Here is a 71339-nt window from a genome sequence, read left to right on the forward strand (position 1 = left end):
TGATGATTTGAATTGTAGGCAACATTTGCTAAGATATCCCTACGCTCGAGGGACTTGACCATAATAATCGAAAGGAAACAAAGAGAGGTTATCCTAAAGGTGAGTGTGTGAACAAGAGTGTATCAATTTAAATGTTTTATCTTGAAGTTAGTGAGCTAGCGTCCAGTTAATTTATCTTGTCATACACACCTATTAACATACATCTAACAGTTATAGCAGTTACAAGATGCGGAAAGTTAAGGCAGAGTGTAACTTCCTACGCTATTACATGACTTTGGGAGAGTTACATAATAATAAGAAAAAAAGTGCGAGGAATTTAAACCTAGACTATTACATCATGTGAGCAGTTACATAATTTAGAAAAAAATGCGAGAAAAGAATTAAACTACTCTATTACAAGGCTTCGAGAGCGGGGGTACAATTAATGTTACAAAACCCAGATAAAAATTAAAGCGAAAATAAAATAATAAATATATAAAATAAGATGGAATTTGCGAATGTCTACAAAGTAGTCCAAAAGCCTAAGATCAATACCTCACAATCAATAAAAGATATTAGTAACAATGCATCAAAATAATATATGAGACAATGATAAAAATACGAACAGGATCAAAATTACAAAAATCAAAATAATAATCATGTTAACTTTTAAGAGCTTAATAATAATGTTTTTCTTTTGTATTTTTATTAATGAAAGAGAAAAATTCAATCAACGTAATTTAAATCACTAATTTAAAAGAATTAATATTTAATATTTTTATATTTTTTTTATCTTTACAGTACCTAATTCTAATAATTACATGTGTTATATAAGATAGGTAGAAAGAAAAAGATAATAATAATAATAATAAAGCTAAAAGCTAACGTAGCCATATGGAACTCTTTTTTTTTTTTTTTTACCATCAAAATAATTAAATTAGAAAAAAAAAAAGTCTATTTTGTATTTTTATTCTTTATCCTTGGAAACTATTTAATGTTCACTTTTGACTTTTCAAAATGAAAACAAATATCCAATCAGGTTTAGACAAGTGGCAATTAAAATAAAATAAAAAATTAAAATAAAAACATATTACGATCGAAGAGAGTTAGAACATAACCATGTCTTTCTTCTGAGAATCCTTGCATGGATACGAACTTAAATCTATACTTTTAGGAACAATCAATAAAAGTGAGAAAATTAAAAATTATTTAAAATTTAATTTTCTTTTTAATTGTCATTATGGAGTGGTTGGTTTAATGGAGGAGTCAGAGAATTTTATTTCAATTTTTTAATTAATTAAAAAATATGATTATATTTGTTGTTGATCCTCAAGATTCCTACAAATGTGGAGAATTTTATATCATTGATTTTGTTATTGTGTCTTAGTTTTCCATTAGTAACTAACATACACACAAATAATCACACACCAGCTGACAACAGACGTGCTACCGTCATTATATGTGTTTCACAACCGCCATTATTTATGTTTTCCTTAGTAGTGAAAATTAAGAGAGAATAAAACAATATAATTTTAATATTGTCTAATGCTTCATTTCATTTTATTTCAGTACAAACTCATAATTTCAAAATTCATGAACTTACCGTATAACAAATATAAAAAATAAATAAACATATAATTATTGGGTGTCACCATAAAACATCAATTGCAACTTATGAAATATTCTATCCAGGCTTATATAATTTTTAAGAATTCATTATTTCTTAATGTGTACTTGTGGTATCATACTCATACAATAAGTGGCTTCCCTTCTCCTCTATCAAATATACAATTGTTGTCCACACACCTATAAACCATAGGATGCAAGATCGCAACTTGTGGACAATCAGCGTCAGTTTCACATTTATATGCTGTATTTGAAAACATAGTTAATATATTGTGTAAAAACTAAACGGTAAGGAAAAAAATTTAAAATGAAAAAAATGATTTACCATCTACATTCATTTCAACAATAAATAATGAAAGAAATAAAACTATAGCATAAACAAACATGGAAGTTTTATCCATATTTTTTCTTTTTATTTGCATGTAAAAGATGTGACTTGATCACTTTATAACGTATAAAGCTCATATAATATTTTAAGCAAATATTTTAGCGCATATTTTGTTTGTCTCTTGAACATATTTACTAAAAGGGTAACACAAGTTTTTTTAATCATTATAGTTCAATATTTTTAAATTAAATCATTGACCTTTCATAATAGAAAATGGATATTTTTTAATTAACCTTGAGAAATTTATTCGTAAAAGTAATGCATAATCGGCATGACAACGTAGTTATGCACATGTGAAATGTACTATATGATTTTTTTTTTTTGTATAAAATAATTTGATTATGAGCTACGTGCATGAAACTTATTAGATGTGTGATTTCTTAACATTAATTAGTAACTAACCCGTGCGTGTGCACGGGTTCTGGTATGGGACGCACATTCATTCATTTCAGAAAAATAATTTGTATTATAAGATATATAAAAAATGAAAATATCAAAATATTTTAAAAAATATCAAAATATTTTAAAAAAATGAATGGTAAGATAAATTGTATTCGTTTTTAAAACAACTATTGTTAAAAAAAACTATTAAAAAGATAATGATCTAAAAAAATTAAGTTTAATGTTATATTTATTAAAGTTTGAACCGGGTGAAAATATAAAAAATGAAAAGTAAGTAGTACAAATCACACATATGTTTGCACGGGTATTGGTGTGAGTTGAATCGGGTTTATCAAATACATATAGTATTAAGTAAAAAAATAAAAAGTTTCTTATATCAAATTGAAATATAGAAGTTTTAACGTTTAAACAAAAATATTAAATTGATAAAAAAAATTTAAGAATATATTTTATTTATAGAATATGGTATAATATTAATAAGAAAATAATGTTTCAAATATTGTTTAGATTCTACTTATTAAACATGAATAAGAGTAATAGGCAATTGAATGTATGATATAACAATTAAATAAAAAGTTCAAATATTTCACAAACACTTCTTTAAACAAATTAAAAATAAATTCCATGAAAGTGGGATGTTACTTACATGTGCGTTATTTGTGCGTTCACACGTTACTGGTATGTTACCCGTGCGCTCGCATGGATTTTGGTATGATTACCCGTGCTTTCACACGTTACGGGTGTGTTACCCGTGCGCTCTAACAAATTTTGGTTTGGTTACCCGTGTATTCACACGGTACTGGTGTCTACACGTGCGTTCACACTTATTTTGCCCTGATTAACCGTGCGTTGGCACGGGTACTGTGTGGTACATTGTAATGTTATCATTTTTTATGGTTATTGAAAAAAAATTAATTGAATGTATAATTAATGAAAAAATATTTTGATCAGTAATTTCATGTTCCCGTTAATATTCAATATTTGTATCGGTAACTGTCTGTTTACATTAGTGTTAAACATTTTGATCAGTAACTTCATAAGCACGTTAAAAGTTATATATATATATATATATATATATATATATATATATATATATATATATATATATATATATATATATATATATATATATAAAAAAAATAGTTTCTTTAATGAGAAAAAAAAAAGAATTAACTTGATATGCTAAAGTCCCCTATTTGATAGCTGGTTTTACAGGAGAATAGTTTCTTTAAAAGTTTCTTCAATAAAATTATAATTTCTTTAAAATCGTTTAAACTCAATGAGTGTTAAATAAATAAGATGCTAGTAATATATCAATGAATTATTGCAGTATAAAATATGTAATTAGAGATGAGTTAATAATGTATATATAGTTGTATGAATAAAGCTTTTAATTTATATTTTAATTTTCAAATAAACTTAACTGATACATATATTTATTTTTAAATTCATACATTATAAAAAAGTAGTTGTGACTTATTAAACATTTATTCTTTATGGAACCTTGAACACTACCATCTAAGTTTATCTTAATGGGGTCTTTATTTGAATCATTGATAATATAACAGAAAGAAGAAATTCATTTTATTTTTAGAAGAAATTAGTCTTGCAAGCTATCATGTTGATCTTTAAGAGTGAAGTTCATTCATATTTCAATTTGGACTCTCCAAAAGCACTTTCTTTCTTATTTTATTTGCATTCTTCTATCTAAATATAGACTAAAATGCAATTCAACTCAGTCAGCTTATGACATGTGACATTTATGAAATGTAGACCATGTATACATAACCACTGTATCTAGGATTGAAGTTTTGACATCTTCAAGCCAACCAACATCGTCCCATTTTACATTTGGAACCTGCATAATCCATACTTTAACAAACTCATGCATTGAAGAACTTGTTCTCCCATAAGACATAGTACATACTAAGGTGAACAAATTTCAACAATAAAAAATGATATATTACCACTCAATACAATTGAGAATAACATCACAAATCCTTATTGCTTAATTTATCAATGGAGTACCCAATGCTGACACATTTCTTTTCTACAATCGTTCCAAAGCATTCACCAAGTCTTATTTCCCAAGTTTCCTTTGCGGAAACTTCAAACTCGTTGTTGTCCTTAATCAACTTTGAACGAAGAGAATTATATGCACCTTCAGGTTCATTTTAGTCTACTTCAGCATTGCTGCTGGGATATAAGTTGGCACCAGCATCACCTATTACACGCACATAGTCCTGGGCATGAAACCATATGTCTGTCCATTACTGCATAGGGAAGAAAGCAATCACCATCAAAGAAGTATAGTTTGTATCTAGTTAAATGATCAAGTTCTTATTAAGAACTCAAATAAAAACCAACAGCTCAAGACATATCAGAGGTTGTCGTTCTCAAGGCACGCTTTATTGTATCAAGCAAATAAAGAGAATAATGTACCTGTTCTCCATATTAAGAACGAAGGGCATTCTTAAGAGCTAGTTCATCGGAATCTTCTTCTAGTTTCTCTAACCCAAATGCATCATCACCAACATTCAGTACCTGATACGATAATCACCAGTTAGTTCTCAATCAACAACTCAACTCCAAGTTAACAGGTGTTAAGATGAAAACCTTTCCAAGAAGTGCCAATTAATCTTCGAGATGATGATAGTTCAAGCGAGATCCTTCATCAAATGGTGGAAACCTTGTGATTACCTGTCATGTGTCATAAAAAAAACTATAAGCATATATAGATTGAACCTTGAAAAGAGAGTTTTAGTGGCCAAAAAACACTTTGAATTCTCAACAATGGAATTGGAATTTTGGACCACAGTTCCAACAGGTTTTAAAAGCCATTGAACACCCAATAAAAATTTATCTTCGACCAGTATTTGGCACATCGTGTATTCAATGTTCTTTGCCTATAGGCAACACCAATGTGATTTTTCCAAGATACATTATGGTAGAGCTAAGATAATTACATAGAGGAAATACAGAGAGAATAACAGTTTTTGCTATTGAATGGTATTTGGGCACAAAGCAGGACTCTTCCCTTTCTACAACTATCAAAACAGTTCACTAACAAATTCTACCATTAAAACCAAATCATCACAGAAACTCAGCTATAACAATTCAAAATCCAGACCTGTCCCATAAAGTACTAAATTAGCAAATACAATTACATATCCCAAACTCGACAACATGTCAATGACACCAGCTTTTTTCCTTAATTTCAGAAGGGTTGGGAAATAAAGCATACTGCAAAAATGAAACAGGAGGGGTAGCTTTAAGAATTTCATCAGATGCATTTATGCCAGAACTTGTACCCGGATTCTGCTTTGAATCATATAACAGGTGAGTTTAAATGAAATAAGTCAGTTAAGAAATAGAAATATATTTGTTAGTATTGCAAAGAAAGATTAAAGACCTATAGTGATAGAGATTTTCGATGGACCTCAGATTTGGGCTGCAAGGGCAGTGTGTCGTGTTGGACTTCATTAATTGGCTGTAACGACATAAGAACAACATAGAATTCAGTGATTAACGACCAAATCAACTCGTATATCCAAAACAATAGCAGCATAGGAGAGTGTGAGATGAAGAATTTAAAATGAGACCTGCTCATTTTGTTCTTGAAAAGAATTCAAACAAACCACACAACCTTTGACACTTCGATAATCATCTCCGCCTGCCCCTTTTGTGAACTGGAACGTTGGGATTTCTTGGATGACGGATTCGTCGACACCGCGGTTCCATGTCCTTGGAGAGAACGCTGTTATTTTCCATGTCCGCAGATTTGTCGATGTCGCGCTAATCCAATAGTCAAAGAACCAAGTGAGAAACCATGCTACCGAGAGTTGTTTTCAGACTATAACTAAGACATCACATAATTGTTTCCTTATAAAGAGGAGTCGACGTTTTAAGCATATTTACAACTTCAAAAATGTTATCTCTTGAGCTTACTTCACCTGCATTTTGGGTAATGATGTGCAGCACAAAGTTTAACTGTTACCTTATTAAATGGTGCCTGCTCTAAAATATCTTTCACAGCAAAAACCATTCCCAAGTTATATAAATCCTTATTAAATGTCAAGTTTTATATGCTTACAATCATATAACTGTAAATTTTAACGACATAAACAATTCATTCGAGATAACTTCCAGACGTAACCGAAAAATATACAATATAAAGCTGCTATGATTGGCAAAGGTATAGAAGCAAAAATGACCCCAAATTTTCCCGATTCAAAGTGAAATTATGTAGCATGAGATATTATTAAGTAATTAAGTAAAGATAATAAAAGCATCAAGTTGCACAGATTGTAAAATCATGAAATAGTGCGGAGATTCTAGTCTATCATACCAAATACAGAGAAGAAAATCATAAAACCGGCTGATATATATGGATGACTCTTCGGCTTCCCACTCTGGTCAAGGCCAATAATCCAGAGGCACAGTGTTCGCTAAATGCTTTTGTCGATAAGAAATCTGTTGTGCTTCTTCATCAATCCACGCCGGTGTTTACCATGTTACGGTTGCTCCACACACGCTGGAATAACAAACCATTCAAAGCCAACATCAATATTTTCAAAACATCAAATTAACAAAAACGGTGAAATCATAAAACAATATCCATAAACAAATTTCATTCAATTTAGAATTTCTTGAAAATCAGAAGAAATTATCGGCATTAGAGTTCTCACCCCTTAATATGCTTTTGTAAGGATCCTGTTGAAAATAAAAAGCATGAGAAAAGAGAGACAAACACCGATCCCGGTATCCCACACTTGAAAACTGGACCAGAATAGAGGCATTGCAATGTTGAATTCATATAACGGATATTTCCCAAATTGAAAAGACCAGCCGTATTTCCCTGCCTAGAGAAAAGGGGAAACCAAATATTCAAACATAAAAAATATTCTGATTCAATCCAACCTCATGGTTATTAACTTATTATGAATTTTAAGAAAATCTGGTTTAAACTAAAGCAAGAACTATCATGAAAGTTGCCCAAGAAAATAAAAAAGCATCAAGAGTACCTTGTTGCTATAAAACTTAGCCATTTGCCAACTTTCTTCAACATTAAAAATCACATGATCACCATGCATATATAGTTGTTGTTTGTTCCCAAATTTCAAAACCTAAACAGATCAAATAAAAGAGAATAGGTTAATAACAAAACCTAAATGAGAAAGTCACACATAAACCATTTTGTGTCAAAGTAGTTTCTCTACGTTCAATACAGAATTTTATCGAACACCTGGTGGGTCAAACGTGAAAGAGGAAGGAACCCTAAAATCTGCACAAATAAAATACCAATTAATATAAACACAAAATGAAAACAAAAGTACATATCTGACATCACAAACCTTGTAACGAAGATGATTAAGTTTGCGAGGAAGAAAAAGACCGCCACAAGTTTGCGAGAAAGATAAACACTGATGTCAACCAAACCCATAAATCTCACCACCACCGACGAATCTTCCCCCTTCCGTGTGAGCCAACATCACCAAACCTGAAACAACCAATACTAAATCAAAATCGAAGCAGTTCGAAACTCAATAACAAAAATGAACAAACACGAGTAAAAGAGAAAGAACGAAGAATCAGGAGAAGTTTCGAGAAAAAGTTCGTAAAAGAGAAAAGAGAAAATTAATTTGGAAATGTTTGATTGGAAGAAGAGAAAGGATAGTACACAAAGTAGATATAGAAAGAAGAAAACTTAGAAACCCTAAAAGCTAAAGAAGCAAGATTCAAAATTTAAATTTCAAAATTAAAAAAGAGGAACAAAAGTTAGAAGACGTGGAGGATATGGCATAAGAAAATTGAAGGGAAGCTTGATAAAGCTATCCACGTGGTGCATTTGTGAGATAGCAGGGCAAAATTGGAATTTCCAGACCATTCATCTTTCTTATATTGTAGATTCTTTAATAGACATTTATATATAAAATATATTAGGATGTCAGGCACCATGTTACAAATCAGTGGCGGAGCCAGAAATTTTAGGGAATCTGGGCAAAAAGTTTACACCTTATTTTTACTAATTTTACATCATGTCTCTACTAATTTTGCTCTTGATTTTATCTATAAAAAATTTCTTGATTTTGTCCAAAAATTTCACACCATATTTTCACTGATTTTGTCTAAAAATTACTAATTTTGTCTCTGGTATTGTCTAAAAATCAACTATTAAGTGGGGAATATACAACGAAAGGAGAGGTTGAGCGCGGACGCGTGTCCGGGTTCGCTGGGCTGTAGCTCCGTCCATGATTTCGAGTACCTTGCCTTTTCTAACTGTACTCTAAAAAAAGATGATAAGGAAATAAAGAGTATTCCAATTGTCTTTAGTTTTTGTTAAATCTATTTATAGTGAACAATAGTAAATGTTCAATTGTAAACGTGTGTGCCCTTGAGGAAACTAAAAAACTCTAAAAATTCAAATAGTTTTTTTCTACTTTAGTTCTTATATTGGTTTATTATATTAGGCCTGTTTGTTTTAGCTTTAAAAAAATAGATTTTTTCTTTGTATTTTTGAAAATTAATTTTATAACACTATAAAAAATCATTTTTAAAAAAAGCCAAAACAAACGGGCTGAATATCTATAATTGAGTTGAAATTTCAAATTATTATGCATTTATTTTATTTTATTTTATAACTATAAATTTATTTATACATTAATTTTAATATTATTTTTATTAAAGATAATTTATTCAATAAAAAAGAAAATAAAAAATGAGGGACATAAAATATAATCCCTTAAAAGCTAACAAAAATAATAGTTGGACATTTTCAACTTATTTCTTAAAAAAAATCCCAAAAGTTTTAATGTTATTTATTATGTGAAAAACTTAGATAATTTCTCATATTGACAAATTAATTTTGCTTGAACTCTCTAATTTGACCACATAGTAAAACTCATCATTTTTATACATTTCAATTTGTATTACTCTTACCTTTTAATTAAATTTAAACGCCCATGATTTCTTGTTTGATTTTATAATATATGGAAAATTATAATGTCACTATAAAATTATAATAGAAAAGAAGTAAAAAAATTATAAAATTAGGGAAGGTCTAATCAATTATAGATTTTTGAAAGCATAAATTGCAAGAAGACTAAAAAATGAAAATTGTATCATTCAAGAAAAAAAGACTAGAAGATAATTAGGTTATCGGAGTTTTATCAACAATATAAAACTCTTATTATTATAATATTTAATAATAATGATTAAATATGTATATCTTGAAGCACCAACCGTCAAAGACAAAGAGGAGAAAGATAAAACACCAACCGGTCTATAACACTGTAGTATAACTAATTTTTAAAATTTTTTTTTGTTATAATTCATATATAATTAATTGGGTTGGGCATGTCTGGATCATTGGGTACTCATCTATTTTAGTTTTCACACCCTTATTTTTATTAATTTTGCCCCTAATTTCGTCTAGAATTCGACTATTAAATTGAGGAAAAACAAAGAAAATAGGGGTTGAGCCCGGGCGCGTGCCCGGGCTCGCCGGGCTATAGAACCGCCACTGTTACAAATTCCTTAACCACAAAATAATTATATTATTTAAAAATTACTTTGTTAATGATTATAAAAAAACTATTTGCAGTAGTAAAAAAAATAAAATAAAATAAAAGTGTGTGTTTCCCCGGCAAGGAAAAGGAGATACAAAGGTCTTTATAGGTGTTCCGACAGAACACATTTGATTACTCACCGAAATAAGATTCTGGCGAAGTCACACAGGAGTTTGTGAGTGATTAGCTTTAGGGATTTGAGTAGTGCAAGTGGTGCAAGCTCAAGATAGATGTGTCTTGCTTATCTCTCAGTTGGGAGTTTTATTTATAGCTGCTGGAGCAGTGATCACTCTCATAAATTAATGGAGGAATCTTGGATTTCCTCCATAATGAGCAAGCTATAGTAACCTCTGCCGCTTGATCATTAAGGAGTTGTAACTCCTGTAACGACGGAGTCCCTTTATGCGTAGGTGACGGGTACATGCGACTAGGGCAGAACGACTCTGAGCTCTATTCACGACAACGCCCACCAACCTGTAGAATCTATCTTAACCAGCTGGGGACCTTAACCGAGTTGAGAATCCGCTCCGGGCTATAAGTCCTTGTCGAGCTGAATCAATAGCTCTTTGAGGCTGGTCATATTTCTATATCCATTTTGTCTTGTACCCACCTTCCTCCTTTGGTACCGGCTTGCCTGATCGACATAAACATTCTAAATATGTACAAGTCCTCCGAACTAGTATTACTACAGGGATGATGAGTTCGGTCTGCCAAGAGCTTATTTTGGGCCGGTTTGGCGAGTCGGCTCTCCTGCTTACCCAACAGTCAAAGAAGTACCTGCCCTTGCGTGTGTCAGCAAGTTTTCCCCTACTAATTGCTGCTGTTAATTCCTCGAATGTGCCACTAATGATGAGCATTTGTGGATAAAATAAATCTAATTTATTAGCCCTTAAACCTATTTTTTAAATTCATTACAAAATGTTTGGCCTTCTTTCCTCCCTCCCTTTGCGGTTTTAAATTTTTTCTTCGTAAGACTTGCTCAGGAGCAATTTTCCTTCGTGTAGCAACCTGCCCTAAAAATAAAGGTTTTAGAGTCGCCACCTATTCTGAAGGGCGAATAGGAAACCCTACGCAGATATGAGATTCAGGGTAAGTTATTATAATCAGGTTGAGGGAAGGTGTTAGGCACCCTCAACCCTTTCCTAAAGGCTAACATTGTAAAGATAAGGTTTATGGCAATAACTATGAGGTTTATAGCTAATGAATTGAAAAGAGTAAAAAAATAAGATTTAAGAATGAATTGAAATTTTAAGGGGGGAGACTCGCCTTGTTACCAAGTGCCTACGTACCTCCTTATGGAGGATCAGAGTCAACGTAGTTCGGGTACAGGGTTGTACGCCTTAGGGTTGAATTTATGGTTTGGAATTGATTAAAGGCTTTTTGAATGGCCTGTCATAGTTTTGAAATTGATTTGAATGTGGAAAATTGTTTTGAGGTTTGGCATACAACCCTGATTTGATTTGGCACCGTTAGATGCGATGACAAATGGATTTGGTCAGTATAGCTAAAGGATTAAAGGCATTGCTGGTTACTCAGATCGATAGGTTGATCATCGCGGGCAGCAAATTAAAATGTATTTTAATTTGTGTATTTTTATCTCTCGTCTAAAGTGACTGATAGCTTCAGTCGGGTCGAGGAGAGAATTAACAAGAGTTAATTAAATTATTAATCAAATAAATTAAATTAATCAAAATTATTTCTCGCCTACTGCGACTAATAGGTATAGTCGGTTCGGGGAGAAAATTAATATTGAGATTAATGTTTTGCGAAACGGTAACGGGATCGGGAAAACCCTAATATTTTGGTTACACACTCCTAGGGTTTTTATGATTTTATAATAATTAAAACTAATTAAAAAAATGATTAAAAAAATTAGATCGATATAATCGAAATAATCGGGAAGATCCTAAATCCTAATTTTAATCTACCATAATCTTATATCCTAGTCCTAATTTCATAAATTAATTAAATCTAATTATAAATAATTAAATCTAATCAAAATAATTAAATAATAATAATAAAAAAACAATATATGAAAACCTGGTTTCGATTCCATGTGGCTGGCTGGGAGATGCATGGTATGCCCCCTCAATCTGGATGCGTTAGATTTGGATCATAGAAGATCCTAGGGTTGGCAACGAGTGTGTATGGTGTGCCACGTATGGGACGGAACGCTGGATCCAGAAACATGTTATTCATAAAAAATATTGTTAGAGCGAGGATTCGAACCTGCGTTTCCTGAGTCGCTCCTTGCTCCCTTTAACCTAGTGTGCTGTTCGTTTTTCTTGTCAATAGACTGAGCCCAATAAGATTAATAACATAATACAAGTGTTAATGGGGGGAAGTCAAATGAATTAGGAACTGGGCCCACAGTATTTTGGGCAGGCGAATGAGAAGAGGAGAGAGATCCTGCCAAGTTTGACTGGCGAATGGAAATTCAAGAAATCGCCACGCATGCAACCAAACCGTGACCAAGCCTTCAGCGACGCCGAAACAGTAAAGACCGGTTGTCTTCTCCGGCCGTGCGTTTTCCTCCACCTGCAAAACAGCACCAAAAAACGCAAACGAAACACCCAGACCCACCGAGTGCACTACTGCGAGTTCAATGAAATAGTTATTTTGGATCAAGGAGCCCTGTAACCATGAGAACGATGAAGCACCAATACCTTGCCCTAACAATGGTGATTGGTGATTTTTGCGTCAAAAACTCTAGTCTATGTTTCAAACCTGCTTCAAACATCACCACAAGCTCCAAGGCAAGGTTAGTTTGGATCAAAATGCAACAATATTCAATATACGAAAATCATAACATGAACATGCATGAAGAACGTGATGTTAGAGTTACGAGTACGCTCAACCTCAGTTTACGATCTCTCCACACTTGTTCCGACTTCAGGAGTTGAATGAGATGGCTAAATGGCCTTGAATCCTTCTGGAAATCCTTCTTTGTCTGTGCCCTAGATTTTGTTATTTTTTGTGACATGAAACCCTTGCCTCTCCCCCCCTTTTTTTCTCCCCCTCGGTTCTGAATATTTCTAGAATATATATGGACTATTTTAGGGTTTGTTATGGGCTTGGTTATTAATTTTTACCCCTTAGAAGTTTTTGCATGAATATAAATGTGATTTTTCCTTCTAATTTTAGCTAAGCACCTCCCTTCACCTATGAACGAATTTTGATCCTTCTTATGGCATTGTTTGGGACCTTAGGTGATTAAAACAAGGTCCATACAATTTAATCCATTTGTTTTGATATTTTCCTTAATTTATTTAGTATTTAAATGAATAAAATCCATATAAATAAGAAATAAAATCATGGAAGGGTGGGGATGAATATATAGGCCCTTATATGTGTCATGGATGAGTTTGAAATGAAAATCTTAGGCCCATTAGTTCAAAAACAAAGTTTTGGGCAATTAGGGTTTTATGCATATCTTGAAAATCGCCTAACTTCAACCATGTGCATCTCTCTCAATTTTAATCATATGAATGCATTATAGGACTTTTTTGAAAGCTCAAAGAATCCTCTAAATGACCTTTTTGGTTTCATCTCAATTGAAACTTCCATGCTCAAGTTATAAGCTTTTGAAAAAGATGACTTCTGACTAACTTTCAAAGTGGATTTCTTGATCTTGGGCCCAACATCAAAGTTGTAGAGGATGAAATTTCCTTGAGGATAGGCTTTGATTGGGAAATTTTTGATGCTCCATGTGAAAGTTATGACCAGTCAAAGTTGAGTTGACTTTCTCCTTAAAAAACCCTAATTTGAACCTTTTGAATTTGTTCATTTCTGAGTTTTTATTAATGGATCATGATCAACCTTTGATCAAATTATGGATACAACTTCACATACTTGATGTTGACCAAAAATCTTGAAGTTTGACTATATTTTGACTATAGTTGACTTTTAGGTTAACATAGTCGATTATTGGTCGTCTGAGCCATTGAGTGAGCAATCCTTGGAATAGAAGCTTGACTTTTGACATGGAGATACCTTGAGACATATGAGACACTTAGAGATCCATTTGAGGCCTCAGAGACTCAAACTCCTTTGATAGAATGCTAACCCTAATTTTGAATAGGAGAGGGTGACTTTGAGAAAACCTTTGAACCTTGATTTATTGAAGATGAAGTGAGGATGGCAAATTTTAGGGTATGACACTTCGTCCTCAACTTTCTTCATCAGGTAACCTTCCCCCCTTTTATTTTTTTATCTTATCATGGTTATCAATAGAGAATGCGATGAGTTGGGGAATATCACTGTTCCCTAAATTTCTGAAGAGAGAAAAGCTCTCTGGAAGCAATGAATGGAGTTGTGTAAGGGTCATATGACTCGGGTTGATTTTAACCAAATTATTCATGAAGTTTTCGTGTAAATATGTACCGTTTGATAGTTTTGTTGTATTTTTGTAGGTTTTGTTGCGTTTTCGGAGCCTCGAGGAATAAAGTGTCGAATCACGGCTGCGAGCGTATTTTGAAGAAATAAAGCTGTTGTTCTGATGTAGCGCGCTATACCGCGCGTCGTGCGACCTGAGAGCAAAAGAAGAAATTCTGGCAGAAGGTTGGGCGCGTCGCGCGGACTTTGGGCGCCTCGCGCACTCTAGGGCGGTTTGGTACATTAATTGAGAGCGCGCGTCGCGCGCTATAGGGCACTTAGCGCGCTCTGCGATATTCAGTTTTGTATAAATAGATAAAATCAAATTTTCTTAGGTTTTATCATCTCTTCTTTGACAAAGTTGAGCTCTGATCCATTCTTTGTAGTTTGGAGGTTCAAGCAACACTATTGGGTGTCTCATCATGTCGATTGAGCTCGGGTGGTCTCCGATTGTGCCGACAACACGAGAAGTTTCCATTTGTTTTTCTTCTTCCTTGTGACCCATTCCAATGGTGGGGTTTATATGTATATTTTTCCTATCTTGTATGTATATTTGTTGATCTTGGGATTGTTTATATATTTGCTTTACAAATCATCATTGTTGTTGTTCTTGATCTTTTTGCTTAAATGCTCTGGATTTGTGTTGTTGCTAAAATGGACTTCATAGATCTTGATTTGGAATGATATCTGTTAGTTTTTAGATTTCAGACATGGATTTAGGGCTAATAATCGTAATGGGTATCGAGTTTAATGCCTTTGTGTTGTTCGTGTCGGTTGGGAATTCGCTGACGTGAATAGTATGGTTGAGCTTTCGTCGGTGTTTCAGAAATGGACACTGATGTGGCATCTCGAATGATGCCTGGGGATTTTGATGCGTAGTGTGAGTATTGAGCGATAGATCTTAAGATTTAAGTATTGGAAGGGTTGAGTAGAAATACGATTCCAGAATGAATTCTCTTAAGCTACAATAGATTGTTTATTTGCTTTTATTTACTTTTCCCGTATTTACTTTCCGTAACCCAATCATGAAACTTAGAACGTGAGATAGTCGAACAATAGTTTTTCTCTACCAATCTATGTGGACTACGATATGATATACCTTATATCACCTGATAATAAATATTCCTATTACTTTTTGCTTGCCGCTTTACCCCTTCAGTAGTCGGCACCGCCGTTTTGGGCGGAACACCATTGTCTTTTTGTTATCTAGCCGTTATGGTTGACGCGATAGATCATTTTGCGTGAATGTTCTGATGAATATTGACTAGAAACTGGATTGGTGCAGTGGTTCACATGAGTTTTTGGGTGAGCTTCATGCGAAGCTTAAACCCCAGCGGTCGGGGAGGTACTTCCTCAGAATTCGGAGCCCCAGACGTTGCAAAATAGGTTTTAACCTTCCGATGAAGTCCTCGACATCTTTACCTGCTGTTTTGAGTTAAGGGCTTTGGCCGAGGACGTTGTCCTCGTCACCTTTGCGCACACCCTTTCACTTGATTAGTGGTGGAAGGGTAGATTTGATTGTTGAAGTCGAGTTCAATTTTTTCTACTAATTTTCAGGTATAAATGGTTGATCGAACAAATGGAGGATACCACAAGCGAGGCTAGTCGCGAGGACGTTGGTAGTTCGACAACATTGATATTCTCCGAGCAAACGTCTTCCGACCGAATTGCTTCCGAACAAGATGGGGAAGCAGAATTCCTCCAAGAGGAAGAGGCAACCACATTCGGGGATGACTGGGTGGCCTATGAGCCCAAGCATACTCCATCTCGTTTCACCGTTTGTCTTGAGGATGCGTTCACGACGGTGGTCGTTGAGGTGGACCCACCTGCTGCTGTGAGGAAGTGGAGAGTTATATTCCCTACTGTTGACGGCAGGATTTGCTCGCCATATCCGGAAGACCGTTTTGCGATGTATGAGGTTTATTTTGGGAGATGGGGCTTTGGCTGCCCTTCACCGAGCTACAAGTCGACGTGTTGCACTACCTGCACCTTGCATCCTCCCAGTTGCACCCTAACTCGATAGCCTTCTTGAGGGCGTTTGAGTTGGTGTGATATTATCTCAAGATCAGAGCTACTTTTTCCATTTTCTTCTCTTTCTTCCATCTTCAGAGGGGCGCCACTAGTGATTGGTATGCGTGGGTTGCCTTGAATCAGCCGATAAAGCTTTTCAAGGCTTTCTCGGAATTTGTTTGGAGGTTTAAGGATAGGTATTTTTTGATCAAGCCCATCTCGTAAAGGGCCATCCTCAACACGTTCTACCCTGAAAACATATATGGACTGGATGGGCAGCTTAAATTAAACGATCGAGGGAAGCCGAGGAGGCAGCTCGTTCAAAGGTTGAACTTTAGTTGGGTTAGCCGTCATTTCGTGGATGGTACGTATGCCTATACCATAAAGTTGAGTATGTTGGGGGCCGATGATTTGGCCAACTGTGATAAGCTCATTGCCTATGTCGAGGGGTTAGGCGTCGTGCAGCGCATGGCCAGGGGCGATCGTCTTCTGACCGACATGAGGGGGGACCCCCTGGTCGAGCCTATTTTGATAAGTGTCAAGGAGCTCCTTGAGTGCAATACGACCGAGAAGATCAGGGACTATTTAGGTAGTCAAGTTGTTTTACTTATATTTTTAGATGTGTTTATTTATTCCTCGTTTTTTTATCCTTCTTTTGCTTTGTTTCAGCCAAGCTGTCAAACCCACAATAGCGGATGCAAAAGAATTTGGCGGCCAAGGCCAAGAAGAAGACCATCAAGCTTCGTGTGGCGGACGCAATGCTTGTTACTTAGACTAATTCTGGGGACTTCTCTTCTGCTCCTCAGGTTGGGCAACCCTCTCCCAAGGCTACGTCGTCGAGACTGAAGCGGCCGCGTGCCGAAGATCTGGTCGATCTGACCCTAGAGCAGGGAAAGTCCAAGTTTCTCTTGGATCGTCTTGAGAGGAGGCTTTTACTGGCCCAAGATGCCGCTGCCGCAATGAGGATCATCGGGATGGATGCCGTTTATGCTAACGGGGAGACTTCCCAAGAGATCGAGCTGCGAAAGGTTCGGGCGACTCTCGCGGATGCCGAGGAGAAGTTGAACAAGGCTAATTCTGAGCTCAAGGACCTCACCAAGGCGAAGGAGGATTTGGCCAAGTCCAAGGAAGAGTTGGGGACATGTTCCTCGAAAAGGAAAGCTCTGGAGGATCGTGTCGCTTCTCTGGAAGTTACTGCTGCTCCTATTGAGGAAAAACCCCAGGATCTCCTGGGGGTGGATACTTGAGCTGAGTTGGTTTCCCGGTATCGAGTGACCGTTGATGATGGTTTGGCTAAAGCTCAGGCTAGTTTTGAAAAGGCTATTGCTCAGCTCAAAGTTCTGAATCTTGGGGTTGAGCTTCGGACAGAAGGGAGCAGTTTTGCATGCTCGATGGTCGACGGGCCGGTGGTGGTTCTCGATTTTCTCAAGGATCTGGACATGATGGGGGAGTCTCTTCCAACCATTACCGAGAATCCAATGTTCGAGGAGATGGCCCAGTAGAAGTCTGGTGATGAGGAGTAGCCTGAGCAGAACGCCCAATTCGTCCTTGAGGGGCATCAGACGGTCGCCCAATAATTTCTCTTGTCGTTTGTCCGACCTGCGTGCCGTGTATTGGTTGTAAGTTTTTTTTTGTTCGGGCGTGGCTCGTTTATTGCAATTTCCAAACAATCGTGGTCCTCGTGGCCACTCTTCAATTTATGTTGGGGCTTCAGCCCCTTTTTATTTAAGTATGTACAATGGTCCTCGTGGCCGATTTTATTATTCTGACCTTGGTGGTTGCCTTTTGATTATACTTGTGTGTCAGTATTTATTACTCTGTTCGTCCATCGGAGGACAGCGTATATTTTGATATTTTCAAACAAACAGGTCAAATCTTTCAACAAGGTCATTTTCACTGAATTAAAGAAAAGATTTGAATGGAGAAAATGTATAGGAGTTCATCAATGTATTATGTTGAGAATAATAACATGTGTGAGTTAGAGTCTCACATTGATTATAAATATAGAAATTTGAGCATTTATAAATGGGAAAACACATACACCTATCACCTTTAGGTTTTGGATAATTTGATTCTGAAAAAATAAATTAACATCAAATTTCAAGAGTTTGAATTAATAAGAATTAATACGATCATATAGTGAATAAGGAGTAATGATTTTTTAAGTTATTGAGAGTACGTATGTAGAATACTTTTTTTTATAAAAGGATTACAAAACACTTGATGGAAGAGAAATTTAACTTTGCAAATCACCAAGGGTATTGAAAAGAGCAAACAAAAATTCTATGTAATGAGTCCGATCTTGTGTGTCTACATGTTTTGTTGATTTGATTTGGTTGCCATTATTGATAAAATTAATCACTTTTCCAACCATATATGATCAATTATAACCTTTATTGATATTTTGAAGAGATGAGATCATGTCCATTTTATCAAAGAGAAATAACAGCAAATATTTTACATGAGATAATCACAGTTTTTTTTTGCCTCATGTGCTTTGCACCAAGTTATCTATCCCAATGAATTTAGTTTCTGTATAATTTGCTATGAATTGCTTGTACCAGGTTGCAGATAATCTTGGAGTTCTCTTCAAAGTAGCATAATCCACATGATGGAATCCATATCTTAGTGTGTATCCATATGTCCACTCAAAGTTATCAAGCAAGGACCATGCAAAATATCCCCTCACATCTGCTCCTTTCCTAAAACAAATAAATACCGTTGGACGTCAAACCGAACAATAAGAAAGGTGTTCCAACATGTATCAAAATGATAACAGTGAAAATCGGAATCCTTCTTATATCGGTCTCTATTTTGTTCTTACCTTATTGCTATTGACAAGGCTTCTATGTGATTTGCAATATACTTTATTCTCTTGAAATCATTCACTTGATCTTCCAAGGTGAAATTTGGATCGTCTTGTTCGGCATACCCTATAAAATGTTTAGATTAATCAAAAGCATGCATAAAATTATTCAGACTACAAAAAACATTAATAGCTTTTGTTTGCTTACCGTTTTCAGTAATGAACATTGGAGTATTATTGTATCTATCTTTCACATATGTGACAGTTTTCTCCAGGCCTTGTGGATAAACATTAAACCAACTAAATGGAGTCTGCAACCCGACATTAAAACAGTGAAGCTTGAGGGAAAATGTGATATCACTGTAATAAGTTTGAAGGAACTTACAGATTCTCCGATTGAGAAACCATTTTTATCTCCACTTTTCATGTATGAACCTTCTGTTCTTGAAATCCCAAATCTCGAATCACATTTGGTGTATATGCAATCTTGAACATAGGAAGCTGTGTAGTAGTTTATGCCTATAAAATCCAATCCTTTTTTGAGTTTATTTTTCTCGTTGGTTGAAAATGTTGGTAAGAGGCTTCCCAGAATGTTTTCCATCTCTTCGGGGTACTTTCCAAATATGATTGGATCCAAGAACCTGTGTTTTTAGGAATTGTCCAATCCTTAAACTTTGAGTGAATCAATAGAAAAAGCTTTATATTAGTATTTAAAGGAGAACTATACCAATTGAAAGTGAATGATCTTGCTCTTTCAGTAGCCAATTTGTCAGCTGTCGAATTGCTCATCGGTTCATACCATTCATGTTGAAGCACTATACCGATTCTTCCTCTTTGCTCAACCTGATGTCTCAGTTACAAAATACTAAGTTCTACAACAATTTGAATACTTATGCTAATTTCCTTACACTTGTCGTGTTTTATCATTGACACACGCATATGCCACATACATATAAACATCGGATACAAACATTTGAAATAATACTAACACGCATACATCGATAATAACTTGAAAAAATATAAATGATTGAATGTACTATATGAGTAAGTGTTCTGCGACTGTCCGATATCAGAATCTGAAGTGTCGGTGCTAGATATATGAAAATACAAAACAAGACATTACCTGGTACTTGGTTCTATAGAGATCAACTGCAGCTGCATGCGACAGAATAATATTATGGGCTGCTATAAAGGGCTCTTTTTCTGAATCACCTTCTTTACAGTTAGCCATTGCGAATGAGCCAGAGCAACGACACGGGGGATATATGCCTGAACGGTAACCGAGTGGTACTAGGTTATTTGGCTCGTTGAATGTGACCCAATACTTAACTCTATCACCAAATGTTTTAAAGCATAAGTCTGCGTAAAATGCAAAATCTTGTTGTGATTCGGAACTTAGCCATCCACCGTATCTGTCCTCGAGTTCTTGTGGATTGTCATAGTGACTTAGAGTAACAAAGGGTTGAATACCTTTGAGCAGCAAGGCATCAAATAGTTTGTTATAGAAGTTAATGCCAGCCCAATTGATCTCTCCGAATCTTCCCTCTGTTTCACAAGAATCAATGTTACAACTATGAATCTTTGTTAGTTAGAACATTTTATACTAAGATTTTGATAATGCAACGAAGCATACTTGGTAGAATTCTTGTCCATGATATGGAGAGTCGTTGACTATTTACTTTCAAAGCTTCCAATAGATCTATATCCTCCTGTGTTTTCGTTCACATTCAAATTATCTGTTAAAAGTTTCACATTGGACAATATATGGCCTAAACATGTGTGAGTCAACTCCTTATCAACTGAGTCAATCTACCTTTTTGATATATGAGTCAACTTCTTATCAGTCTAGTCAATCTATCTTTTTGATGTGTGAATCGACTTCTTATCAACTTATTCAATCTACCTTTGACATTTTGTTAATACTTTGATTGTAAGTAATGATTTTTTTTTACTGATAGTATTTTGTTTTGACTATTTTCATTTAATTTATTTTAATATCAACCCATTTGCATGTTGTAGAGGCAGGTCGTATGGATATATATTATATTATCATTTAACACAAGTGGATAATTTATAAACATGGATCTGAAATATTTGTATATTATTATAACTATTTTGTTTCTTCAAAAAGATAGGATTATAAGATATAACTACTTTAAAAAAAGTTTCTATTTTCACGAAAACACCATGCTAACATGCTACTATTATTTTGTTGTTTCCGTAATAGCCTTTCCTGAATTAGAATTTAGAACTATCTATCTATTACTACTGTTTAAAATGATAGTAAAAGGTATGAACCTGGTAACGATGATAATGATCAACAGCAATATCCCCATTGCTTCCATCCACTATCATACTTCTACCTGCTAATTACACATTATTATAACTCTCTCAAACTAATTAATCAGTAGATTAAAAAAATAATTACCTCCGTGAGTGAAGTTATCCCAATTACTTTGTCCTTTACCATCAATGTTATAACCACCTTCATACTGTGTAACAAGATTCATTTAATACATAGATTAATTGAGTTTAATTTGTATTAATAAACTGTATAGAACCTGGTAAGAAGAAGAAGCAGTTCCAAACAGAAAGTTCTTAGGAAATGGAGACAGATCATCCACTGCACTTGAAAGAGGAAGAAGCAACAATATCTCCAGAAACATAGTTTTCAATAACAACAATGCTAAGAACCTCATCTTCTATGGTTTAATGTCCTCAATAATTTGAGCTATTGTCTTCTTATTATATACTAGTAGTACTATTAATTTATTTGTCACGTGGAGCATGGTTGGATTTTAATATATTTATTTGTTGTTGATAAAATATTTTATTTCAAATAATTAATAAATATATTATGAGATTCAAATGATTGCAATACTGGTTGTACTTACAAATACTAATAAATTAAAAACTAAATTACTAACAATGTAACCAAATTAGTTACATGTGTTGTGACAAGTTCCTTAACTAAATCACTTAAGCTTAAATTACACTTCAACAATTGAAACAACTTAATCCATGCTTTTCATTCTACCCTCTGTGCTTACAGTTCTGAGCAAGTTATTTTCCTTTAACTGTTTGTTCCAGTATCTCATCTCTGTGTCACGTTCAGCATCAATGCTCTCAGTTTTATGCTTAGCAATGAAATGTTTGTACCAACTAGCTGATAACTTTGGAGTTCTCTTCTGTGTGGTAAAATCAACATGATAAAGTCCAAATTTAACTGAAAAACCATATTTCCACTCAAAATTGTCAAGCAATGACCATGCAAAGTAACCTCTCACATCTGCTCCTTCCCTATAATCACACAACCAACATACAAATATCATGAAGTTACTCTTCCATGATGTGTTTATTCAATTTTTGTAGATTTTTACCTCAATGATGTTGCTAGATTATCTAAGTGACCAGACGTGTAGTTTATTCTCTTAACATCATTAAGATATTCTTCTTTGGTGTTATTTGGATCATACAAATTCCCATATCCTACCAAAACATTGGGAAAGAATCAGGTCAGAGATTCAAAATGTTGTAAAAAAGGTTCAAATTCAATGCACTTCTTTGCTTACCGTTCTCAGTAATGAACATTGGAGTGTTATTGTAACTATCTTTTACGTAGTTAACAGTTTTTCTCATGCCTTGTGGATAAACGTTGAGCCAATCAAATGTTGTCTGCACATAACAATACAAGTTTAAGGATTGTCTTTGTCCGGCAATGTTATGTGATCATTGAAAGAATGAAATGCTTACGAGCTCTCCAATTGGTACACCATCTTTTTTTGCAGTTTGTAGGTATAAGCCCTCTGTTGTGGAGGTTCCTAGCCCAGACGCGCACACTGATGATATGCAGTCTTTGACATAGTAACTTGCATAATGATTGATGCCAATGAAATCAAGTCCTTGATTCAGTTTTTCTATGTCATGACTGGAAAATTCCGGTAATAAGCTTCCTAGAATTGTCTCCATCTCTTTTGGGTACTTACCAAATAAGATTGGATCCAAGATCCTGCATTATTATAGAATGATCAGGTAGATTTGCTACAGTTAGAAGAAAATCATGCATTCAACCCAATCAAGCGATTTGGACCGGCTGATCAAAATTTCAGTCTCGTGTTCTGACTTTGGTAAATCGGGCCAAAATATAAAAAGTCAAAACTTGAGTTGTTCAATCTTGATATATGACAGTTCAAATCGGTGTACATGTGCTATGTGAAGATAGCAAATTCAAATCCAACTTTGGTTAGTAGAATTTGAATGAGCCATGAATAATGAAGAAATTCTACCAGTTTACGCTAAATGATTGAGCTCTTTTAGCAGCTAATTTATCTGCCTCTGAATCGCTTAACGGCTCAAACCAGTCACAGTGTACGATGATGCCAACTTCTCCACCTTGCTCGGTCTGGATGTGCCATTGAAAATAAAGCAACTTTATAATATTTCGAATGAATGTTAAGTCCTACTTCCTTTCCACTTTTGATTTGTAAAACTAACATCGTAAAGCATACTACAAAGGTTGTGAGGTCTTGTTAGCAAATAAATTACCTGATATTTGTTTCTATAAATATGAACTGCAGCTGCATGTGACAGGATAATATTATGGGCTGCCACAAAGGGCTCCTTCTCTGAATCTCCCTCGCTACAATTTCCAAATTTTCCAGAGCAGCGACATGGCGGGAATTTACCTTCACGGTAACTAAGTGAAACATGAAGATTTGGCTCATTGAATGTGACCCAGTACTTAACTCTATCACCAAAGGATTTAAAACATATGTCTGCAAATAGCACAAAATCTTCCCTGCACATGTCAAAATACATTAGTACCACCATTGTCTTGTTTTTTTTCTTAAGCCAAAGTTCTTCTAGGAGGAAAAAACAAATGTTGATTATTGTTGGTAAAGCATGGCAATGGTGTTGAAAAAAAATATGAATTGTAGAATTAGTTGCTTACTGTGATTGGGGACTTAGCCAACCTCCATATCTATCCTCAAGTTCTTGAGGGAAATCAAAGTGAAACAATGTAACAAACGGTTGGATCCCTGCAAATTGTATAAACACAGATTAACTTAATCGATCTGTTATACCTTTTCTCCGTCTCACAAGTCATAGTAGGAAGAATGAAATCAAACCTTTGAGTAACAAAGCATCGATAAGCCTATTATAGTAGTCGATACCAGCCAAGTTCACTTCTCCAAATCTACCTTCTGCTCATAAAGATTACAAATTTTGCTTGTGAATTGGCTATAGTAAAAACTTCTTAATTGTAATCACCAAGTTTTTGTTAAAGATGCATACTTGGTAGAATCCGTGTCCATGAAATTGAAAACCTGTAGCTGTTGACTTTGATAGCTTCCATTAAATCTACATCCTCCTGTTTTTATCATAAAATTGAAATTCGGAACATCTATAATAGGTGTAACGAATTAAACTAAATAGGGTACTATACAAACATTGAACCATTGTGATTGACCGACAATGTAGAAACATTTTACTGTAACAGTGTAAATGAATTAAATTCTAGTTCTATTATTTATAATTTTTGGCCCTATACTAATCACTTGATCAAATGATGTCCGTTTGCAGGTAAATAGAATGCATAGATAATCAGATATGTATTATATCGAAGTGAAGTCTATCATGTGTACCTGATACCGATGGTATTGATCAACTGTAACATCACTGTTACTTCCATCAGAAGTACTATCTGGTTTGTGAGTGAAGACATCCCAGATGCTCAACCCTTTGCCATCACTCAAGTAAGCACCTTCATACTATAACAATAATAATATTTAACATAATAATCAGCGACGTTAGTTAAGAGATATACATGAAGAATAAGAAAATAAAAGAAACCTGGTAGGAAGAAGAAGCAGTGCCAAAGAGAAAGTTAGTGGGAAAAGGAGAAGTATCTCCAAGAGAATAGGGTGTGATTGTAAATAAGAAAAGGAGTGGCAATATTTTCTCCATGGATACAACAGCTTTGTGAAATGTAGATAACTAAATTGGAAATATTCTAAACTATTAATATTTCAATACAAAATTCATATTCTTATTAAATGACTCACAACCAACTCAGCACCTACTATTGGGACCCAAAAGAAAAGGCCAGTGACACAAACAAAGGTACGAATAATTTTCAAGCGTAATTTATTAATAGATACAAATCGTTATTTTGTATTTTTGGTAATCTGTTTAGCTAAATTCAATAAAATCAACATAAAATAATCATTGATTTTATGTTTATTAGAAAAATTTATTGTTGATTTTTTCAATACATCAATATCATAGTGTTCACTATCAGCATCAACTTTAGTCATTTCTCAACCAACAACAAAAAAAGCCTCAATTATTGAAAATAGATATATAAGAAAAGGATCGACCATGCAAAATTTCTGACGCATTGTTCTTATTTACTGCAGTACATTATTTCAACCTCTGATTGCAAGAAAGAAACAATAAACTCATATAGGCTGAAAAGTGAAAACAAAATTGAATAGTGATAATAAGATTGCTATAACTCTATGGCCACAAATAAAGCAGCTTGAACTTCTATTAACTTCATTAATAAATACATAATTTCTCAGTAAACAATTGTGATATTACTTTGGAGCTTCAGCCTTGAATTGAATCCTCATTCACATTGCCTTAGCATAGAGAAGCTTCCAAACTACACTTTATTGTTTAGCCTGCTCAAATAATATTAAAAGAAAGAACATATCAGTTGTGTCACAAGTATCAAGAAATATAGCTTATACTGAATTTAATTTGCTTTCACAGGTTAATTAAATGCTTATAACTTTTATATATAGCAAGTTAAAGAATAGTGAATGTGAATTTCCCGTGTTCACAATAGCATATACTGTATAAGAAAACAAAAATAGAAGAAAGGAGAATGGACCTGTGAATAGAGAAAGGTGCCAAGGATTGCAATGGCAGCTCCAAGGGCATTGTTTGGCTGAATTGGTGTGCGGAAGATAATGATGGAAGAGACTATAACCGAGATTCTCTTCATTGTGTTCCCTATGCTAAATGTTAATGGAGAAATCTGATCAAGAGACATATAAGATACTTGATTGTACAAGTGGTAGAAGACACTCTGTGCAGCTACCCACCTGTAAAAATTACAACCCACAAGTTCATTATTCAAACACTTCACAATCACTACAGAATATTATATATGTATAGATCCAACAGTACATGCAAAAAAAACTATAAAACGCCTCGACTAACGATATGTTTGAATTGAATTATTTGAATTTATCTACTAAAATAAGCATTTTGTAAGATTGTTTGAAAGAGCTTATAGAAACAACTTATACATGTTTATATGTCATATATAGCATGTTTCTATAAACTCTTCAAGATAGCTTATGAAAACAGTTTGACTTTATATCATCCTTGGTTATAGAAATAATTTATACATAAGCATTTATATGATCTACGCCGATTGTTGCCGAGATTTGTAGAATGTTGTGCTTACTTACCAGACAAAATTGGGACCAATCTGAGAAACTGCTGTTTGCCAGCCAGCAGCCCACATTGCTGGGCCTTCGACAGCAATAGCAAAAGGGGTGAGAAGCAATAGAGATAATATAGAGAGGCAAGCATAGTAGTTCATTCCACTAACAGACATTCCTTTCATTCCCTTCTTTGAGAATATATTCCTAAACACAAAGGCCACATTGGATATCATAGCCCCCATAAACCCTGAAACATACATAAGATTAATCAAAAAACTACAAATTTAGTATCTATGAAACACAAACAAATTTTGTATCTATGAAGCACAAACACGGACAAAGGACACAACACTAATAATAATAATATGAAAAAAATAGAACAATTGAATGTAACTATGTCGATGTTGTATCGGACACCAGACACATCTTCAATCAGAAGTGTCAATAATACCTAGTTTAGCATCCTATTATCAATTCAATCTACTATAAGAGAACACAATCAACATTAAAAAAACCAACCATGTAAATAAGTGAATATAATCTTACCAATCATATTGAAATTAAGTTCAGTAACAGCAGCAAGTGCACAGCCTCCAATAATCGGCAACAGTGAAAGATAAACTTGCAAAGGAAAAGATTCACCAAGCAAGAACTTCGACACCAAAACACTAAAAGCAGGTTCTCCACTTTTGATTATATGCGTAAACGAAACAGCAACTTTGGACATACTCACAGTAGCTGCTACATGCCCAATTGTATGCGCCACAGCAACCTGCAATTCAAATTCACCATTCAGTACTTCATTCAAACACGTTACAGTCAATATTTCAAACTACACAAAATTGCATGCTTACAGGAAACAAAGCCTTCCAAAAATCGAAATCAACTTTAGGAGCATCAGCAAGTCTTGTAGCCCATGAAATCAACATAATGAGAGAACCAGCAGCGAGTGACAAAGTTGAAGTAAGCCATGGATACGGAAACGCATTCAGAACCTTCTTGTTGTAAATATTGAACACAACATTCAAAGCCCACCATGTAGCAAAATACAAACCGATTTTCACCTTCTGAGCTGCAGGTTCACCAGGAACATCAATGTTAATCTCCAATGGCTCTGATCCTGATGATTCTGATTCTGACTTACCTGCTTCATATGCGTGACACTCTGTTCCACTCTTTTCGAGTTTCGCAGTTGCGAAACCGAAACCGAGATTCTGAGTGGATGAAAGGTAGAGCGGTTTAAACTGTATAGTGTTTTTTGCAACATTGTGAAAAGTGAGCGGTGTGGAAAGTTTAGGTTTGGAGGATGAAAGCGGTGTAAAAGGTAATGAAGAAGGTGTGAAATTGAGTTGTGAAGAAATCATGATGATGATGATTGAAGAAAACAATGTAGTTGAATTGGATGATGATGATGATGAATGAAGAAAGTGATTTTGATGAGATATATGGTGGAGCGATTGTAGCGAGGAAGGAAAAAGCGAAGAAGTCAAGAAAGAAGAAGGTGCGGCGAGGGAGAAAAGTACAAAGAGAAAACAAGAATGAGAACGGTTTTTCCGAAGAAAGGTGGCATTAGGTAGAAGAGAAAGTTCTATTTATACAGGTGGAAACAGAACAACTGTGGCGGTTTCGTAAATAAAGGTATAATAAATAAAAAAAGATTTTATTTTATTTTTATGTTTGATACACATAAGATACGATAGTATATCAAAATAAATAATATTTTGTTAATTTAACTAATAATGAAATAATTGAATATATTATTAATTAATTATAATTGATAGATCTTATATTATGGATTATATTTGAGTTTTATTTGAATTATTTTATCTAAAATAATAATTATGAATGATTGTTATGGTTTTAATTTTTACGGTATGGGGCTAGGTGAAATTAGTTGCTACTGATCATTATTCACGACATTTTTCGAAGCTGTGTTTTTGTCTTTAGAATTTATTTTAAATTAAGTTGTTGAATCAGACAAATTTGGAGTATTTTGTTAAACAAAGTACTATTTATTTTGCAAAATAAAGCGGAGATTAATCATTTAAAGCAGCCCAAATTTATTTAAGATATTTTATAGATGAGTTTAAAGGTAATATATTATCAGTGTAAAATATTTTTCACGGTCATACATCATAACTCTTAAAAAAAAATACTTTATATATAATTTTAAATAAAAATTAACGGTTATGATTTCATGACAGTGTAAAATCACGACGGTGTAAAATTGTTTTATAGATTAGATTTTCCATAAATATAGAACGGTAATTTTATTTTTTTATTAAACATGTTTAATAGGTATTTAATTATTTATTATATTTATTAAACTATTTAAGTAAAATGTATGAATAATTATTTAAATTTTATTTTCACTTTCTATGAAATTTATTCATACACATTCATTGTATTAAAAGAAAAAACATAAAAATATGAAAGTTATTTATTTAAGAATATTTTATATTGATAAACTAATTTTTTTCAACTATAAAATAAATTAAAATATTTTTATATTTTTAAAATAAGTCTTATAATCTTAGAACAAACACATCACATCATATTGGCATCTCACCCTCACATATATCTGTTTTTATACGTATTAATTAAATAATGAATAGAGAAATTGGATATCTCTAGTTAGTATAAAATAATTTTATATCAATAATTGATAATTAAGAAATATTTTGTTAAATTACGCATATATTTTAAAATTATTTTGATAATACGATAAAGATATAAAAAAAATTATAATTAAAAAAACGGTATAAAACTACACAACATTCACAATTTTAAGAACAAACTTTATTATTTTCTCGTCTCATAATAAATATTTTATTTAAACTAATCATTATTTTTACGGAAAATAATTAAACATGTTAATTTTAATGATAAAATCAAAATTATTTTTTAAAATGTTCTTAATAATTATATTTAGTAGGATAGTTGGATTGAGTGAAAATTAATTAATAAGAACAGTAAAAATAATAAATGTTATATCAGTATGATAAAAAGACATTTATTTTGAGTCAAATAAAAAGTACAAATGAATTTTTTTTTAGACAGATGGAGTATGTTGATTATTTTTAGGAGAAAATTTATACTCCTCCGTCTTAAAATATAAGAGAAAATAATACATTTTTCTCCCAAAATATAAGAGAGAAATTTATATTTTCTAAGGTAAAATTAAATATAAATTACATTTAGTTTAAATTATCTATCATCTTATTAATAATCAACGATCAATTAAAATTGTTTTTACATCTTTAGAAGCACTTTATTTCAAAAAAATCACACGTCAAATGATTATGTTTTTACTTTTCTTAATAAGTGTGTTTTTTATTTTATTTTTAAGACGGATGGAGTATATAATACAATTATGATATGTATATTTAAATACTGTTATGGAAGTGAAAATATGAGTAAAAATATATACGTGTGGGAAGAAATTATTTCCTTTTCATATTTTATTGAAAAATAGTAAAAACACGTCTAAAAAATTGCATCTAAATTTTCTCCTTTATCAAATCATGTCTAATAGATATTTATTAATATATTTTTAAAATCAACTTTAAAAAGGACAACACAAAATAATTTGATTGGATGCACGTGAAAATTAGGCGATTAATGCATTCAAATCTATAAGAATATTTAAGGTATATTTAAAACGGAATAAAAAAAATATCAATTATTTTTCATAACTTTAAAAAGTTCCACCTCATTTAAGTGAAATATTTAGGGATGACAAACAAACATGTCCACCACATTTAAGTTCACTCTACAAAAACTCACAAATAAACACGGTTAGGATGGAACGAACATTGTTAAAGGTGCGGATTTAAAATATTAGTCCATCATGGAAAATATAAAGGCGGAGTGGGACAAGCATGCATACACTACATTTTTTAAACTCTAAAAAGGTAAAATATCATGTTAATACTACTGCGGCGGCGACAACTTTTGAGGAGAAGCGGCAGCGGTAGCAGCGCTCAGGGAGGAGCTACTGCGATGACGGCTTTAATAGGTTGGAGTCTTTACCTCAACTGATACTAGGTAAGCTATTGAGAGATATTGAGATCAACCGTGTGAGAATAACACTAAGAAGACTGTTTTTATATATATATATATATATATATATATATATATATATATATATATATATATATATATATATATATATATATATATATATATATATATATATATATATATATATATATATATATATATATATATATATATAGTCTATGTGAGACTTACAATTCATTATATATATAGTTCATTACATGTTATAGTCGATGAAAAACTTACAATTCATTACATGTTACCGTTCAATGCATCTTAACATAAGTTCACTATCAAATATAAAGTTGACACTTGGCATCAGAATGTTAGGAAAATATTTAAAATTTTAATAGTAAAATACAACAATAAAAAATGTAAAAAAAAAAAAAAATGAAAACTAACGAAGAGAACTTGAACATGAGGAAGAAAACCATAATACATCTTAACAACGGTAGAGAGCAACTTGGTGGGCGGCGAGAGCAGCAATTTGATGAGAGCAAGTTTTTGTGACAGGTGATTTTTACTTTATATGTTTGGAGTTTAGTTCTAGTTGTGTGTTTTACTAAAAAAAAAGGAGCGTAAATAAAGATGAATGATGACTGGATCGATACAAAAATTGGATTTAATGATGAGTGGAATAAAAAATTTAGAGCGTAATTATAACCATTGATTTGATTCATCGGTTTGACGGTTCCTAAAAACTAAAACCGATAATCGAACAAAACCATCTCAGTTTTTATTAGTTTGGTTCAGTTTTAAAACCGATCAAAATACAATTGTTTTTTTCAATTTGATTTAGTTTAGATTGTCAATTTAATTAACTTTTATCATCCGTTTACACCCTAATTAAATAGTTCATTGGCTAAAATTTCATCATTTAAAGATTAATAAGTAAAATATTGTAGGTTGGAATTATCATCTATACAATCAAATGTTCTTATAGTTATCAACCGGTGATAATAAAAGATAATTCTATGAAAAAAGAATTTGTATTAAAAAGAAGTATTAAAATGTGATTTAATAGGGACAAGACTGTTTTATTTTGTTTATTGACAACATATTTATGTCATAGTTACTTATTTAGACTAAACCAATGATCTAGTTTGTATTACATTGAATTAGTGACTAGTATAAGTAGGGAATTAGCCTAAATTGGACTTTTATCAATCTTACAAAACATTTGGTCCATTTTGTTCCTTTCACCAAACGTGCGATTATGTATGGAAGAGCTTTCAAACTACGTCCAAAGGCAATTAACGCACGTTAGCAATGTCAAATATGGAATGCTTTTTTTTGTTAAGCTATAAATCTTATTTAGAATTTTCTTGTGGGACCCACCCACGAATTTGAGAGCGTAAATTCCATTACAAGAAACAAGTGCTTAGTTGGCCTCGTAAGTCGAAACCAATGCATCAGAATCCAGTGTGGATTGAAAACAACATCGCTTTTTGTTTGCATTTCTCTGATGAATCAAACTCACCACTGCCATTGCCATGATATTTATGGTTGCCAAGTTGCAGACTCATCAACACTTGGCTATCCAACTAAATTATACTCTTTGTCATGTTTTCATTCATTCATTTTTCTTTTTGAGTAGTTTTGCATGCGAATTAAAGATGGCGATTTTTTCTTGGATTGATAATAATGAAGATGGCGTTTAATGAAAAGTTATAAACATTGTTTTAAATTACGAATGTGATAGTGGTTGAGGGTGTTGGAATTATAGTTATTGTAGATGCTACGATGCGCACTGCAGTTATAGTTAAGACTTTTCATTACATTTTGATAAGATTGAGATTTATGATCGTAAAATTTTTATTTTGTAGGGGAATAACTAAATGAATTTGGATGAAACTGTCTGATATGGTTCTAAACAGAATCACATACGTGATTTTGAATCACACAATAATTATGGCATGATGGTCTTGCGAAGGCAATCACATCAACAATATTTGTTTTATACTGTACTGTAAGCACCGTTAGACATGGTCCTAGGAGGTGATATCTAGGTACTCTTGATGAATGACTTATGGATTTCGATTAAAGTACTCACATCTACTTGAACAGTATTGCAATAGTTCGGGTATTTGCAAGATATACACAAGGACGTCTCAACTATTGTTCTTTACAGAGATATTGATGTGATATTTGCAGACTACGAGAAGCATCTGGTGCTAGAGGAAGTGTGTAGTGTGCCAGCTCCCCGTCCGTGGAATACGACATATGGTTACATCCAACGATTTTATTAAATGTCACATCCGTATATGATACCAGAGCCAAAAAGAGACCCCATAAACTATCTCATTAGGAGTTACTAGAAAAGAAACAAGCAAGAGAGGATCATGTCGAAGATGTATGGTCTATATGTTACTATATTGTTGCGCTTGGAATAGATGCCATCACCATTGGTTATATTTTAATTTGTATTTTTATGTAACATTTTGCGTGACTCAGTTATATATGATTGAAGTTTGGTTTAAGAATGAGTTATAAAATATGTTCTTAGTTATAAATGACTTATGTGTATGATTTATTGTGTGAGAAAACAATTACTAATAAATATGAAGAACATGTTCGAAAATAGGTAGAATTGTCCGAGAGTTCATAATACGGACATAGACTTGTCCAGATATTTAAATCTGAATTCGCTCATTTGTCTTCACAAACACACACATAGGCACACATGCAATACAAATAATAGTAATATGCAATACGACTGAAGATTGAAATCCAAATTTTAATATGATGTATTCATATATTAAAATTTAAATATATTTTTTATTTAGAGATGGGGTGTTTCTGAAAAAGAGATTTGTTGTATTGTGGTGCTTTCGAATTTCAATTTCTAAACGGTAGAAAGGCATAATTTCAAATTTCCACAAAGTTTGAGTCTATCACATGGAGTATTGTGAACACCTCATAATTCTCATCTGATTAAATTGTTGTTGGTGTTACTTGTGTGTTTTCTCTCATTCTTAAGCAATTGAGCACCAAATTGTAATTTGCAATGTCTTTAAGTCTTTAAAATCAACTTTTAATTATTTTATCCCGTGCTAAATAATGGAACAATACCCTAAAAAAATCTAAAAACACTTCTCAAATTTTAAAAATGTATTTTCAGACACACTTCATCCCTATTTTACCAAAATAATTAATCTATAAATATACTAAGCATACTTCTCTAAAATTACAAAAGCAAAGAAAATGTGAATGCGTGGATTTGGTATTAAACTGCAATTTGATGCATTAAAGGGTTTAATTGACAATAGTTTATAACTAGTGGTTTAATTTTAACTGATATTTCAGTCCACACCAAGCCTAGCGCCAATCACCATTGGACCAACTAACAATTGGTTATCGTTTCTTACTTTTACATTATAGTGATGTATTTGTTTCTTTTTTTCAAAGTATGCTGCCATTAAATATCTTACCACTTGTTTTTTTCTTTGTTCGGAGTATTTATGCAACATGAAACTTCAAGTATCATGAAAACAAAAAATAAACAGGATTAAATTTATATATTTTTAAACGATTTTTCTTACAAAATAACGTGGCTCACTTATGCATGAATTTGATGTATTTTGGATGAGTTCAGATATGCATTTTCAAATTCTATATGTAGTTTAAATTTTTCACTAGTGTGAGAAAAGAGTGCTTAGGGTGAAAAAAGCAATTAGAATGTTCAATGTATATATGACCCAAAACCCATAGTTTGTCGGTAGAGTAAGAATGCAGTTTGAATACATCTCTGAGTTATTTTTTTCAATTTAGAGAATATATCCTAATTGTTGCACTTCAACCAATCTCTCTCACCAGAGTTAGTCCAAAATTAGCAAAATAACGATAGAGCTAAATCCATAGGATATTCGTTACAGGCTCATACTAAGCAACAAACAAATTACGAGGACTTTATTGTCATTTAATTACACGTATTCTTCTTTGTAAAAAAAAACTGGTGGATACAGTTGAACTTGGATAACGTGGCCCAATCCACAAAATTTCCAATGATACCTATGCATGTAAGAAAATCACAACTCACTCCACACACTACACAACCTTCATGTGTAAGACATTGATTTGAAACACGGACAGGACAAGTTTCTTCATTGATAACACAAATTTCCATTTTATCCTTCCTCCGGTGACCGGGAAATATGGCAGTTTCTGCCAGAGGTCAGATAATGCTTTCGTCTACGGTCAAGTTACGCGAGCCGGCATTAATGGCTAGTAGGAACTTGAAGGTTTTGAAGTTTTGCAATGCAGAAATGATGGGACGAAAGATTGAGCTTCATGTTGGTAGCAGCAATGGTTGCACTAAGAATGTTAGGAAAAATATATCCATGTCTCTCGCAACTGACGTGGCTAACGAATCCAAGGTTTATCTGAATAAACTACTGCTTAATTTGCTTACAATACTAAATAAATAGACTTTATGTAACATAATCGAAAAGTTTCAATATATTGAACGGGAATATGGGATAGTGCAGTTGAAAGACATAGATATGGCAAAAAGGGACCCAAAGACAGTTGTAGCAGTTATACTCGGTGGAGGAGCTGGAACCCGTCTCTTCCCTCTCACTAAGCGTCGAGCCAAACCTGCTGTAAGTAGTTTTTCTAATATTCTTTCTCCAATTTCTTAATTCTATAGATTAGTCCTACAAATCACTTAGACAGACAGACATTATCCAGACACTAGACACAGACACATGTTTCGGTGCTGTGTAGGACACCAACACCAACACCACCACATATAATACATATCTTCAATATGAAGTATCAGTGCTATAGTGCTCTTCAGCTGCATAATGTAATGCAGCTACATATGAACTTGAATATATTCTTTGGGGTTTCTTATGTTAGGTTCCACTTGGAGGTGCTTACAGGCTTATTGATGTGCCAATGAGTAATTGCATTAACAGTGGTATCAACAAAGTGTACATTCTCACTCAGTTTAATTCAGCCTCACTCAACAGACATATTGCGCGTGCTTACAACTCTGGTACTGGTGTCACTTTTGGTGATGGCTATGTTGAGGTATCTCTCGATCAATGACGCGTCTTTCTCTTACATTACTTGCTTCCTAAGTCAACTATGTGTCTGTGGCTGGTAAGCAGACACAAATTAATTTCTAAACTGTTATTTTATCTTAGAGTGCTTGTTCTGTTTCAGGTTCTTGCAGCAACTCAAACTCCAGGGGAACAAGGTAAAAAGTGGTTCCAGGGTACTGCTGATGCTGTGAGGCAGTTCCATTGGCTCTTTGAGGTATTGTTAGCCTAAAATAAGTTAGTTAAGCACTTATTGCATAATTATTTATTAAATGAAGTATTTTCTTATAACAAAAGATAAATTATAGGTAAAATAATTTCATATAAATCATAAGCTAATCCTTAAGAGTTTATGAAAGTAAGCTAAAAACAACTTATAGAATGTCATAAACTGTTTCTATAAATTCTCTCAAATAGACTCACAAATGCATATTCTAAAGGATAAATTCAAATAAGCCGTTCCAAACAGACCCCTAAAATATACATGGTGTCTTTTTCTTTAATCCATGTTATGTTGTTTAATATTATGGACCAAGAAGGACTTAGATGTTGGTTCATGATGTAGGATCCGAGAAGTAAGGATATTGAGGATGTTTTGATTCTTTCTGGGGATCACCTCTACAGAATGGACTATATGGACTTTGTTCAAGTAAGTCATCATGTTGTGTAATTCAAGCAATTATTTTCTCTTTCAATTCAGTTAATTCATTCAAATTATTTACTCTGAGATGTTTTTACTCGACCTCTTATCAGGATCATCGAGAGAGCGGTGCAGACATCACTCTTTCTTGTCTGCCAATGGATGACAGGTAGGTTGCTTTCCGATAAGTTGTAAGATTCATGTTATCACTGTTAATCTATTTGCTAAACAATACTATCATATATGTTACTCTTTAAAACTCGACTACGCAACCATTATAGTCGCGCTTCAGATTTTGGTCTAATGAAGATAGACAATAAAGGAAGGATCCTTTCATTCAGTGAAAAGCCTAAAGGAGCAGATCTCAAAGCAATGGTAAGACTCATGCTTATCATTACTTCCAACTAACATACTACAAGTTTCAAAAACTAGATTTACAGCTAATACGGCTTCATAATTTAGCAAGTGGATACAACTGTTCTTGGTCTTTCAAAGGACGAGGCTATAGAAAAACCATACATTGCTTCGATGGGAGTGTACGTCTTCAAGAAGGAGATACTTCTTAATCTATTAAGGTACGGATTACTATCTGTCAAAATTTTAGGATTTTTCTTGTGGCTCAAGTCATCTATCAATGTATTCTTTAAAATACAGAAATATGCACAAATATGTTGATCCTATTGCAAAGCTTGTTTGCTCAGTGCTACCAATTGATTTAATTCAGATGGCGCTTTCCGACTGCAAATGACTTTGGATCAGAAGTCATTCCTGCCTCAGCTAAAGAATTTTACATGAAGGTATGACTGAAAAAAAATAGAATAGAATATGAAAACTTACCTTTGCATCCAGCAGAAAGTTCACTTTCACTTATTATGAATATTTACCGGAAAAATTTGAATGCAGGCTTATCTCTTCAATAATTACTGGGAAGACATAGGGACCATCCGATCATTCTTTGAGGCAAATCTAGCCCTCACTGAGCATGTGAGTGTCAGATTTATATGTACAGCAACAATTAATTGAGTTTCAGTACAATGAATGTAACAAGTTCAGCTGTAAAAGCTTAACTTTTAAACATAATTTGAATCAACTAGTTTTCACTGAGATTTGAAAGAATTATTTTCTCGATATAAAATGTTAGCCACTTAGAAAAGCTTACTTTCTAAATTTTCAGCCCTCCAAGTTTAGCTTTTACGATGCAGCAAAACCAATGTACACATCAAGGAGAAACTTGCCACCTTCGACGATTGATAATAGCAAGGTCATTCTACATTTTCTTTTACTTAATTTCCCCCTGCATATCAGGTGATTGCCACTTTTCTGCCATCAAATCTTAAATTTCACTAGTATGTGTCCTTTCTTATGCAGATTGTTGACTCAATCATATCACACGGAAGCTTCGTGAATAATGCTTTCATAGAGCATAGTGTAGTTGGAATCAGATCAAGAATAAACTCAAACGTTCATTTAAAGGTTTGGTGTAACCATTCTACTAAGTATAAAATATGACAATGCATTTTGTTATCATCGTTACCATATTTTGGTGTATTTATTTTTTACATGTGCATTCATCTAGCTCTATTGTGTTATACTTGTATGCAGGACACAGTGATGCTTGGTGCTGATTTCTATGAAACTCAGGAAGAAGTGACTGCACTGTTAGCTGAGGGAAGAGTTCCAGTAGGAATAGGAGAAAACACAAAGATCAAGTAGGAAATGCAACTCTCACTCTCATAGTAACACTAGTTTCTGCTTCTGTTTCTATACACACTTATTGCCTCTCGTATATCTGCAGGGATTGTATTATTGACAAAAATGCTCGAATCGGAAAGAATGTTATCATAGCAAACTCAGAGGTATGCTTCTAAAACCAATGACAGAGAAAGAATGTTATTGTACTTCCCTCACCATATCAGCATGAAACTATCATTAAATTTTCTATATAAGAGAACAAATAAATCAAAAGTAAGCAAAAACATGCAGTAAATTTGCTAATTGTATTATTAACTGCAGGGAGTACAAGAAGCTGATAGATCTGCAGAAGGGTTTTACATCCGTTCGGGCATCACTGTTGTATTGAAAAACTCAAGAATAGAAGATGGACTCGTCATATAATAAAGTCACCCATCAGTTGTTTGAACCATTTTGCCATGGATTTGAGGATGAGTTTTTTTTTTTTTTATGAATTGTAAAAATACAAAAGACAACGGATAAATACATTGGCATATCATCTATCTTATATTACAATCCTGTCTGTGTTAACATGTCATAGAAATTAATAACTCAAGTAAACATTTTACACAATAAAACATATTACACATTTGTTATTCATACTTTAATTGCAATCTCGTTACTCTATGGTTTCATTATCAAAGAAATTAGATTTTGTAAAATATAAATTTAATTGCTTATTTTCTAATACTAATTATTACTTTAATATAAAAAAATACAACAGAAATTTTAGTATTAATTAATAACTTATTCAAAATTAAAGAAAGTAGTGATTTAAGAGTAATGGCTTTAAGACCCATAGAGGGGGGAAGCAGGTCAAGCTTCTGAATTTAGAGTGTATCTGGGAAAAAAAACGTAGTGTATTATTTGTCTTACAGGAGAATCATTTATGCAAATTATTAAAAGAAATGACTTATGATATCCTCAGATTATTTTCAACTTATTCCATAAACTCTAAAATAGCGTATAAAAACATAATATACGAAAATTATTTAGTTTACTCAAGTAAGCTCATAATTTGGAAAAAGAATCCACACATAGTGTATTATTTGTCTTACGGGATAATCATTTATGCAAATGATTAAAAGAAATGACTTATGATATCCTCAGATTATTTTCAACTTATTCCATAAACTCTAAAATAGCGTATAAAAACATAATATACGAAAATTATTTAATTTACTCAAGTAAGCTCATAATTTGGAAAAAGAATCCACAGATAGGCGCTTATATAATAAATGTTTAATCCATAAACACTTCCTAAAGTTTTTTTATTCAACTTCAGGTCACTAAAGTCAGATTACTTCCTAGGGAAAATACTACCAAGTAACCCGGGTGAAAAGTGAAAACTCGGCTTGACCTATTATAAAATTAGGATATAATAAAACCCACCAAACCTAATGTGAAATTTGACCTCAGAGGCTAAATTATAATTGTGAATTGTAAAGAGTCCCGCGTAAAATGACGGTGGATATGGTTTGACTATGTTTATAAGTGGTGGATAGTCCTTACATTACAAGTCGATTTTGTACGGGTTGAGTTAGATTCAACCCAAATTCTAATATAATATCATAGTCTAACAAACACCCGTTGAACCACCTGCTATCAGGTCACCACTATCAGATCACACTTTATTAGAAGTTTAGCCCTGGAACTGAGGGGATTTGTGAAGAGTTTCACATTGGATGATATGGCTTGACACCATAATTTTCTTTCAACCCGCATAGTAACATCAATTGATGAGAAAATTAACAAATCATGACTGTATTACAAAACAATTAAGATACCTTATTGTATTATCTATATTGAGAGCTCTAATGTTTGTTTTTCTTTAAAAGTCTTGTTGATATTTGGTTATTTTATCAAGTTTTGAAAGAAAATGCCCCTGCCAATTTAGCACTCACATGTTGAAGAATATCCAAGAAATAATAATTAACAAAAAAAAGAACTGTTCAGATAAATACAATTTAAAGCACATTACATTATAGTTGATCAGATTAAAATATGTGAAATTCCAGGCAAGGTTTATGGAATAAGCTCTTCACAGACAAACCTCAACTCATTTTCATATCTCTGCAGAACAAACCGCTCCTCAGAGATTATAATGCTTGTGACAGAACAGTTAACATCAGAAAAGGGTTTTCTACAAGTCCTCCCTGCTCGATGAAGATAATCAATGGCAGTTTTTGGCAGATCAAAGTTGTATATGTGAGTCATTTCTGGAATGTCAACTCCTCTAGCAGCTACATCTGTTGCCACTAGAAGATATCCACCACCTTTCCTAACCTCCTGATTCAAAGAAACAGAAAACGGTCTTTACGATCCCTTTAAACTTGACTTGCATACACTTTTTAACAATACCATCCTTAAACTAGCATACTTATGGCCGTTGTCTCAGGCTTAATATGTATTTTGATGAGGTTTAAATCTGCTTAATGATTAAATTGATGAGGTTTAAAATTTAAATCTACAACAATAGAACGCACGTTAAACATCTGCTAATTTTAAAGCTAAGTATTAGCACAACTCTTGAACTAAATGTCCCCTTGACTTGAGGATAAACATTTTCCTTGGCCAGTCACCCTGTTGATTTCTCTTAAAATTTAGCTGAAAGCCCACCCCTCCTCTCCAAGGTAACAATGTCAAAGATTTTATTAAAATGGTGTCTGTCCTTTAACCAATGGTTCCCAGTTAATCAGGTAGAATGAACCAATGCAATTTGGTTATTGGAGCTAGAGTCATTGTGTGACTCGTATAATAAATATTTGTTCAAAATCAGATATAGGTTGCATTATATTATTTACTCATGGATCAGTCATAAAATAAATGTGGATGGCAACACAAACTGAAAAGTCAGAGGTTACCAATAAGATCTTCTATCCATATGAATAGACTGAATGACACTTACCAACAGAGAAGCTGCTCGTGAATTGAAATTCATGTCATCTTCAAGAAGGATGATATCTAAAGAACCATGATATGATGTTTTTAGAAAATCAATCACAAGGGATGTGGATGGAGCATTTCCAGTCTTTTTCGACTTCTCAGACTGCATAGTGGAATATGTAATGTTAATGAATTGATAACTTTAACATAATACCCGGACTGATTCAAACATATATTAAATTCACGCGTTTGGGCTAATAATTTCAACTGTGTCAATTATCAAATTATAAATAGTGCAAGCAACCAAAGTCCTATACCACTAGCTTGAAAATCAAAACAATCGATCTCTAAATAAATTCCCAAAGTCTTATACCACTAGCTTGAAAATCAAGGGTGTGTTTGTTTCAAGGATTGTAAACATTCCTGAGAATTTTAAACTTTTGACCAAGCACTTGCATGGGAATATTATTCCTAAAAATAACAATCCTGGGAATAAGGTTCCAAGGAATAATATTTTGTAACTTGAAACAAACGCACCCCAAGACAATTAATCTCTAAAGGAATTCCCAAAACGGTTTGTTAGGTGATGAGTGTCACTCTTTAAAAACTTATTTTAAGCCTTATATTTATCCTATGTGGAACTTAGGTTTGATACTATTCAGGCCACTCATCATTTATATTCACGCACCAAGCCCAATAGTGAGTGTGAAAGGGTAGAATAGGAAAACCCAAGTCCCACATAGAAAAGATATAAAGTCTGACAAGAGTTTATAAAAAGCAACACTCCTACTCACCTTACAAGATGGATTTGTGAGGATGAGTTTAGACAAATATAGAAACTTAACATGCTATCAAAGCAAGGTCAAAGACCATAATGTGGAAATTGGACCCCACCCCAAACATGAAAGTGGGTATTGAAGTTGTATTGGAATCTCACATTGCTAAGGTTCTCAAGTTGTTGGATGTATATATGTGGTTACGCACTCTCATCCCATTGAATAGAAAAAAATGGTCATTAATTATTATTGTCTAAAGTGCAAGTAGTATCTATGTGAAGTTGTATTGGAATATATATATATATATATATATATATATATATATATATATATATATATATATGTGTGTGTGTGTGTGTGTGTGTGTGTGTGTGTGTGTGTGTGTGTGTGTGTGTGTGTGTGTGTGTGTGTGTGTGTGTGTGTGTGTGGTGTTAGGCACTCTCATCCCATTGAATGGAAAAAATGGTCATGAAAGAATTAAGGATTATTATCGTCTAAAGTGCAAGTAGTGTCTATGTGCTAATCACGGTTGTATTGGAATATACATACATACATACATATATATATATATATATATATATATATATATATATATATATATAGGCACTCTCATCCCATTGAATGGAAAAAATGGTCATGAAAGAATTAAGGATTATTATCGTCTAAAGTGCAAGTAGTGTCTATGTGCTAATCACGGTTACTTATTACAAATTTGAAGTTTGGTAACTATGAGCTTGTAATTTGTCAAAAACTAAGACATGTAATTTACTCCCAAAGTGTTCATGACCTTACATTTGCTTGAGAAGTATTAGATTTCAAATGCCTATACAGCCAAAAATGATCAAAAAGTAAGAAATAATTAAACCAACAATACAACAACAACCCAGCCTTATCACACTAAGTGGAGTCGGCTACATGGATCAACTTCCACCATAATGTTCTATCCAGGACTATACTTCTATCCAAATCATTAATCTCGAGTTACTTCTTAATAACTTCTCTTATAGTTTTCCTAAGACTTCCCCTACCTCTAGTTGTTTGACTCCTCTCCATCTGATCTACTCTCCTTACCACAAAATCTACAGGTCTTCTTTCTACATGTCCAAAGCACCTAAGTATATTTTCCATCATCACAAGATAACACTACAACATGGGAAAGGTTCGTTGCTTATATAGTATTGAATAGTAATTATGAAAAAGCTGTTGGCATTAGTTCATCATTGAAAATATATAATGCAAATTATAACTATTTCTCATGCCTCATAGGACTAATGCTCTGAAAAGTTATAAAGAAAGTAACTCATGTACTAATTATATAGTAGATTTCATTCCACTAGCAGGCCAGAGTCTACACTGATTGCATAATTCAATTGAAGGAGGTGATATAAGAAAGATATTCTCAACATACCTGCTCGCCAACAAATATAATGCAAGACTCAGGAGCATCAGATTGAATCAAGGATAACAGGGTTTGTAGTTTTCTCTTCATATCACATACCTGATTATTGAAAATTTGAATAGCATTAGAAAATTCCTAATACCCAAAATAGGTATGTAATAAATAATAGACCTACAAAAAAGTAAGTGATTAGAGTTTAAGCCATTCTATATCACCCAAAATAGGTATGTGATTAAATTTTAAGCCATTTTTATATCTTTCCAAAGTCAAAGAGTGAAGGGAAGATGGGCTACAGAGGAGCATTGAAAGAAGACAGTTTTATTTTAAGTAATAGAATATTAGAAATACAAGTCTCTTTCATACTCAAGATTTCTTACTATAAATCTGTGATATAGGCGAGATGGCATGGGCTCCACTGCATTAACGTGAATATGGATCACATCCCTCTGAAAAACAAATTAAGTCAGAATGAATTTAAGGTACTTAAAGACAAACAAAGAATCAGATTATTTAGATTAATATACCTTAGTCCATTTCTGCTGCACAGCTTCGTTAAGAAATCGATTGTGATGTGGTATAGATGCACTGGCAAACACTGTCTGACGGTTATTGCAAGATGAATATGAGGTCAAAATCTTTCGGAGAGAACTCGCTTGCTTTGAAGAATTGAAAATGAAGTCAACCTAAGCAGACAAGAATAAAAAATATAATTAATTTAATACTGCCAAAATTGCTCAAAGGAAGTTCAAAAAGAAGTTGGCAGGGCTTATATAATTCCAGGCTTTATACTTTATTATATATTTCTCAATTCAACTTAAAATTCCCAAAAGGTGTGAACAAACAACCCCCTTTCCACTTATGAAAATGTGGAAATAATGAAATAAAATATGCAAAATAACACTTTTAAAGTGCATTTAATTTACTTTACTTGCTCTCTTCCATTTCTTTAGCTGCATTTGATCACATTGATGGATGAGAACAAGATGACTAACCACACTATGGTATATATCGTTTTCGAAGCAATTATAGACGGATGGTAGTGCAGCATTATGTTTTGAAACACACACACAGAGTTATTGAAGGCAAATCTGAAATTCTGCTTCCATAGTTCTTCATTAAACAGTACAAATATACAATTGCTCGAAAAGTGCATAAACACAGGCCAATTTAAATGCAAAGACCAAAACTTGTACCTCATCAACAACCAACACCCGCAAGGTTCCAAGCGAAAAAAGTTGTCTTTCCAGCATATGACACAAACTCTCAACTGTTGCAACTACTATTGCTGGAGGCTCTGCCTAAAATTGGAGAAAGTTAATCAAAGCCTGAATGAGCTGAAAAAGGGACTTCTCTATAATACTAGTGCAGCTAGTGACCAGTTAAACAAAAGATAAAAATGAATGTAAACATAGAACTTTTGGAAGTTCAAATCATTTCCCAACAAAGACCGAACTCATCAATACACAAAACACGCACAAGGAAGTAGTTGGTCATAGATGTCTAATCTGTAACGCTCGTCCACCAACCATATGCATCACAATCATACATCCAATGTAATATAAGACTCAAAACACCCCCAAAAGCAAGGTACTTATATACCACAATTTGGCCAACGGACAGATGTACAAGGTTTACTAACAATTACTTCAGTAAATAATTGTATCTAAACGAACATAGCAATTTAAATCATTTAGTATTGTAGCATAAGCAAAAAATACAGTATCCTAAAATTAACTGACATTTAAGAATCTGTTGTGCATCAATTAATACCGGTTGAACGTGGTTGCAAAAAATATGGAAAAAACTAAGAAACCGAGTATGAATGAACTGCATCAGTGGCAAATGTTTTGAATGAGTAAAAAAATTCATCAAATTGTCAAATAATCTCTAACAATTTAAAAAAGAAGATTTAAAAAATTGCATTGTGCGGCAACCATTTGCTAGTCACCACATTATTTGGTTAAAAATACAAAAAAAAATACAACTCGTCAAAGAAGATGAAGAAAGATTTCCACCTTAAACCAACTCTTGTGCCTTCTCAATGTTCCTCCATCTAACAGAGCCATGATGGTACATGATCTCTGCTCCGCTTCAACTCCGGTTGGCTTGGCCGCCAGTATCCTAGCAACTTTGGCAACCTTGTAATTAAATATATTTTTTGCACTCAGTTATTGGCCTTCTCCAAGGGTGTTTGTTCCCCTTGATATATTGCATTAAAGATTATTAATATGTCACTCTGACTCTTACTTGCATGCCAAGCTCACGGGTGGGCACCAAAACTATTGCTTGCACGGAAGATTTTTTAGTGTTGATGATGGAATATATCAAAAGCAAGTATGTTAGTGTCTTCCCAGAACCTGTCTAGATAAGAAATAAAATAGGGTTACACATCTCCCTTTTGTTATTTCATGGATGCATAGGGAGTGAAACATAGATAGAGATGATGAGTCATGAGATTTTTCCCTATCCAACATCCCCTTAGCACATATCCGTGTAAACAAACTCAAGCCACATAACAAATTAGAAATGAAGCTGTGCATAAACTATTGCATTGATCTTCCATGTCATAACAGCAATCAGAACTTCTATATAGCACCGAAACCTCTAAAAAAAGGGATTTCAATATAGCACCGACATCTCGAAAAAAGAATTCTGATTCACTGCAGTCAGTGAAAGGACGAATTCACGCAGTCACAGGATCGCATTTGTTAGATCGAGATCATACAGTCAATATTATAAAGTCTGCATTTTTATTATTTTAAAAACTCAAATTTGCATTAGAAGTGACCATCCAACCTCATTCAACGGCTACAAATCGTTTGACTGTGTGAATGCAGCAACAGGTTGACAGAAGGGAATCCAATTTCAAAAAAAGGTGTGTATTTGAAGGGAATCCAATTTCAAATTATTATGGTGTCTGACATGTCAGTATTAGTGTCGTGTTTCTGGTCGCCATGCTTCATAGATAAGGAGATAAAGGAAATAGAACAGAAATTGGAAGATGAAAATACTCGATACTTTATTCAACATACTGCAGTGGCTTTTATAAAGCCTTACAATTTGAATGTAACTAGAATAGAGAAAAATAAGGAAAGTAAATTATAACAGACTTGAATAAATCAACTCCTAAAATATAGCTTATTTAGACCTATTCTTTAGCTTTAATCCTAAACCCAACAAATTCCTCCCCTTAAACTGATACATGCTTAATCAGCATCAGTTTACTCATCAGGTCTTTGAACACCAAGCAAGCCTCTAAGTTTAACAAACTGATCCAACTTAATAGGTTTAGTCATTATGTCTGCCACTTGATCATTAGTTCCACAAAATGCTAACTTCACGGTTCCTTCACTTGATAAATTGCGTAGATAATGATATCTAACATCAATGTGTTTTGTCCTTCGATGCATAACGGGATTCTTGGATAGCTTAATTGCTGAACTGTTATCACACATTATGTGAATGCAGTTAGAGTCTTTGACACTTAACTCTTTCAAAATTCCCTTCAACCAGACGCAATGACACGCGCAGGCAGTGGCAGCTACATACTCAGCCTCGGTAGATGAGAGAGTTACAATCCCTTGTTTTCTTGAACTCCAACAAATTGCTGCTCCACTTAGTAGAAAGACGTAGCCCGACGTACTTTTTCTATCGTCCACATCTCGTGCATAGTCGCTGTCTGTGTATCCCAACAGATTCGCATCCGTGCTTCTCTTGTAAAAGATTCCCAGCTCCAATGTTCCTTTCAAGTACCTCAGTACCCTTTTAGCAATCATCATGTGTTCTTCTTTAGGTTCAGCCATATAACGAGAGATTAAGCAGACCACAAACATCAAATCCGGACGCGTTACCGTTAGATACATTAAGCACCCTACTAGTTGTTTGTACAGCATTGCATCAACGCCTTTGCTGCCTTCCTTTGACAAAACAGTACCAGGAACTATTGGATTCTTGACAGCATTACAACTCCACATATGGAACCTTTGCAAGACTTCCTTAGCATACTTCTTTTGGCACAAATGAATTCCGTCTTTACTCTGATAGATTTCAACTCCAAGAAAAAACTTCATTTTGCCCAAGTCTGTCATCTCAAACTCCTTCTGCATTGACAACTTGAACTCTATGCACATATGCTCATCATTTCCTGTATATATTAAATCGTCAACGTAAAGACTTACCACCAATAGTTTGTTTCTATTTTTCTTCAAGAACAAGGTGTGATCATAGTTGCTTTTCTCAAATCCTTCCTTCTTAAAGTAACTATCAATTCTGCTAAACCAAGCTCTTGGGGCTTGCTTTAAGCCATAGAGCGCCTTCTTCAGCCGATACACCTTGTCTTCCTCGCCCCTTTTGATAAACCCTTCTGGTTGATCGATGTATACCTCCTCCTTTAGTTCGCCGTACAGAAAAGCACTTTTAACGTCAAGTTGGTAGACACACCACCCGCGTTGAGCTGCTACTGCCAAGAGAATTCTAATGGTATCCCAACGAGCCACTGGCGCATACACTTCATTGTAGTCTACTCCCGCTGTTTGCGAATACCCTTTCGCGACGAGTCTAGCCTTGCACTTATCCACCTTGCCTTCTTCATTCAATTTTGTTTTGTATACCCACTTAACACCAATTTTCTTTGCTTGATGTGGTAGTGACACAAGCTCCCATGTTTGATTTCTCTCTATAGCTTGAATTTCAAGCTTCATGGCCTCCTGCCATTTTTCTTCCTTCACAGCTTCATCAAAGCTTACTGGATCATCATGAGAGATATATAAGGCTAAGTTTTGTTCTAGTACTTCTTCTTCAGATAGGCCTTCACCGCTTTCATAGTTACTCATCCAACTAGGCTTTCTTCTCTCTCGTCTTGTTCGTTCTTTAGGTGTTAACTCTCCAGTTTCGGGAAACTCCTTTGTACTGTCGTATTCAATTTCTTCAGCATCCCCATCAGTATATTCTGCTTCAGATTCTTCTGTTACAGATTTGTCATCTCCCCATGCAAGAACATTCTGTTTTACCTCTGTTGCGCTCAAGTTCCAATCCCATTTACTACCTTCTTCGAATATGACATCCCTACTTATAATTATTCTTTTTGTTATCGGATCATACAACCGATAAGCTTTAGATTCATCGCTGACTCCAAGCAATATGCACTTGTGACTTCGGTCGTCGAGTTTAACTCTTTTCTGTTCAGGGACATGTACATGTGCAATGGAGCCGAATACTCTGAAGTAGTCAACCTTTGGTTTTATTCCTGTCCACCTTTCTTCAGGTACCATGTCTTTTACTGCCTTTGTAAAGCTTCGATTCAAGACGTGAGCTGTCCATCTCGCAGCATCTGGCCATAGTGATCTCGGCATCTCCTTCTCTGACAACAAACAACGCACCATGTTCATGATGGTTCGATTCCTTCTTTCTGCCACTCCGTTTTGTTGTGGAGTGTATGCCGCTGTCAATTGTCGCCTTATGCCATAATCTTTACAAAACTGGTTGAATTTATTTGATGTAAATTCTCCTCCCCTGTCAGTTCTTAGTCCGCATATGGATGTCTTTGCTTCCTTTTCAACAAAACTTTTGAAGGTTTTAAATGCCTCAAAAGATTCTGCTTTATCAGCAAGAAAATAGATCCAAGTTTTTCGAGAGAAATCATCTACAAACACTAACAAATACCTTTTACCACTGTGAGAGGTGGGACTGATCGGTCCACAAAGATCTCCATGAATTAACTCCAATTTCTCCGATGCCCTCCAGCCACTCTTCTTTGGAAATTTTCCCCGCTGCTGTTTTCCCACGTTGCATACCTTGCAAACTTTGGCCGCTTCTTTCAACTTTGGTAACCCTTTTACCATTTGTTTTTGCTGCATTATTTGGATGGACTTGTTATTTAAATGTCCATATCTCTTGTGCCAGAGATTCTCCAAGTCTTCTTCCTCCATCTTCAAACAACTACCGGGCAATGGTTTCATCTTTGCATAGACCACAAACATACGATTCATAGTCATTGGAGTGTCTACTATCAAACCTCTTTGATGATGATAGATTCTGCAAGTACCCTCTTTAATTATAATCACCAGACGTTTCTCCTGTAGCTGTCCTATGCTCAATAAATTGTTACTGAGATTCGGGACATAGTACACGTCAGACACCGTTTGTGTGATTCCTTGTACTTCAAACCTGACACTGCCTTTTCCTTGAACCGCCATCCTTGAGCTGTTACCCAATCTGACAGAATGCTTGAAGCTTTCGTCGAACTCAATAAACCAACTTTTGTCTCCTGTCATATGGTTTGAGCACCCGGAGTCGAGAAACCAAATACCTTTTCCTTCAGCCTTACTAACTTCTGTGTGCGCCATTAGGAGAAGTTCTTCTTCCTCGTCGAACTCGGTATAGTTGACTCCTTTTTCCAGACTTGAACATTCAAATTGATAATGCCCTTGCTTTCCACATCGAAAGCAATTGATGGCTGACCTGTTAACGAAAGATCTACCTCTTCCCCGACCTCTGAAGTTGCCGCCTCTGAAGTTTCCGCCTCTGAAGTTTCCGCCTCTGAAGTTGCTGTTTCCTCTCTGATATATGCTTCTACCTCTTCCTTGTACATTCCTTTGCTCGTTCTCCACCTGTAGAACTTGCTCTTCACTCCTTTTCTCAATCACCTTTTGTTCATGTACAAGCAAGGATGCTTGCAATTCATCTACTGTGAGATCATCAATGTCCTTGGACTCTTCGATGGAGCATACCACAAAGTTGAAGTTGTCCGTGAGACTTCGAAGTATTTTTTCAACAATTTTGACATCGTTCATGTCTTCTCCACAATTCCTCATGTCATTGGCAGTAGACATGACTCTTGTGAAGTACTCAGATACACCTTCTCCCAATTTCATTTCAAGGGTTTCGAATGTTCTGCGAAGCCGTTGCAGCTGTGCGCGCTTCACTCTAGCAGTTCCTTGATACTTAACTTTCATTGAATCCCACAACTGTTTGGCTGTCTCCTTCTGGGTGATAGTTTTCAAGATGCTCTTGTCTATGGACTGAAAAAGATAGTTTTTTGCTTTAAGATCTTTGAGTTTTGCTTCGTCGAGTGCTTTGGCGCTTCTGGCTTCGGTCCCTTCGAGGCCAGTTTCGATGACGCTCCAGTACTCCTTGGAACGGAGGAGATTCTCCATAAGTAAGCTCCAGTGATCGTAGTCACCATCGAATTTCGGAACACATGGTGTTGAGAAACTCTCTGCTGCCATTTTTCTTTTCTTCTGTGTTTTTCCTCTCAAACACTATTGCAGACTTTCTTATTTCCTCTCAGTGTTTTTCCTCTCAAACACTCACTTTCTATATCACTCTTATCAGGCCCTTTCGAGCTCTGATACCAGATAAAGGAAATAGAACAGAAATTGGAAGATGAAAATACTCGATACTTTATTCAACATACTGCAGTGGCTTTTATAAAGCCTTACAATTTGAATGTAACTAGAATAGAGAAAAATAAGGAAAGTAAATTATAACAGACTTGAATAAATCAACTCCTAAAATATAGCTTATTTAGACCTATTCTTTAGCTTTAATCCTAAACCCAACAAAGGAGATGCTAACAGAGGGAAAAAATGGTAAAAAGAACCTGAGCATGAAGAATGCAGTCACGGCCAGAAAAAAGATGAGACAAGGCTTGCTTCTGGACCTCTGTAGGCATGACATATCCAACCTCTTCCATTCTGAAACATAATAAACACCCATAACACTCCAATCACGTAACACACACAGTATCCAGTTTCGTGTAGCAATTAAAGCAAAACAGAATTGATTGAATTTAACTAATTGGAATGAAACCTAGAAAGAAATTCAAGCTATCAATAAAAAAGAGTAACAATTAGGGGAGAGAATTGCCTTTGCAGTAATTGATCGGGTACATGAGGTTGACATAAGTCTCTGAGAGTGGGATTGGTTATTGAATCATCCGTTGTAGGGATGGTGGGAGAAGGATTTGCAATGGCTAGTGGAGTTGTGGCGAAGATGGAGAAACGGTTGATGTGAGTGGAGGAGAGTGAATTCAGAAAATGGTAGTTGTTGGGTGAACGAGGGAAGCGAGAAGAAGAATTAGGGTTTTGGGATGAAAGAACGCGAAGAGGAAGAAGACGTGAGAGTGAGAGAGTGTGAGTGTTCATTGATAATGTTTCCGTTCCGTTACAGATAGATTGATGAATGAATTCAGATTATTTATTTCTCATTTGTGTTACTCTGTTCATAACTTCATAGGAATGTCAAACTTCATCATCAAATTATAAGAAAGATTTCTCCTCCCTCAAAATCCCCACAAATATCAAATCAAATCAAATATATTGTAATTTCATTGTGCGAAAAGATTTGATTTAAAAGGGTGACTACAGTTTATTATACATGAATTTGATTTAAATTTAAATTAAATAGATTTAATTCGAATTTAAAATATATTAGATTTGTTGGATTTAAATTAAAAATTTATTATAGATTTGGATGGATTTCCAACAAAATCTACCTCTATTAAATTCGAGATTACAAAATCCAGACTGAATTTGTTGTAACTTCCTTATAGTTATAGTCACAAACAATTTTTATTCTTAATTTTGTCTATTTTTTAAAACACAAAGTAAAACAATGAAATTTTTTCACAAATCATTGATTTTTCACCCCATGTGACTTTAAAACCAATGTTTTAAAAACTTATCGGAAAATGAATCAGTAATACATATGGTTCAATCGTTTTAACATATTAAATTTAAACTAAAAAATTAAATAAATAGATTATTAAACATCTTAATAAAATTAATTTTTATTATAATTTTAAAAAAAATCAAATAAATATAGTACTGATAAATCAATTTAAATGTTGCTAATTTTCAAGAATGATAAATCAATTTAAATGTTGCTAATTTTCAAGAATAACCTCAAACTTAGTAATTAGTATAATTTAAAATAAAATATATTTAGCTAACTCCTTTAAAGAGGGTGGAAAGATATTTGATCTTTCAAGTCACAAGCTTATACATGGTTAAGTCTTTGTAAAAAAGACTAAGGCTGAAATGGGTTAACAATTGATATCAATTATTATACAAGGATGATTTATAAGGCCGTAGAGTTTGCACAAACAACCAACTCTATGTGTGTTTATCATATCAATTTAACTAAACCAAATAAAATGCAAATTCTAGATATTATAGATGCATTGATACACTCAAAAAAAAGAAATAAGTAAATAATGAAAATATTTGGACTCAAACCTCACTTGTTTAGATATCTAGAGGTTGAATATCAGTCATAGTGTCCCTTTTCTTCATCAATCATTATTCACTTTTGATTTTTATTTTGACTGCTTTTATTCAATGGTAAGTAAGTAATTAAAGAAATAAAGACAAACAAAATTCATTAATCAAAGAGAACTAAACATTATAAAATTTGGGGGAAAAGCAAATTTTTGGAACCTCTCATCCTCATCTGATTGGTACAAAAGAACATAAAAAGAAATAAAAACAAAAATATAACTGCTGAATTAGATAAACGGCAGAAGTTCGGAAGCCGATTAATTTGATCATGATATTGCTGATCTTGATTAGTCCAGGTGGTCCTCATATCTGCTCACTTATTTTCTAGGATTTGCACAAAATAAGATTTCATAATCATGACTCCTAAAATAGAAAATCTCTCTTAAATTCTGAACCGATAATAATAGTTTTTTAATTTGGATTTTTAAATTAATTTCATATTACTTATTTATAATTATTTTAACAATGACACTGTTTAAGGAATACTTCGGTTAGCATTTTCTTTAATTTAATTAATATTGATATATAAAAAAACTGTATCATCCTCAAAATAATTACCAATAAGTCTTTTTAATATTAATACTTACTGAGATGGATAATTTTTATAAATACTCCTTTTTAATAGTAATTCATTTTATTTCATCTCCAATTATAGAGTACAAATTAGAGATGGTGAGTGTCCAATAAAGAAAATTTACAAAAACTCATTTGGGATGCTTTTAGCTAGAAATATTTACATCATTTTATCCCACCAACATTCAATCGACATCTTAAGTTTCAACACATGAGAGTACAAGTACACCTAACAAACATATATAAACAATAGAGTTGAGTCTCTGTTCTTTCCATTTAAAGTAATCCAATTTAGTTCAAACCCTTTCAATACCTTATTTTAATCCTACTATACAATAATCAAATTCAACAAACAGATTGCGCAGGTTATTAAAATTCTGAAGAATACTGAATAAAAACCCTTTCACTTTTAGTTTGCTTTGTAAGCTAATCAAATGAAATATAAAACAACTGCAAATGAATCAGAGTGTCCTACATCACAGTTTCAGCAAGCTGTTGCATGGTTTAATGAACATTCGGACTCTAGAAACTAAATGTTGGTGCACAATGAATAAAGATGGTGACAAAGAGAATAATAGAATAACGGCGCAAAAGAGATGAGAGAATAAAATGTTGTATTCTACTATTAATGATAGCTATTACAAGGCTATTTATAGAAAAGAAAATCTTGCCACATAAGCCCTAAAACAGTAAACTTAGTGAACAAGTCTAAGGTACAAACAGTACAGTACTACAAAATACTAAAGTACCCTTACTACTAAACAGCTAAGCTAATGGGACTCAGACATCAGCTTCTGGTCAATACTATCTTCTGAGTAACCATCAGAAGATCAGTCATCTTCTGAATATTGAATTACTCTTCAATACCATCCCTTAATTCATATTCTTCACTCAAAACTGACAACGCCAATTCCATCCCTCAAGAGCAGAAATTGATCCGTCTTGATCGCCTTCGTCAGAACATCTGCCAACTGCTTCTGGGTGCTGCAGTGCACAACTTCTAATGTTCCATTCTGGACTTGGCTTCTCAAGAAATGATACTTAGTCTCAATATGCTTGCTTCTTCCGTGTAACACCGGATTCTTGGCAAGATTGATTGCAGACTTGTTATCAATCATCAGCTTCAGAGGCTTCTTCACTCTAATCTTCAGATCTTCTAATAGATTCAGAAGCCACACAGCTTGACATGCAGCTACAGCGCCTGCGATGTACTCAGCTTCACAGGTTGATAGAGCAACGACAGGTTGCTTCTTGGAACTCCAAGAGATAGGGCCTCCCAGAAACATGAACAAATATCCAGAAGTACTCCTTCTATCAACTCTGTCTCCACACCAATCAGAATCAGAATAACTCAATAACTCTGATTCTTCCTTTCTCCCAGAAGGAAACAATATGCCAAACTTCAGAGTTCCCTTGACATATCTCAAGACTCTGACAGCAGCTTGGTAATGGGACCACTTAGGTTTACTCATGAACCTACTAACCAATCCAACTGCATAGCATATATCAGGCCTGGTATTACACAAATACCTTAGAGAACCAACCAGCTGTTTGAATACCGTAGCATCAACATCTTCACCTTCAGAATCAGAGTCCAACTTCTGATTCACTTCTGACGGTGTAACAGCAGCTTTGCAATTCTCCAACTTGAATTTCTTCAGAAGTTCTAACTCATACTTCAACTGATGCAGAATGATACCATCTTCTGAGTACAGAATCTCCATCCCTAGAAAATATGACATTTTCCCAAGGTCTGTAATCTCAAACTCATTCATCAGCACCTTCTTGAACTTCATCAGATCTTCTGGACAACTCTCCGTAAGCAATATGTCATCAACATAAAGACACAACAGAATCATATTGCTTCCAGAATGCTGCACATAGACTCCATATTCCATCTCACATTTCTGAAACCCTTGCTTCTTGAAAAATGAATCAATCTTCAAATTCCAAGCTCTGGGCGCTTGCTTCAATCCATACAGAGCTTTGTGTAATTTGTACACCATCCCTTCCTTATTCTTTTTCACAAAGTCAGGGGGTTGTGACACGTATACCTCCTCTTGTAATGGACCGTTCAGAAATGCAGACTTTACATCCAGATGCATCAAGGACCAACCTCTGTTCGCAGCTAACGCAATCACCAATCTGATTGTTTCATGTCTAGCTACAGGAGCAAACACCTCAAAGTAATCTAGTCCAGGTTTCTGAAGAAAACCTCTAGCCACTAGCCTCGCTTTGTGTTTACCAACTGATCCATTTGGCTTCAGCTTTACCTTAAAAACCCATCTGACGCTGATGGCTTTCTTATTCTTTGGAAGTTCTGTCAGCTTCCAGGTCTTGTTTCTTTCTATAGCCTCAAGTTTTTCTTTCATGGCATTCAGCCAGACCTTCTTCTTGAGCGCTTCTTCTATACTCACTGGTTCAGAATCTACTAACATAGCACACTGAATGACCTCTCCTTCTGAGTCAACTTCTGTGTCTTGCAACATGTCAAAATCTGCAAACCTTCTTGGTATAGTTCTGACTCTTTGTGGTCGCTGAGCTACTTCAGAGTCAGCTACTCCTGAGTCACCACCTCCATGATCATCTCCAGAAGCTTGTCCTCCAGACTCTATGTCTTCAGAGTTTTCCCTTCCAGAATCATGACTACAACCAGAATCTGGATCGTTATCAGAATCTGGATCAGAATCAGATTCTCCATCTGACTCATTTTCAGAAGATGCTTCATCTTCTGACTCGTCTTCAGAAGATTCTTCATCTTCTGACTCTAACTTTTCTTCAAAAGTTATCTCTACATCAGAAGTTGGTTGAGACTTTCTCCAATCCCAAACTTCTGATTCCTTCACAATGACGTCTCTGCTGACTTCAACTTTGTTAGTCTCTGGACAATAGAGCTTGTATGCACCTGTACTGTGGTACCCTACCAATAACATCACTTTGCTTCTATCATCCAGCTTCTTCCTTCTAGCTTCTGGAACGTGTTTGTAACACACAGAACCAAAAACCTTCAGATGACTAACACTCTGTTTCTCTTTAGTCCACTTCTCTAAAGGAACAATTTCCTTCAGCCTCTTCGTTGGACACCTGTTGAGCACATATGCTGCAGTAGCAACAGCTTCTCCCCATAGATTATGAGGAAGCTTCTTCTCTTTAAGCATACTTCTCGTCATATCAAGCAAAGTACGGTTTCTACGTTCAGCAAGACCATTGTGTTGAGGAGTATAAGGAGCAGTAACTTCATGCTCAATTCCATTATCATCACAGAACTTCTGGAATTCTGTAGAGTTATACTCGCCTCCACCATCCGTTCTGAGAATCTTTATCTTCTGACCACTCTGCTTCTCAGCCTTCACCTTGAACTTCTGGAATTCTGTAAACACCTCATTCTTAAACTTAATGAGAGTTACCCACGTCATTCTTGTGAACTCATCCACAAAAGACACAAAATACCTATTTCCTCCAAGTGAAGGTTCTGGAAATGGTCCACACACATCAGAGTGCACTACTCCCAGAGCATGCTTTGCTCTTGGAGCAACTTCTGATACAAATGGCAATCTGGGTTGTTTGCCTTTCATGCATACCTCACATGACTTCTCAGGCTTTACAATCTTAGGAATGCCACGCAACTCTTGTGCTTCTAAACTGCTTTGCAACTCTTCTATTCTCATGGTTTCCAGATCTTTAGAATGTTCAATGGATACAACAATATAATCAAATTGAGGAGTAAGTGACCTCAATATCTTCTCTATGATTACTTGTTCAGAAAGAGTTTCTCCACAAGCCTTCATCTCATTAGTGATCACAATCACTCTAGAGATATACTCAGAGACTTTCTCATTGTTCTTCATGTTGAGATTCTCATATTGCTTTCTCAGGGATTGAAGCTTCACCTTCTTCACTGATACGTCACCACCGTAACACCTGACCAGTATATGCCACGCCTCCTTTGACGTCATAGAATCAGCAATCTTCTCAAACACATTCACATCCACACACTGATGGATGAAGAACAACGCCTTTTGGTCTCTCTTCTTCGTCTCTCTCTGCGCTTCTCTTTGTTCTTCCGTTGCATCCGTTGCAACCGGAATATATCCTCTAGTGACAAGATCTAGAACATCTTGAGCACCAAATAATACACGCATTTGAATCATCCATCTATTCCAGTTTTTACCATCAAGAACTGGAAGTTTGGTATTCAAGTTGCTTCCACTCATCTTTAAACTTGTGCAGACAAAAACAGATTTCACTCACACTCACACAGTGTTTCCCAACCCACAAACAATCAAGAAAAAATGTGATTCAACACAACTTTGTTTCCCAGAAACAAAATCAATCACACAGTCACACAAACTCACGTTCACTCGTGTTTCCCTGTGTTTGGAACCGGAGCTCTAGATACCAATTGTTGGTGCACAATGAATAAAGATGGTGACAAAGAGAATAATAGAATAACGGCGCAAAAGAGATGAGAGAATAAAATGTTGTATTCTACTATTAATGATAGCTATTACAAGGCTATTTATAGAAAAGAAAATCTTGCCACATAAGCCCTAAAACAGTAAACTTAGTGAACAAGTCTAAGGTACAAACAGTACAGTACTACAAAATACTAAAGTACCCTTACTACTAAACAGCTAAGCTAATGGGACCCAGACATCATCTTCTGGTCAATACTATCTTCTGAGTAACCATCAGAAGATCAGTCATCTTCTGAATATTGAATTACTCTTCAATACTAAACAGTCTTAGCTATAATGTGTTCCATCCTGATCTCAAGCCCATTTAGATGATCCTCCAGAACATCTATTTCAACATCTTGCTTATTCTCATCAACCAATTTTTTGGCCACTGCAATTGCATCTTCAATCTTTTTTATTTCTTGTGAGCAAAGCTTCGAGTTAATATCCTTTTTCTTTAAAGTATTCATCATTTTGTAAATGTAGAGGTCCGTTCCATTCACTACTTCGGCCTTCCTTAAGAATTTCTTGTCTTCAATACCGTAATTCTCAGCTTCTTTAATCAATTTTTTAATTTCTTCAGCTGACATCCTTTCTTTGTAATTTGTTATTGTAATCTCGTTTGAATTTCCCAAAGCAAAATTCTCAGCAGAAACAGTGAAAATACCATTTTCATCTATAGAAAAAGAGACATCTGATGACGGGGAACCACGAGGAGCTGGGGGATAGCCAGAAAGAGTAAAAGAACCAAGCAAATTGTTGTCGCTGGCTTTTGTCCTCTAACCCTCATAAACCTCAATCAGAGAACTGGTCTGGTTATCTTCGGATGTAACATATGATTTTGTTTCCTTGACAGGAATGCAGGTGTTTCTAGGAATCACCACATCCATGATATCTCCTACAATTGACCTGCCAAGAGACAACGGTGTAACATCCTGTAGAACCAACTTTGGAACATTATTAAAGCCCTCGCTCAACAATGCAGCCTGAACAGCTGCACCATAAGCTACAGCCTCGTCAGGGTTAATGCTCTTGCACAACTCTTTCCCCTTGAAAAAGTCTTGTAATAGCTATTGTACTTCAGGAATCCTAGAAGATCCACCAACAAGTACAACTTCATCTATAGTACTCCTGTCCATTTTTGCATCCATTAGACAACTCTCAACTGTCTTTATACACTCATTAAGAAAATCCATATTCATTTCCTCAAACTTCGCCCGATTGATCGATGAAGAAAAATCAATGCCTTGAAATAAAGAATCTACCTCAATAGTTGCAACAACAAGAAAAGATAGTAATCTTTTTGCCCTCTCACAAGCAGTTCTCAACCTCCTCAAGGCTTTTGGATTTCCACTAATATCCAGTTTGTTCTTTTTCTTGAACTCTTGTACAAAGTAGTTCACCATTCTATTATCAAAGTCTTCTCCACCAAGGTGAGTGTTTCCAGCAGTTGCTTTAACTTTGAACACATCGCCTTTAATAGTTAGTATAGACACATCAAACGTGCCACCCCCAAGATCAAACACAAAAATATTTCTTTCTCCATCATAATCATTCCTCTTGTCAAGACCATATTTCTGCCACAGCATGTCCTTCGTATTTTCTAGCCATGAATCTGTCGACAAGTAAATTATGTAAAAGAAGCTAATAAAACTCAAGTAAGAATTTAGAAGAAATCCAAACGTTTACTTTAAGAAAAATCAGAATGATGATCCTCCCGTTTACGTATATGGTAACAATGACATTTTTTGTGTACATATAAATAGTATAACTAACGATATGAAATGATTTGAAAATTCAACCGTCACTTATGCTTTTGCTGTGCTCAATGTATTTTCCAAGCGTCAAAGTTTAATATTCTGTTTAAATTTCCAATACAATTTATGACACAACTTACAAAATTTGAAAAGTAAAATTTGTTACACTAATCTTTCACTTTTATAAGGGTTGAATACACAATTTTTTTTTTTGACAAAAGTTGAATACACAATTTTGAAAACAAGATTTTTATATTTGATTTTCTAATTCGTAAGTTAACATTAATATTCTTGGCTTTGCATTATAACATTTATTTTTTTGAATTTGCCAGTGGATTACTTTTTCTTAAAAATTGCTACTAAGTTAAAATTAAATACTACTAACAATCTTATGGCTGTTAGGTGTGTTTGGATTTGCGGTGAATGGAATTGATTCTAACAGAATTGAGTTTGATGGAATTGATTTTAACAGAATTGAGTTTGATAAAATTGATTTATATTCGGATACATTTATTTAAAAGTGAGTTGAACAAATAATTGCATTGTAAAAATCACCTGAATCAATTTTAGAGGCAGAAGCTACAAATTCTAACTTCAAGTAAAATCAATTCTGGAAACATAATCAATTCTATTTTTGATAAAACAAACACCTCAAAATCACCCAAAATCAATTATACGCTTCTAGAATTGATTCTGATCTAATTTAATATGATTTAATTTTAATTGATTTTAAAATATTCAAATAAGGATGTCTAACTATAACAAACCTGTTTTAATTTGAAATTAAAAACAATGATTAGTTTTAGAATCAAATGCCAATTATATTTAATATTTTGAAATGTATTTTATCATAATTTTGATTTGTCTTTAAAATTGATTTAATGTTAATCTATATTAACTTTTCAATTTAAAGGATATAACTGTGCACTTGGCTCTTAAAATTGATATCAGTAAGGCTTATGATCGGGTAGATTGGGGCTTTTTAAGAGGAATGCTGAACAGGTTGGATTTTGCAGAGAAATGGATATATTTGATGATGATGTGCGTTACTTCAATTCACTATTTTGTTCTTGTTAATTCGGATGCCATTGGACCTATTGAACCAGGAAGAGGATTGAGACAAGGGGACACCCTGTCACCTTATCTTTTCATTCTTATCACTGAAGGGTTGTCTACCCTGATTAAAGAGTCGGTGGCCAGCGGAAATATCCACGGGGTTCAAATTTGTAAAGGGGCACCTATTGTGTCCCGTCTACTTTTTGCTGAAGATTGTTTTCTGTTTTGCAGGGCAAATCTTACGGAAGTTAGACACCTGATGAGTTTACTTGACACCTATGCAGCTGCAGCTGGTCAGGAGATTAATTTGACAAAATCAGAAGTGTTCTTTAGCCGTAATTTAAGCTTGCCGGCGCAAGAGGATCTTGCAAATATTATGGGAGTTCGACATGTGCTGGGAACGGGAAAATATTTGGGATTGCCGTCTATGATAGGAAGGAGCAAGAGGTCTATTTTTTCTTTTATTAAGGATCGCATTTAGAATTGTATCAATTCTTGGAAAGGACGGTCTTTATCTAGAGCAGGTAAAGAAATTATGATCAAGTCAGTTTTGCAAGCTATTCCAACTTACATCATGAGCATCTTCATTCTTCCGGATGTGGTGGTTAATGAGATTGAAAAAATGTTAAATTTGTTTTGGTGGGGTGGAGGTTCTAACAGCAAGGGAATAAGATGGAAGGCTTGGGATAAATTGACTTGTCCGAAAGCTGAGGGAGGCTTGGGTTTTCGGGATTTTAAGGCGTTTAACTTGGCTATGGTGGCTAAGCAAGGCTGGTTCCTCATGACAAATCTGAATGCTTTAGTGTCTAGAATCTTTAAAGCGAGGTGTTTTCCGAGATCTAGTTTTTTTATGCTAAGTTGGGTTATAATCCTAGCTTTGTTTGGCGGAGTATTTGGAAGGCTAGAGAACTCCTTACCCTTGGATGTAGATGGCAGATTGGTGATGGTAGAAACATAAGGGTTATGAAAGAACCATGGCTAAGGAGGAGTAGATAAGGTTGTTTGAGGGGTCCTCAAAATCAAGGTATGTATACTTTAACCGTTAATGATCTTTTGTTGACTAATGTTAAACAATGGAATATGAGAGTTTTATGTGGTTTGTTTGATTATTCAGTGGTTAGAGATATTTTACAAGTTCCGTTGTCAGAAGAAGTGGTTGAAGACCGTATGGTATGGAAGGATGATGTTAACGGTAATTATAGTTATCCGTCGGGATATAGAATTTGGATGAAGCATCAGGAAAGTGGTGGTTCGGTTAAGGAAGGAGTATATTGGAGTAATCTTTGGAATATAATAGCTCCGGCTCGAGTGAAACATCTTCTTTGGAGGATTTATAGCGATTGTCTCCCATCCAAGGTGCGTCTTATTCAACATCATGTACTGTGTACTCCTATCTGTCAGCTTTGTGGTAATAATTATGAGGACGATTGGCATGTTTTTGTTGGTTGTTCGGAAATTCTCTCTTCTTGGCAGTCGGCAGGTCTTACTGATATCATCTCTCCTCGTCTCCATAATTTCCAGGATATCGGTTCCCTTATCTTTGATATTTGTATGAAGGAGGATAGGAATATCTAGGGATGGCAAAGAGACCCAAACCCGCGGGGCCCGCCCGCACCCGAACCCGAGTCAACGGGTGAAAACCCGAGTTGACTGGGTTTGGGTTCGGGTTCGGGTGTCACCCGATATTTCGGGTGCGGGTTTGGGTAGTGTGAAACCCACGCCCGAAACCCGAAATCACACCCGATTATATATATATATATAATATATATATATATATTATATATATATATATTATATTATATATTATATATATATATATATAAATACATATATATATATATATATATATATATTTTTGTGGAAAGGTGTAAGAAAATTGTAGGAAAATTATATTTATGTATTTTGTTGCGGGTACGGGTTTGGGTGAAAAAACCCGAACCCAACGGGTATGGGCGTGGGTGTTATTTTATCACCCGAATAGCTTTTGAGTTTGGGTTTGGGTTCGGGTGGTAATTTCGGGTTCGGGTTTGGGTAGTATGAAACCCGCACCCGCGGGCACCCGTTGTCATCCCTATCGCAGGAAGAGTGGCGGTTATGTTGGAAGGGTTATGGAAGAATAGGAACGACTTTGTTTGGCATAATAAAAAGGAAGATGCAGCTAAACTTGGATGGCTAGCATTTCATAAGTGGCAAGATTGGTTTATGGCCCATAATATTCGGGAGCTGCAGTTAGATAACAGAGAAGTGGTTACCTGGAACTCGCCGCCTTTTGGTAGTTTTACATGTAATATGGACGCCGCTTTTAACAAGCGTGTAAGGACTACGAATCGAGGGTGGTGTATTCGTAACGATCATGGTAACTTTGTTGCTGCAGGTACTGCTTGGGATGGTAGTACTTTCTCGGTGATCGAAGCGGAGGCCTTAGCTCTTAAGGAAGCAATTCAATCAGTTATTATGCTTCATAATGCTCCGACAATTTTTGAAAGTGATTCTCAACAGGTGGTCCAAGCTCTTAGTTCCAATACGCCAGGTAGCTCTGAGTTTATTTCAATTATTAATTCTATTAAGTCATTGCTATTAGATTTCCCCAACTTTGAGGTTAAGTTTATTAAGCGTCAAGCGAATATGGTTGCCCACACCTTAGCGAAGGCGGCCAATTCTTGGTCTTGACGCTGTATGTTTGATGTAATTCCTCCTTGTATTACTTTTTATCTGATTGATGAAAGCAGTTAAATTTGTTTCTGTAAAAAAAAATGGTATTATAATTAAAATATGTCAATTAATTATGTATAAAAGGAAGAAAAATATTTTGTTTTAAATTTTAAAACAAAGAACTATGTCAGTGTGTATATCAAGTATTCTCCAATTTCTACCAAGTAAAAGGAATGTATTTGTAGTCTTAGTTAATTTTAAATATTATCAGGGTGGGTGGGGCAACATTTATTTGTAAACAAATGGTTAATAATTTATTTGTAAGTCGTATTGACTTTTACTTGGTCAAATATTTTGTAAGAAAATATATTCAGGTGGTCAAAATATTTTGTAACTTATGGCAATTGTTTGACCATAGTCCATAGTGTTCAAAAAAAGATTTTAAAGTGGAAGGTTTAACTCTCATTGTATTTTTAAAAGAAAGATCACGGGTCAATGAAACACGGCTTCGAGATCATCGCATTAATTGTTTCATCAAATTTCATCAGGTTTCTTCGAGTTTTCTCTATGCCAATATTTCTTAAATTAAATCACATATAAAAATGAAAATACTTCTTGGTCTAAAATCCAAAATCACTATGATCATCACATATTGTTTATTTTTCAAATAACTGAATAACCTGAGAAGGACAACTCCATTTTATTTATAAAAATTGAATTTCTTTTTTTTTAAACTATGTATATAAATTTATAGCATAAATTGGAATTTTCATACCGTCCCAACGTTGGAATGGTGTGTAAACAGTTATACAACATTGTCCCAACGTTGGAATGATGAGTTAATAAAAAATTATTTCAAAAATATCTATTTTAAAATAGTGTCCCAACGCTAGGACCATAGTAGTTAGAGGATCAATGAGGTGTATTTCAACCGACCTCTTTAATTTCAACCACCGAGGCTGTTGGCGCTATCCTTATTTGCGAAACCACGAATGGCTAGAAACCCATATATTTCTCGAGCAAAGCACTTCAAAGTCCCAAACTCAAATACAAGCAGATCAAAAAAATCGCCCTGGCCCTTGTCAATGTTGCACGCAGACTAAGACACTACTTTCTAGCTCACACCGTCGTCGTCAGAACCGATCAGTCCATCCGGGAGCTGCTCGGCCGTCCCGACATGGTCGACACAATGCTCAAGTGGTCCTTAGAATTGGCTGAGTTCGACATTCAGTACCAGGAAGAAGGGGGCTACAAATTTGTCATTAAAGAAACCTACTAGGTCAGGGTAGGTCAATAAAACGCAGCTTCGAGGTCATCACATATATTGTTTCATCAGATTTCACCAGGTTTTCTCAGGTTTTCTCTAAGGGTGGCAAAACAGGCCCGACCCGCGGGGAAAGCCCGTTTTACCCGCACTTTTTTGCGGGGCGGGGGGAGGTTTTAGACCCGCACTCAATAATATGTCCGCCCCGCCCCCGTTTTTTTGTGGGCTTTTGCGGGGCGGGCATGCCTGTTTGCCACCCCTAGTTTTCTCTATGTCAATATTTCTTAAATTAAAGAATTTAATTAATCAAATATATTTAAATATTATTTTTGTTTGTAAAATGATTAAAAATCACATATAAAAATGAAAATCCTTCTTGGTCCAAAACCCTAAATAACTATGATCATTACATATTATTTATTTTCAGATAAATGATATGTATCCATTCATGCACTTTTAACATTCATCTGATACAAGATGATGTTGTGATTTACCACAAAGGAAATTAATACATGGATAGATTCTAACATGACAACTGGTGCAAAATTTCTGTATAGTCAATCCCTTCTTGCTGACTATATCCTTGTGTAGCCAGCCGAGCCTCTTTCTTCCCACATATCCCACAAATATAAAACTATAGAATCCCTCCATCAGAATCATACATCGAAGTTAGTTGAAAAGTCTAAAAAGGAAAGGAAAAAAAAAAGGCTACATATGGATTAAGGAGACTCTAAAATAGACTCATCGATACAAGTCCATATTAGTGACCAAGGGCTAATATTCTCACATGTGGTCAAACATTGCTCTATTAGAATCACACTGTGACGATCAGTTTGGACTTATGTCTTAAACAGAAGACAACCTTCTTACATGGTGAGTATGAGAAAATATTTTCATGAGACAACCGAAAGGTTTTTAAGAAAAAGGAAAGGAGGATCATGTGTGTCTGCTGCAAAAATCCTTGTATAGACTGAAGTAGTCTCCTCCATGACAATGGTATACAAGGTTGACAAATTTATTTTGAGAATTAACTATAGGAGTAGTCATGATAGTTGTGTTTATTACAAAAGGCTAAGAATGAATACTTATACTTGCTCCTATATATTGATGATATGCTTATAGCTAGCAAGAAAATGGCAGATATTGAAGAGGTTAAAGGAATGCTGAAATCTGAATTTGACATGAAAGACCTATGCTAAGAAAATCATGAATATAACTCAATGGTTAAAATCATGAAATATAACTCAACATGGTTATATTAAGAGAGTAATTCAAAGATTCAAAATGAATCATTCAAAGCCTGTAACTACGCCCTATCATTTCTCATTTCAAGTTATCATAAAAAGATTGTCCTTAAACTACACAAGAGCAAAAGAATATGAGCCATGTTCCTTATGCCAGGGGAGCTTGATGCATGCCATGATCTGCACCAGACCTGAATAGCTTGACTGGTAAACAGATACATAGAAAATCCAGTGATTCAACATTTGTCAACTGTGCAATATATTCTAAGCTATCCAAATTACAGTTGATATGATTATGCATATTTGACACAAAGACATGGGAATGATATGATTATGCACCAATCCATACATGAAGTATTTTAATTAACTCAAAATATACATATATCCAAATTACAGTTGATCATATAGTCCAACATGGACAGCTTATTGAACAAAACATCATAACATAACCCAAAGCCCAACAACAACAAACACCCTTCTAATACCAAATACAACACCACCCTAGTATTTAAGCATTCACAATCAGCCCACCTGCAAATTAACAGCTCCATATTAGAATATGTAAAACATTTCAAGACACTAGATAGCATAAAAGAGAATAATTAAGCAAAGGCACACACCATTTGGATGGAGAACTTGGCCAGTATAGTATGAAGAGTCTTGAAGGGAAGCCAAGAACAAATAACAAGGTGCAATCTCACTAGGCTGAGCTGCTCGTTTCATTGGCACATCTGACCCCAAATCCTGTATCATCTCACCAGGCATGCTAGCTGGTTGAACCGGCGTCCAAACTGGACCTGGAGCAACAGCATTCACTCTTATTCCTTTCTTCACCAGCTGCTGAGCAAGACCTCTAGTGAATGCAACTATGGCTCCCTTTGTCGAAGTGTAGTCCAGTGTTTCTGCTTTTCCAGTATAAGCATTCACTGAAGTTGAGTTTATGATTGAACTTCCTTCTTTCATATGCTTTAAAGCATGCCTGCATATATAACACAAATTCTTTCACAATTTACTCACCAAAACCTACAGACACGTCTTACATCAGACAAAATTATCTGCCAGATATCAGACATGTCTTTATTCAGAGGTGTTTGACTACTTACCTGACCAAGAAGAAGTGTGAAAAGATATTGGTCCTGAAGACTCTTTCAAGCTGTTCCTCAGTGATTTCCTCAACTGAGTTTTTGAGATGCTGTTCAGCTGCATTGTTGACAAGAATATCAATGTGTCCATATTCTTGGACAACAAGATCAACCACTTGTTTGCAGTTTTCATCATATCCAATATCAGCAGCAATTGCCAATGGTTCTTGTGCATCAATTGTCTTGGCTTCTAGCAACAACTTCAATGTTTCATCCTTGTCAATCTCCTCATGACCCTTCACGTATGTAAAGGCCACTGTTGCACCTTCTTGTGCAAATATCAAAGACACAGCTCTTCCAATACCTGAGTCACCTCCTGTCACCAACGCCACCTTTCCCTATACAAAATATAAGAGATAGTAGTATTAAAAAGTGTATAGCTAAGAAGAGAAAGTATAGGATTAATTGGTGCATACCCTTAGTTTATTGGAGGGCTTGTGGTGAGGATTTATGCTTTGTGGTAGTGGTTTCATTACATGTTCTTTTCCTGGTTGAGTTTTCTGACTCTGAGGTGGGAACTTTGGCTCATTAGTTGCCATTTTTGCAGGATTTGAAACCGAAGTTTAGTGTATATGAGATGAGAATTTAATCTATGTTTAGACTTTGAGTTAGAATTAGAATGTATATGGTATATATTGAGAAGATTTCTGTATTTGTAGGGACCTCAAAGGAGAGGGATAGATGGCAAGTAGAATGCATATGATGGCATGACATTGCCACGTACAAGTGCATGCTGCAAACGTGTCATATGTGAGGTATTGGTTTGAGGTTACTTGGCCAAACGGTGGAGTTCATAGTATTTGAATTTGTTACATCAACTATTGAAGATGAATCATCTTAGATGATCTTATCATGCTAGCAAATGTTTTTCTTCTTATGATTTATGGTATTCGACTCAAAGTTAATTTCGTTTAAGAATTTGATTGAGATTATGTTTTTATAATCATCAAACCAATTAATTGATCGGTCATTAGAAATTATAAAAAAGGGACAACTTTTCTATCTATCACAAAAAGTTGGGTAGTGTAACTCCAACCAATCACGTGATTCCTTCTCGTTTAACACATTTAATTATTTATTAAAATACTACAAATGTTTGTTGTTTCAAAGCATTTTACAAATGAAGTAACCTTACATAACTTTTGAGTCGGGTAGATAAAAATTCGCCATAAAAAAAACAATTTGAACGAATACTAGAAGAAAACATTTAATTCCAATAATTAATACGGTTTTATGCATGAGAGGTCGACTAAAGAAGCAACCTATTTTACTATGACGAGTGATGGAGCAATATTGAATGGATAAAAAGAAGTAACATTTAATTTTCATTGATTTAAAAAAAATGATAAAGTTTCTAGAGAGATTTTGGGAAAGGCCGATAATAGAGATTTTGTGGAAAACCAAGAATAGAAAGGACTTAGAATTTCTAAATTCCGGCAATCCATAGTGTTTTGAACCGTCCGTAAAGTCCAATAACAAGTGTTGATCAAGAAGGCGCACGTAACAGGTAGACCTAAATTCCTGTCAAAGACACATGATCACACTCTTCATTATATATCTTATTATTGAATATAATTGAACGACAACTTGTACAAGCCACCAAGTTACAAGCGGGTAGTTTTAACCGCTCATATTATATAAAGATCAAAACGCGCCATTTCAGTTATTCAATCCATTCTCACTCTAAAACTATTTATCTTTCATTCACTGACTTGAGCATTGTAGTGTCAATGTCGCAGATTTACAAATGACAACCCTAGAGATCAGATTTGGGATGACACTAGACTTAGGTGGTTTAAGAATGTAGTGAGAAGACGTATAGCTCAGATGGAGAGTAGTCGAACCTTTGAGAAAAAGTAAAACCTAAAAAACGTATTATAGAAATTTTCTCAAGATTAATGAGATGAATAAAAGTATAATATTTGAAAGATTATTATAATATTATAGAATAAAACTTGATTATTGTTGTTAACTAATAGCTAACTAGTCGGTTGGTAGGAAAGTTTTTCATGAGACACCATTTTCACATAAATAAGAGAATCATCTTTTTACTTGTCGCCATCATCATTATTCATGAAAATGAGTTCAATTTATTAAGACTATGGTGATAAAATTGCGGTTCTATATACTTAACATGATTAAGAGGTTTTGATGATGATAAAGAGGATCAAAGCAATATATAATAAACATCATATGAAAAAGAAAAATAATTCTTAAATAAAAAAGCGATAAAATTTGGATGATTGGCTTAAAAGAATTGAATGAAATTAAAAAACATCAAGAAACCTACTTCTCTTACAAAAGATTGTCATCTAATCACGTTCTCTAGTTTTTTATCTTTATAGGATCTTTGAATAAAATTAAGTGAGTTACTCTTCAAGTACTAAGATCACACACACACACACAAAATCTACCTCAAGCCTTCATCTCTTTTTCAGCTTTCTTATGAAAATTCACTTTGAATTTGAGAAAATCTTTTTAAAGCGAAACTTGGCATGTAATCGATTATGACATTTGTGTAGTTGATTGTGAGTGAAAATTTGCTTAGTAATCAATTATGAAGATCTAGTAATAGATTATGCCTCCGATCCAATACAAATTTCCTTATTTGTTACGTCATAATTGATTATGGTTATAGCTTAATAGATTGTGAATTGTATCTGAGCTTCAAAAGTTTCTAAATTTGTCTAAATCTTTACTATAAAAGGAGATATTTTATTCATTTTAAAACATACAAGAATTGTAAATAACTTTTTCTCCACTCTCACCTTTCTCCAACTATTTTCATACTCACTTCATATATGATTTTAGTGTTAAGAGAGTAACTACTTCGTAGAATATATATTGTGCGTAACTTCTGATGAATTTGTTCTCCGATGTGTAATTATAAGAACCAAGACATGGTTGTTCTCTTGCACTAATATAAGTATAAAGGTTGCAAGTTGAACCTAAGATAAAATTTTGTGTAAGAAGGTCGCGGGTTGATTATTTATTAAAAGTTATGTGATGCTGGAAATATCAACGTGATATCCTTGGGGACTAGACGTAGGCCTGTTAGTTTTAGGTTGAACCAGAATAATATTCAGTGGGTTATTCTCTAATCTTTGAAAACTTTGTTTTCTTGTACTTTTTACTTTACATTTCTCTTTTTCTTCTAGATATATCCTTAAAATCAATCTAAAAACCAATTTATTATTTTAATATCTTAAAAACTTGTTATATCACAATTCATTCTCATTCTTATATTTGAAGTCACTAGGTCAACAAGTGATATTGGATCCTAACTCTTGTTTAAAGACTAATTAATCATTTTAAGATATATAATGACTTCAAACGACTCCTTAAACAAACCTCTTATTTTTCAATTATGAAAGGTATGCTTATTGGACAGAAAAAATGAATTTTTTATTAAAAGGTGAATTGTGGTATTTGGAACACTGTAAAAAATAGTCTATTTATTATCACACATTAAATTAATGAAGTGGTGAACCTAAGATAAAATTTTGTGTAAGAAGGTCGCGGGTTGATTATTTATTAAAAGTTATGTGATGCTGGAAATATCAACGTGATATCCTTGGGGACTAGACGTAGGCCTGTTAGTTTTAGGTTGAACCAGAATAATATTCAGTGGGTTATTCTCTAATCTTTGAAAACTTTGTTTTCTTGTACTTTTTACTTTACATTTCTCTTTTTCTTCTAGATATATCCTTAAAATCAATCTAAAAACCAATTTATTATTTTAATATCTTAAAAACTTGTTATATCACAATTCATTCTCATTCTTATATTTGAAGTCACTAGGTCAACAAGTGATATTGGATCCTAACTCTTGTTTAAAGACTAATTAATCATTTTAAGATATAAACGACTCCTTAAACAAACCTCTTATTTTTCAATTATGAAAGGTATGCTTATTGGACAGAAAAAATGAATTTTTTATTAAAAGGTGAATTGTGGTATTTGGAACACTGTAAAAAATAGTCTATTTATTATCACACATTAAATTAATGAAGTGGTAGGAAACAAAGATAGAGATATATGGACTAAAGAGGATAAAGAGAATATAATTTGAAAGGTAAAACCATCATCTCTACCACTATAGATATTGATGAATTTTTTTCATGTATAACAATGTAATGTTGCAAAGGAAATGTGAGACACTCTTTAGTTACCCATGAAGGTACAACCGAAGTAAAAAGGTTTAGGATGAACACATTAATATATTCGTATGAATTGTTTCGAATGAAAATTGAGAAAATATCCAAGTCTAGAAAAACATTTCAATCATATAGTAAATTACTTAAGAATCACAAGGTAAAAGTTTTAAAAATAAGGATTTAATTAGCAAAGTCTTTAGATGCCTAATTGTAGCCAGTAATCTAAAGTCATTGTGATTTCTGAATTTAAAGACTTATCTTTTATGAATTTGACTACTTTATTTGGTAAACTGCATAAACATAAAATAAAGCTAAAACAACTTACTAAAAATGAAGAAGAGGATTAGAAAAAGAAAAGTCTTGCACTTAAAACTGAAGAAGTCAAAGAATTAAAAGTGATGAAAACATGAATTTGTTATTTTGAAAGTTCAAAAAGTTCACAAGGCACTAAAAACAATTGCAAAAATTTTAACATAAAAAGGAAGAAAGATCGTCATTTGTGCAACCATGTTTCCACTGCAAAAAGAAAGGTCACATAAATACATATTATACCTAAAACCAGAAGAAATATGAAAGATACAAATGATCTCAAAAAGAATCTAAAAGAGTT

At 34.2% G+C, this 71339-nt stretch overlaps 7 protein-coding genes, 1 long non-coding RNA gene and 1 pseudogene across 10 annotated transcripts; 3 read left to right on the top strand and 6 right to left on the bottom strand.

The window, feature by feature from the left end:
* Window positions 1-4191: 4191 nt before the first annotated feature.
* LOC131600096 (uncharacterized) lies at window positions 4192-8161 on the bottom strand. The gene is made up of 12 exons (XR_009283006.1): window positions 8076-8161; window positions 7750-7895; window positions 7641-7679; window positions 7420-7521; window positions 7084-7253; window positions 6744-6929; window positions 5998-6190; window positions 5808-5885; window positions 5640-5713; window positions 5012-5095; window positions 4838-4939; window positions 4192-4668 (listed from the first exon to the last, which is right to left on the bottom strand). It is a non-coding gene; the product is annotated as an uncharacterized LOC131600096 (long non-coding RNA).
* Window positions 8162-18647: 10486 nt separating this feature from the next.
* LOC131627124 (beta-glucosidase 46-like) lies at window positions 18648-21978 on the bottom strand. Its single transcript, XM_058897954.1, has 10 exons — window positions 21715-21978; window positions 21582-21645; window positions 21452-21516; window positions 20787-20862; window positions 20277-20698; window positions 19881-19996; window positions 19539-19794; window positions 19362-19464; window positions 19172-19280; window positions 18648-19049 (listed from the first exon to the last, which is right to left on the bottom strand). Exons 1-10 carry the CDS (start codon window positions 21850-21852, stop codon window positions 18836-18838), a joined length of 1563 nt encoding a protein of 520 aa, XP_058753937.1. The 5' UTR covers window positions 21853-21978; the 3' UTR covers window positions 18648-18835.
* A 43-nt stretch (window positions 21979-22021) lies between these two features.
* On the bottom strand, window positions 22022-28161 carry LOC131627131 (uncharacterized; annotated as a pseudogene).
* A 6498-nt stretch (window positions 28162-34659) lies between these two features.
* Window positions 34660-38688, top strand: LOC131627137 (glucose-1-phosphate adenylyltransferase large subunit 3, chloroplastic/amyloplastic). Its single transcript, XM_058897978.1, has 15 exons — window positions 34660-35048; window positions 35160-35273; window positions 35533-35706; window positions 35842-35934; window positions 36283-36366; window positions 36471-36526; window positions 36639-36732; window positions 36820-36932; window positions 37082-37154; window positions 37261-37341; window positions 37532-37618; window positions 37726-37830; window positions 37960-38066; window positions 38153-38213; window positions 38371-38688. The coding sequence occupies exons 1-15, from the start codon at window positions 34827-34829 to the stop codon at window positions 38470-38472; spliced, it is 1566 nt and encodes a 521-aa protein (XP_058753961.1). The 5' UTR covers window positions 34660-34826; the 3' UTR covers window positions 38473-38688.
* Window positions 38689-40020: 1332 nt separating this feature from the next.
* LOC131627149 (DEAD-box ATP-dependent RNA helicase 58, chloroplastic) lies at window positions 40021-51441 on the bottom strand. 3 transcript variants are annotated; one of them, XM_058897988.1, is made up of 10 exons: window positions 51016-51441; window positions 50750-50843; window positions 45397-45510; window positions 45165-45287; window positions 44343-44447; window positions 43674-43832; window positions 43527-43595; window positions 43159-43248; window positions 40997-41137; window positions 40021-40377 (listed from the first exon to the last, which is right to left on the bottom strand). In XM_058897988.1, the coding sequence occupies exons 1-10, from the start codon at window positions 51291-51293 to the stop codon at window positions 40114-40116; spliced, it is 1437 nt and encodes a 478-aa protein (XP_058753971.1). In that variant the 5' UTR covers window positions 51294-51441; the 3' UTR covers window positions 40021-40113. The 3 variants fall into 3 exon arrangements, with proteins under 3 accessions (XP_058753971.1, XP_058753981.1, XP_058753976.1); XM_058897998.1 differs by lacking the exon at window positions 51016-51441 and having other exon boundaries at window positions 45397-45506; window positions 50750-50848; XM_058897993.1 differs by lacking the exons at window positions 45165-45287; window positions 45397-45510.
* Window positions 51442-57735: 6294 nt separating this feature from the next.
* Window positions 57736-59046, bottom strand: LOC131654767 (heat shock cognate 70 kDa protein-like). The gene is made up of 3 exons (XM_058925000.1): window positions 58564-59046; window positions 58242-58506; window positions 57736-58175 (listed from the first exon to the last, which is right to left on the bottom strand). Exons 1-3 carry the CDS (start codon window positions 59044-59046, stop codon window positions 57736-57738), a joined length of 1188 nt encoding a protein of 395 aa, XP_058780983.1.
* A 1759-nt stretch (window positions 59047-60805) lies between these two features.
* Window positions 60806-61228, top strand: LOC131655766 (uncharacterized mitochondrial protein AtMg00310-like). Its single transcript, XM_058925861.1, has one exon. It carries the CDS (start codon window positions 60806-60808, stop codon window positions 61226-61228), a length of 423 nt encoding a protein of 140 aa, XP_058781844.1.
* A 1136-nt stretch (window positions 61229-62364) lies between these two features.
* Window positions 62365-62940, top strand: LOC131656734 (uncharacterized). The gene has a single exon (XM_058926568.1). The coding sequence runs from the start codon at window positions 62365-62367 to the stop codon at window positions 62938-62940; it is 576 nt and encodes a 191-aa protein (XP_058782551.1).
* Window positions 62941-65776: 2836 nt separating this feature from the next.
* On the bottom strand, window positions 65777-67196 carry LOC131600103 (glucose and ribitol dehydrogenase-like). The gene is made up of 4 exons (XM_058872328.1): window positions 66989-67196; window positions 66534-66910; window positions 66051-66409; window positions 65777-65961 (listed from the first exon to the last, which is right to left on the bottom strand). The coding sequence occupies exons 1-4, from the start codon at window positions 67109-67111 to the stop codon at window positions 65939-65941; spliced, it is 882 nt and encodes a 293-aa protein (XP_058728311.1). The 5' UTR covers window positions 67112-67196; the 3' UTR covers window positions 65777-65938.
* Window positions 67197-71339: the final 4143 nt, after the last annotated feature.

This window comes from Vicia villosa, linkage group LG1, assembly GCF_029867415.1.
Source record: "Vicia villosa cultivar HV-30 ecotype Madison, WI linkage group LG1, Vvil1.0, whole genome shotgun sequence".
Classification (NCBI taxonomy): domain Eukaryota; kingdom Viridiplantae; phylum Streptophyta; class Magnoliopsida; order Fabales; family Fabaceae; genus Vicia; species Vicia villosa.

Excerpts from the sequence above, each read along its gene's own strand:
- LOC131656734 (XM_058926568.1), top strand. The coding sequence starts at position 62,365 with ATGTTGGAAGGGTTATGGAAGAATAGGAACGACTTTGTTTGGCATAAT.
- LOC131600103 (XM_058872328.1), bottom strand. The coding sequence starts at position 67,111 with ATGGCAACTAATGAGCCAAAGTTCCCACCTCAGAGTCAGAAAACTCAA. Across the intron at positions 66,911-66,988 it reads AGCCCTCCAATAAACTAAGG|GGAAAGGTGGCGTTGGTGAC; the intron begins GTATGCACCAAT and ends TATTTTGTATAG. Across the intron at positions 66,410-66,533 it reads TCACACTTCTTCTTGGTCAG|GCATGCTTTAAAGCATATGA; the intron begins GTAAGTAGTCAA and ends TTATATATGCAG.
- LOC131655766 (XM_058925861.1), top strand. The coding sequence starts at position 60,806 with ATGATCAAGTCAGTTTTGCAAGCTATTCCAACTTACATCATGAGCATC.
- LOC131627124 (XM_058897954.1), bottom strand. The coding sequence starts at position 21,852 with ATGAGGTTCTTAGCATTGTTGTTATTGAAAACTATGTTTCTGGAGATA. Across the intron at positions 21,646-21,714 it reads CTGCTTCTTCTTCTTACCAG|TATGAAGGTGGTTATAACAT; the intron begins GTTCTATACAGT and ends CTTGTTACACAG. Across the intron at positions 20,863-21,451 it reads ATCATTATCATCGTTACCAG|GAGGATATAGATCTATTGGA; the intron begins GTTCATACCTTT and ends ACGAAAACACAG.
- LOC131654767 (XM_058925000.1), bottom strand. The coding sequence starts at position 59,046 with ATGCTGTGGCAGAAATATGGTCTTGACAAGAGGAATGATTATGATGGA. Across the intron at positions 58,507-58,563 it reads CTATAGATGAAGTTGTACTT|GGGAAAGAGTTGTGCAAGAG; the intron begins GTTGGTGGATCT and ends GACTTTTTCAAG. Across the intron at positions 58,176-58,241 it reads TCTGATTGAGGTTTATGAGG|CTCCTCGTGGTTCCCCGTCA; the intron begins GTTAGAGGACAA and ends GCTATCCCCCAG.
- LOC131627149 (XM_058897988.1), bottom strand. The coding sequence starts at position 51,293 with ATGAACACTCACACTCTCTCACTCTCACGTCTTCTTCCTCTTCGCGTT. Across the intron at positions 45,511-50,749 it reads ACTGCATTCTTCATGCTCAG|ACAGGTTCTGGGAAGACACT; the intron begins GTTCTTTTTACC and ends TTTCTTATCTAG. Across the intron at positions 43,596-43,673 it reads TGCAGCAGAAATGGACTAAG|AGGGATGTGATCCATATTCA; the intron begins GTATATTAATCT and ends TTTGTTTTTCAG.
- LOC131627137 (XM_058897978.1), top strand. The coding sequence starts at position 34,827 with ATGGCAGTTTCTGCCAGAGGTCAGATAATGCTTTCGTCTACGGTCAAG. Across the intron at positions 35,274-35,532 it reads AGCGTCGAGCCAAACCTGCT|GTTCCACTTGGAGGTGCTTA; the intron begins GTAAGTAGTTTT and ends TTCTTATGTTAG. Across the intron at positions 38,214-38,370 it reads TTATCATAGCAAACTCAGAG|GGAGTACAAGAAGCTGATAG; the intron begins GTATGCTTCTAA and ends TATTAACTGCAG.